Source organism: Vanessa tameamea, chromosome 28, assembly GCF_037043105.1.
Source record: "Vanessa tameamea isolate UH-Manoa-2023 chromosome 28, ilVanTame1 primary haplotype, whole genome shotgun sequence".
NCBI classification, from domain to species: Eukaryota; Metazoa; Arthropoda; class Insecta; order Lepidoptera; family Nymphalidae; genus Vanessa; species Vanessa tameamea.
Window position 1 is genome coordinate 5,696,752 of NC_087336.1, and position 72,089 is coordinate 5,768,840.

General features: G+C 35.3%; 3 protein-coding genes across 3 annotated transcripts in view; 2 read left to right on the forward strand and 1 right to left on the reverse strand.

The window, feature by feature from the left end:
- The first annotated feature begins 392 nt into the window (after positions 1–392).
- LOC113391902 (mucin-19-like) lies at positions 393–42,043 on the forward strand. The gene is made up of 28 exons (XM_064219389.1): positions 393–452; positions 11,351–11,547; positions 11,710–12,072; positions 15,549–15,761; positions 16,321–16,527; positions 17,568–20,156; positions 20,704–21,324; positions 21,677–22,297; positions 22,650–23,270; positions 23,623–24,243; positions 24,596–25,216; positions 25,569–26,189; positions 26,542–27,162; positions 27,515–28,135; positions 28,488–29,108; positions 29,461–30,081; positions 30,434–31,054; positions 31,407–32,027; positions 32,380–33,436; positions 33,521–33,687; positions 33,782–35,113; positions 35,365–35,922; positions 36,653–37,312; positions 37,407–37,982; positions 38,860–39,270; positions 39,614–39,991; positions 40,398–40,691; positions 41,867–42,043. The coding sequence occupies exons 2-28, from the start codon at positions 11,353–11,355 to the stop codon at positions 41,912–41,914; spliced, it is 16,500 nt and encodes a 5,499-aa protein (XP_064075459.1). The 5' UTR covers positions 393–452; positions 11,351–11,352; the 3' UTR covers positions 41,915–42,043.
- Positions 42,044–44,032: 1,989 nt separating this feature from the next.
- On the reverse strand, positions 44,033–53,511 carry LOC113391900 (mucin-2-like). The gene is made up of 4 exons (XM_064219581.1): positions 53,373–53,511; positions 51,722–51,900; positions 44,961–50,990; positions 44,033–44,239 (listed from the first exon to the last, which is right to left on the reverse strand). Exons 1-4 carry the CDS (start codon positions 53,374–53,376, stop codon positions 44,120–44,122), a joined length of 6,333 nt encoding a protein of 2,110 aa, XP_064075651.1. The 5' UTR covers positions 53,377–53,511; the 3' UTR covers positions 44,033–44,119.
- Positions 53,512–65,127: 11,616 nt separating this feature from the next.
- Positions 65,128–72,089, forward strand: part of LOC113391898 (chondroitin proteoglycan-2-like) — a gene marked incomplete at its 3' end in the record, with an annotated part of 7,107 nt that continues 145 nt past the window's right edge. The window contains exons 1-5 of the mRNA XM_026628027.2: positions 65,128–65,226; positions 67,281–67,501; positions 68,614–68,910; positions 70,926–71,192; positions 71,689–71,985. Coding sequence (XP_026483812.2) covers positions 65,220–65,226; positions 67,281–67,501; positions 68,614–68,910; positions 70,926–71,192; positions 71,689–71,985 — 1,089 coding nt within the window. The remainder of the gene's footprint in view (positions 65,227–67,280; positions 67,502–68,613; positions 68,911–70,925; positions 71,193–71,688; positions 71,986–72,089) is intronic.

A 72,089-nucleotide genomic window follows, 5' to 3' on the forward strand; every position in this document is an offset into this window, starting at 1 on the left:
ACCTATGGCATTTAAAATATCGATAAAGAAGCCGGATAAGTATTGTCTTTGTCCGAAACTCGGTCATCATTCTCAATAAAATTAAAAAAAAAAATAACGTCACAATTTGACGTCGAATTATATATAAAAATGTTTGTACATTGGACTACGAATTACGAACTGTATTTTTTAACTATTTTTAAATGAATGTTCTTTTAAAATGTAAACAAAAATCATATATTTTTTGTGAACGAGTGTACGTTATCAAAAATAAATTCCTATCGTATGAAATAATAGAAATCCTTAATTAGCGAATAAAACATATGTATGCGTTATCGTTTATCTTGAAAAATCAATCAATTTATATCATTTATAATAATGATACTTCGATTTTTAAAATCAGTTTACATAGAGTGAAGTGTGATATAACGACGCCAGTGAAACATTTGTTTTTTAACATCTATGCGCAGTTGGTAAGTTTTTTTTTTTTTGTGATTTGTAATATTAGGCACAGGGGCAACAACACAATGATTATTTAAAATCACTTAAAAACCAAAGTAGGGTTACATAGGTGACAATAAATAAAAACAAAACTCCATATTTTGTAAGCGCTCTATTTTTTTTTTATTTTTTACAAATTAACGTTTAAAAATTAAATAAAAGTGAATAATGTTATGTTATTTTAATATTAAAACATTATTATGTCAATTAAATCAAATTCCGCCTTATATTCGATATCATTATTTATAAAATAAATCATTATTAGCAACATATTCTTAATCTGTGCTAAATCAAACTCAACATAAAAATTGCTTACGCTTTGCAGATAATCCTTGGATTGACTATATCTCATGACTAGTGATAATCTACAGTTGTGCACAATAAAAACAAAATATTTTAAATTTTATTGCGTATAGCATTATTTGAAGTCTTTAAGGGACGTACACCCCGTCAAAACATGGTTTTGAAGTTTTAGAATATTCGTAATATATCAGATATTTATTTAACTTAAATAGTTATTACAATTTAATGGTGCTAGGATAGCTTTTAAGGCTGCATATCCTTATTCATTTGCTCAGATCCCGCGTTGTCAGACTTAAAAAAAATAAATATACTTTTTTCAAGTAGGTTCCTTTTGAAACATTTCTGAATTGTTGTTTTATAGGATTAAATTTAATGAATATCAAGGAAACTAATGCAACTAGGTATTATTAATATAAATATATTATATTATGTTGGTGGTGCAATGTGTTGCAATCATCTTCGCAATATTTAAATAACGATTATCTTTTCATCTGAGACAGTTACGCAAATAAAACAATGGTGGAAACTTTAGTAATACTACATGTATAAATATTTTAACGAGATAATAGTAACTCGTTACGTAATCTCCGATATTATATAGAGCAAAGAAAGGATTTTTGGAAATTTCAACTTTGAGGGGAAAGTGGGAAGCGTAAATTTGTAACAGTTTTTCTCGCTCGAAGTCGGGCCGGACGACTTGTGTTTTAATATAATTGACTAGCAATCGTTTATCGATTTTAATTTGAATGCAAAATTCCTTCCATCAAAGATTTTCTGAGGGATTTCAAATTTTTACCGTTAATTTTTCACAAGCTGGACAATACAGTTTAAATATATCCAAACACAGAAGCTATTGTGTCAAATGATTAGTCAGAAAAGAAACGCGAGACATCTTACGAGCAAACTCCAGGTGCTATTAAGAATTTATTATACGAAAATAAAAATCACACGATATTATCGATCAAACCCGAGCAGCAGATAGTTTAGTATGATTAATTAGGTTTCATAACTCATCTCATGTTCAATGGTGACAGAGCACGGCGTGCATTTACGCATCGCGGTAAAATGAGTTCCACACCTTGTCTATAGGCAAACAGGCTAGCTGGTCACGCGTGTATATTATACTATTCGCTTCAGCTTCGCATTAGAATAGTCGAACATATATTTTTTTAATTTTCTATACTCATTGTAATATTTCAGTCAAATTAATATTTTACTAGAGTGCGTGTACTTTACTATATTTTTCCATAGACACTTATATTAAATTAATCAAAGTTTTCAAGCTAATCGGATCAGATATACAAACATCCATTTGTAAATATTTCGATATTTAGGTTGTAATCGATTTCGTTACCGTAACAAACATAATTTTCGATTTATTTTGTATACTCTTTTGTCCGTAGCCATTTTATCCAGATTAAAAATGATAAAGATTAACAGATTAAATAATTTCATACGATTATGTTTTAAATAATAGATATTGTAATTACGAACGCATTTGTTTAAGATTTCAAGGTGATTTTCGACTGTTTTGTTTCAATTATTTACAGTAGAAGTATTTTTTTTATATCAATGTCTTTCTTTGAGAAATATTTTTAATATCTTAAATATCTACAATAAATGTTCAAACATTCTCTAATTAAAAAAAAAAGTTTATTTTTTCTGACGTTCAAATTTATTTTTTTTGCAATGGTCATCGCATCATACAGCCTAATTTGACATTTAATATTGGATATAATTTACAATTACTTGTAATAAATTAATTCGTACGGATTATTGATACAAACATCGATAATACTAAGTCGATAATTGCATTCTTCGCGAACTAATTTATTTAATAAATCATAATAAAATTTACTTTTATTATCATATACTAAAAAAGTGGAAAATTCGTCGAAAAATAGCGGCCAACAGTTGGCAACTAAATACACGCACGGTAGTAAAACAGAATTAAAGTGTCAAGCGCAGCTACGTTACTTAGACTACGTTACGCACACCAAGACAATAAACTTGGCTCGATTGTCACTATCTACATATGAATATTAATAATAATCTTAGCTTAAACATTATTAGGGACCTCCCCTTTTTTCATTGATTAGCGTAAAACCTCGTCCTGTTATACTAATATCTTATGTAAATACAAGATATTTGTGTTGGTGGAGTAAATTTTAATCCACCGCATAATCTGCCCTTCAGTGTAGCGTTTACAGAAGATCCATCACTGATTTCAAAATGATCATACTGACAATTGTAAATACCTTTTTTTTTCAATATCGAAATATTGGAATGTTAAAACTGTCGATTTGTTAGGCGTATCTACTGCCAGTTATTAATCAGACACGTCGAGGTGGCCCAGTGGTTAGAAGGCGTGTATCTTAACCGATGATTACGGGTTCAAACCCAGGGAATGTGCTTAATTTGTGTTTATAATTCATCTCGTGCTCGGCGGTTAAGGAAAACGTGAGGAAACCTGCATGTGTCTAATTTCAACGAAATTACCTCCATACCTTCTCCTCAACGGGAGAGGAGGCCTTAGCCCAGCAGTGGGAAATTTACAGGCTGATTATGTTTATTTATTTATGTTATTTACATTTAAAAAATCTTTCGAGGTTAAATACGAATTCTCGTTTCTGTGTGTGAAATTACAATTGATTTTTAATTCGTCTGTGATATAGCGTGATATATTTTATAAAACAAGATGAAAACACGGCTTCGCTCAAATAAAATAAATGAAACTAAACAAATACGCTTTATCTTTTCTTAATAATTTATTTTTGATGTGTTTACCGTAACTACTGCACGAAATTATTCAACGTCAAAGTCAACGTCAAAGATGGCCGCCCGTTGAACTTCATAAGTTAATAAACAATGAATTTTATGCATTTAATATCGAAGTATTTCAATTATGCAAATTTCGCTATACGTCGACTAAAAAAATTATTATTTTTTAACGATCTATAATTCTGGATAGGTTTCGATCCGGTCTATCGTAGATCTGCATGTTTTTTTTTATTTTTATAAAACCTCTTTCCTTATCGGGTGTAGACATCCGCTAAGAACTGATTATACGAAACTCCACGAATAAGATTGTGTTTTACAAATTTCGTGCAAGTAAAACCGCAGGTTCAGCCAGTAATCTATATAAACTAATATCATATCTCGTAAGTATCGTTGAAAATCACCCAAATCTTCCTCAAGAATTACTCCGTCTAGTTATGAAAACCGTACGAAAATTCGTTCAGTAATTTTCGAGTTTATCTTGTTTTGGCAGACACACTCGGTTGGGACTTTGTAACTGGTAGTGATGATGTAGGTAATACCACACGTCCCGCCCCCAGCGTTATCACCAAGAAGTTTTGATATAATTTCAGATTATAGATTCCTTCCAACTATGTTTATCTATAAATCGCACTTTTTTGTTATTTATTCAACAAAAAGGCGGTACACATCGATTGTAATCGGCATTAAGATAATATTTATTCGCAATTAATATATTTTTCTTAAATACCTATGTCACATTTTTTTTTATGATATAGGTAGGCGGAAATGGGCTTTTTGATGGTAAGTGGTCACCACCAACCATAGACGTGGCGCTGTAACAACATTGGGAACTAAGGTGTTATATCCCTTGTGCCTGTACACTGACGCACTTATCCTTTAAACTGGAATACAAAAATACTGAGTACTGCGGTTTGGCGGTAGAGTATCTGGGGATGGTATTTACCCAGACGGGCTGGCACAAAGCCTCACCAACAAATAATTTGTATTACATTGAATGAAATGAATGAAATGAAATATACTTTATTGTACACCACAAACAAAACGAAACACACAGAAATAAAAGTAAAACAAAATTAGTAAAATAAAAAAAATAACGTAAAATCTAAAAAGTGTTGTACAATGGGCGGACTTATGGCTAATTAGCCATCTCTGCCAGACAACCAAATCTGAGAGATTCTACATATCGTGTATAAAAACGTGAAATATCGAGGGTTATTCAAATAATTTATAATAAATGAAAATATATTGAGCTAAATAAATAAAATGGTATATTATATAATTTGTTAAGTTTACTTAAATTTTGGTTACCTTATTGAATTAAAAAAAAAACGAGAAGTTCACGGGAAACCTGATTGGAAAAAATATACTTTATTCAAATAAACTTTTACACGTACTTTTGAATCGTCATTTTATAACTATCTTCAAAAAAACTACCACGGACTCAGAACGTAGATTCTACCGAGAAGAAACGGCAAGAAACTCAGTAGTTACTTTACATGTAGTACAACGAACAAAATTCAAAGCCATATGAAAAAACTTAATAAATAAATTACAATTAGTAATTATTATTAAAAATGCCGTGTGAGTTAGAATAGTTACAAAAATATATTGAGTAGGAGTGGTAAAGGTCGCCCAAAGGGGGTATGACGCTTTAACCTTACGTGAGAATACTCATACTCCACGTTTTACTCCTTAGGGGTGCCATTCTTAGCGGATGTCTACACCCTATAAGGAACCTACCTGCCTGAAAATTTCAAGTTCAAAATCTACATTCCGAACCGGCGGTAGCTTCACTTAATATGGTTTGTTAAATGACGTTTCAAAAGTGCTTGTAAAAGCCTACTTGAATAAAGTATATTTTGATTTGATTTGATTCGTTATAGTCACTGATTAATCAAGAATTCTCAGAAATAATTCTTGATTAATCAATGACTGGTATTTCGGTTTCATATATATAGATAGTATATTATAACCTTCTGCTGAACGCGGTGCATTTTACCGTATAAGATTTAAATAAAGATTTAGTACATTTTCAGTTAGGCATTAAAAAAATGTCTTTTCATTTAATAGGATATATTTGATTGGAAAATCAATAATTCACTTTACCTTTTCGTTATAAGTATTATTAGATTATTATAAAATACATGAAAACTTATTGCAAAAGACCTTTTTTGTTGAATTCACTGTTTTTTGTAAAGTTAATGGGTAGTTTTTTTTTTTTAATAAAATCAAAATACCACAGTTTATCAATATTGTCAATTCAATGTCCTGAATGGGATATATGTATAAATTTAAATTGATGTTTTAATTTATAATAAGTACTACTATACTATTTTTTTAATCTTTCATTAGATGTCTGAAAAACCACAACAGCGCAATTTCAAAGGCTTTTTTTACCACCCTGTGGAATCAATTTTCAAAGGCGGTTTCTCTGAATCAACACGATTTGAGAACCTTTAAGAAAGGCGAATATTTATGTCTTAATGGCCGGTAATGCAACTGCAAGCCTTCCGATGTCCTTGAGATGAGCCTCCTTCCCTTTTGCCACCTATGCCATAAAAAAGGAAGTATTTCATTTGACCAATGGATGCCCGTCGCTAGAGTTGACTGTCAGATGGTACCAACCCCTTCTCCGAGAAGTTGTAACGTTAATTGATATTATTCGGTATGATATCAGATGTTACACGTCATACGTCATAAATCCACAACAGCGCGATTTTTAAGACATTTTCTGCCTCGCACAACCACTCTGTGGAACCAGCTTTCGCCGGCGGTTTTTCCGAACCGATACGACTTGGGAACCTTCAAGAAAAGAGCGTACTCTTTCCTGAAAGGCCGGCAACGCACCTGCAAGCCCCCCGGTGTTGCAGATGTCCATGGGCGGTGGTAGTCACTTTCCATCAGATGAGCCTCCTGCTCGTTTGCCACCTCTAACATAAAAAAAAAAAAAACCCGACTGCTGTGAAGTTCAGATTTATTTTCAAGTGTTATTATTGTCATACGATCTGTTTACTCATTGCATGTACGTTGTACAAAGTCCAGAAAAAAATTGGTGTCTCATTTAGCACAGATTAAAAAAAAAACAAAACAATTTATCGATACGAAAAATCGATTGAATGTATCATAGATACAATCATTGCGTTATTTCTAAGCGATTTTTATTAATTATAAAGGTACATAGGATGCCAATTAAAACTAATTTTTCTTGTAGATTTCATGATAATTTGATATCTTGTTACAAAACATGTGAAAACTGTGTTCACATTATATACATTATCGCGATACGACCGACTTCTAAGAAATATTGTTTATGTTATCAATACTGTAGGCTGCCTTCGTCTTTTGTAATAATAATTTATGTATTGACGTAAGCAATGATGGATGTGTTTCATTGTTTCATTTATTTAATAATAATATCACGGATAAACCTTAGTAAATACAAAATGAAGCGCTTGAAAAATTCGAATGGCGCTTCATAATTTTTACGATAAAATTTGAATTACTATTTGTTATTTAAGCAGAGATGGCCCAGTGGTTAGAACGCTTGGCAAGCAGGCACCACTGAGTTTTCATGCGCTTAATTTGTGTTTATAATTCATCTCGTGCTCGGCGGTGAAGGAAAACATCGTTAGGAAACCTGCATGTGTCTAATTTCAACGAAAGGGAGAGGAGGCCTTAGCCCAGCTGTGGGAAATTTACAGGCTGTTTAAGTTTATGTATGTTTTGTATTTTAAAACTATTTTTTAAAATGAAAACTCTCGTAGTTGCTAGTAATGTGTGTATTTTTTAGTTAGGGATAATTATTCTTTGTTGCAAAAAAAAAACGCAACGCAACTTTCGTAATATTTTACAAACTTCAATCATTTGTTAATGCTAGTTATAAATTAAAATAAAGTAATATAATGATGTAAACTCAAAATAAAAGGTTTTTGATTACAACATACGTATAAAGAGTTTAACCAGCGATAAGAAGACGTGATATTAACCGAAGATTGCGCGTTCAAACCCACGAAATATTCATCTGTTTAGCTGGTGTTTATAATTAATTTCTAAGGGAACTTTTACTTGGTGGTAGGGCTCTGTGCAAGCCTGTCTGGGTAGGTAAATAACAGCAGTATCTAGTATTGTTGGGTTCCGGTTTGAAGTGTGAGACAGTGTGGCTACAGGCACAAGGGACATAACATCTTATCTCCAAAGGTTGGTAACTCAATATTGTTACAAGGAATGGTTAATATTTCTCACGGCGATATCATCTATGAGTGATGGTGATTACTTACTATCAGATGCCTATTTGCAAAACGCCTACGCATTTCATCAAAAAATAAAATAAAAAAGTACATTGTATAATGGGCTGCCGGCCGGTTTCTGAATCGCGCTAGCGTTTGGTTCGCACCAGTATATATAGGGTCTCGACTGTAAAATAATGTTAGCATCCGCGCCTAGGCGCATGACGGGTCTCAGAGCACACATTGTCCTCCCTCCAGACGTCGACGGCGTCCTAAGCCGAGGACCGGCCTCACAGGAGGCGCCCTTAGGACGCGCGTACTCTGAGCCCTTCAGTGGGCTCTCAACATCCGGCTGAGTCTTCTGCGACTCCCCCACCCGCCCGGTGACGCTGTAGAGGCCACTCTGACAAAGAGCTACTGTCCATTCGAAAAAAAAAAAAAAAAAAGGTGTTAGCAGTTTTGGGACTATTTGTTTTATTGCAATTACCATGTAGGGGTAATTATTGTACCAAAAAACCAAAACTACGAAGTAGGGTTTTTGGATCGCAAGCGTACATCCTTAACTGAATCGTAGATGCTTAATTTATAAACAATACTTTACTACAAGTTCACGATTACATTTCGATCCAACTTGGACCGAATCGCTAAATTGATCGTTTTGTTAGTAGTACAGGATACACAGCAACGATTACAATATTCATTGATTAAGATTATTTTTCGATTCGATTGCGATAAGTGAAAATTTGTTAGTCCATTATTCGTATTGTTTTTTTTTCCCGAGATCAGTGGCGGACTAACAGGGGGGCGGGACGGGCGGCTCGCCCCGGGTCTCCAGTCTTGGGGCCCCCAAATGCATCCGCGTTCCTCTGATCAAATCCTAAACAAGACTTTAAACATGTGCTTAGTACCTACATAATGCCATCAAAATTAATCATTCATCTTTGCCGGCCCGGGCCTCTGACGGGCTTCGTCCGCCACTGCCCGAGATTGAAGCTAGGTCTTTGCGATATGCAGCCTTTTATTAGCAACTAGAGCAACAAGGCATTTTATTTTTGTTACATAATATACAGGGATTGTGTAATGCGAAAACATTAAAATATATTTCTCATGAGTAATGTATATTTTAATAGACTTTATATATAATACTATAGCGTGGTAATCACATTTGCTTAGCGTTAGTTCTGGGCCGATAGTAGGCGCGCTGGTTAGTTTCTAGAACCCCGAATACATGTTTAAAGATTTCTTTGATCGATTTAAAATTAAAAAGAAATATGTGTCCATATTTAAAAACTGTAAACGAATTCCTACATTTGGTTTAATTTGGTGTTTAACAAAAGGGTGCACAGTATCACAGAGGATTTGACACACATCGACTAACAGGTGAAATAGAAGAAGCTTCTAAAACATAAATTAATATTTAATATTATAGACCTTATTCGTTTAATTAAATAAAAATAATTAGTATTACTGTAAACCGGTTTGAAGTTCGATTGAGCTAAATACCAATTCACCTCGTTAAAAACGGGGGTTGGAAGATTATTTAATTTAAGTTGTTTTATAAATTTCGGGTAAAACCGCAGGTTTAGTTAGTATTATATACAATAGAAAGAGGGGAAAAGTTCGCTTGGAGGGGTTTTTCTGCCAGGACACTCTACTGTAAGCCATTTAGACAAAACTTCATTCCAAGAAATGAAACTAAACTTATCTACAAACTTTTAACGTAAGTTTTATCGTCTTTAGTGATTAATTTTCATAACAATTGTTAAAATCTGTCCTTCACTATTAATATAAATAATAATTCTAATGAACTAGTACTAGAACGCCATTAACCTTGGAGCTAAAGTTACGTTCCTGTGCCTCAGTTACACTGACTCACTCCCCCCTACAAAACGAAATACAACAATGCTATTAATTGCTGACTGGTTGTAAAATATATGGTAGGTAGGTGGTACCTAGCTAGACGGTACCTTATTAGGTAGGTACATAATTTCACAATTCTTAATGAATATCAATATATATATACTTTATTCAAGTAGTCTTACAAGCCATTTTGAATTTTAAATTTTACAAACTATATTTAGTGAAGCTACCGCCGGTTCGGTATGCAGATTCTACCGAGAATAACCAATAAGATACTCAGTAATTACTCTATTCTATATTTAAAATACAAAGTTAAGTTAGTTAAATACAATTATATATATATGTATATAATATATCCTGCCTGGAAGTCGATACTCACTTATATGTCTAAGTTCACAATAACATTTTCTCAATAATAATATTAATAAAATATACTCAGATATAAATCAATCACACAAAAGTTATCTAAGTATTAAAAGGTTGTTCATTTTTTTGAACGCGCATCACGCAGAAAATCTTTGAATATTTTGACATAAAATTTGTACCATTACAGTCAGATTTTTCAGAGAAAGCTTTTGGTTAAACGTTTACACTACATTGTATTTTTTTAATAAATAAAGTGATTCAAGAGGAAGGTTTATGTGTATGAATAGTTTCTAAAGTGATGTCGTAAATAAAACATTATTTTTTTGCGATTACATTGCAAATGCTGGTCGAACACCACGAGATAGATCAAAATAATGTACCACAGTATTGTACACCTTAAAAAGGTCTACAAAAAAGTCTGCGTTGGTATCTGTCTATCTCTTAGGATAACCCACAATAACCATTTTTTATCCTTTACTTTTTACGAGAAATAATGGATTATTTTCGAAGCGATTTCAAGCAAAACAGCATTAATCCTTATCCAATTAATTACCTTAAATACATTGTGCATTTAATATAGATCAATATGTCCCTTTAGAGCGCGTAATTTAAATGAATATTTACGAAGATATTACAGATTTAAACCGCAGGGTCTAATGACTGGAAAACTGAGAACGTTGTAAGACATTATGTAGTATATTTAGTAACAGCATTGCACCCGTGCGAAGCCGGGGCGGGTCGCTAGTACAATATAATTAAAAGTTCAACGTAATCAAAGCAACAGTGAGGCCGGTTATAATAGGGTTTCAGACACGAATGAAAAAATCCCGTTCAATCGATTTATCGATGTTATCTTCAAACATTGATAAGTAATCAATATATGTAAATAACAGTTAATGTATTTATGTTTGTCCTTCATGCTTTCCTATACTATTCGTGAAAAATTGGTGATTTATTCTGGTTATGGTTATGGTATATGGTTCGAGTTATATTGTAGTGCTGCTCCTTGGATCGTAATATGGCGCTCTATTATTGAAATATTGCATTATATCGAAAGTGTTTACACAATTATTAAATAAATAATATTACTCATTTGTATATTTTGGAAGATAAGGAAGCCCCTAGTGTCTTAAGTGTAAGGCTGCTACGTCCGAAATAAAATAAAATTGTACGTATGTTTTCCACACAGTATTAAAAAAAAATCTACTTCTGTTAAGTTAGAATGATAAGATATAATTGTGTGATAAACAAAACAAATTCAAGTTTAAATTCATTAATTGTACTTATGTTAACGGTACTTGTTATGTTGACGGTTATATATTTTTTATTTACAGATATGCAAATATTTATATTTCTCCTCTTGCTCGGCTATGGCTGGGCGAGCTTCCTACCCAATGGGTGTCCAGCCGATTTCAGTGTCCACCTCCTACTCCCCCATGAAACCGACTGCACCAAGTTCTACCAGTGCAGCAATGGCAATAAAATTACCATGCAATGCGGAAGAGGAACTGCCTTCGATGTAGAATTACAGGTAATTTTTTACGTGTATAAGAAAATCAAATACAGTTTACTTATAATAATTGTTTTTGTTCACACCAGGTCCCTCTCAACTTTAGTTGGGGGTCTTTTTGTATGAGGAACAAGAGTCAAGTGATAATTTTGTATGTTGAAAAATGTTTAACTATTATTTTAGACATGTAATTGGGCTGATGCAGTTGGTTGCAATCAACCAACCTCATCAACAACAACGACGACAACGACGACAACGACAAAAACGCCAACGACAACAACAAGGGCGCCGTCGACAACGACAAGTGCGCCGTCGACAACGACAAGGGCGCCGTCGACAACGACAAGGGCGCCATCAACGACGACAGGGGCGCCAACTCCGACAACTACAGCGCCCCCGGGTCGACCCGACGAATGTCCATCAGACTTCGACGTGATTCTAAAACTCCCGCACGAAATTGACTGCGATAAATATTATAATTGCAGCGATGGAGTTAAAATACTGCTTAAATGTCCGATCGGCAAACATTTCGATATGAAATTGCAGGTAACTTATTCAAAAACATTTGATATTGAATAATTTTAAAATCAAACGGACTCACTAACACGACTACGCACTTATGCGTTTTAAATATGGAAAATATATGCTTATTTAATTATTTATTTTTTTGTATTGTTCTATTTTTAAAATACAAACGAATAGCAAAGAGCCACGGTTAATTAGTTAAAACAAAGTTCATTGGTTGATATTTATTGGAGAAATGAAACACATAAATTAACGCAATGCCATTGGCTGCTGTGGTTTATGACGCCATTACGCAATAAATATGGCGTCTAATTTGAATGATACAACAGTTTTCGTTTATTCAAATAACAGTAACCAATAATAACGTAACTATTTTTTTTTAAATCATCATATAGTTTTTAATAATTAGTTTTGTAATAATTGGAACAAAGCATAAGATTTAGATAAACGTAAAAAAACTAATCTAACGGGTATAATTTTTGTCTATTTATGCGTAAATTACTATTACGTAATATATAAAAAAATACTCACCCTTTCCTTTAAATTGTGACATTTAGAAAAAAAAAAAAAACTATTGTTAAATATTTTTTTATCATTCGTTTATAGTCTGTGGCTTCTGTTTATGATATGTAAAGTTTGTTAGATATATTATGAAACTATTATGTTCGTGCTTATCTCGTAATTTATTACGCCCATACAGTGCACTGGTTATTGAGGATTATAGTTATCGTATAGTAATTACACTTTGATTAGAACACGGCAATGCCAATTAATTGGTATTGGAAAAATCATTTTATTGCTGTCATTAAATATCATTTTTAATCGAGCAATCATATTGACAAAAATTCAAATTTGAAAATTCGAATCAATGTCAAATTGTAATATTATTTGATCCAAAATAAGGCTAAGGCCGCAATGCAAAATGCCGTATCGAATTTATGTTTACTACTTTCGCGCTCTTTTTAAATGGAAAAATACTAAGGTATTTTAATTACTACTTAACTATAGCTAATAAACATTAAATGGTTATTTTGTTAATTATAAGTACAAAATAGATATATTTAAAAAAATATATATTTAATTGATGTAATATTTGATTACCAAATTTTTTTAGTGTCACGATTCTTTGCACAAAATGTAATGTCGTATATTGTAATCTAATAACCGTACTATTAACAAATTTTATATTAATATCTTAAAATTACGTTTTCTATACATTCAAAGTCATGATCGTACTGGAAAATTTAAAACCCCTCCCAAATATTAATAACTTTGATTGTGGATTCGTACCCCTGATGGTTAAGCCGCTGGCAGCTGCCTAACAAGCCCCTGGTGACGCTGGTTATAGACAAAAAAAAGATATAATATGCAAAGATAAAATAAATGACGGTATTCTCGTTTAAATATCTTTCTATCTTTTTGTAATCAATCAACGATACAAATTAAAGATACTGTTTTGTTAAATCTTATCAAAAAAGCAAGGAAATTAATAGCCAAGTGCGTGCCGGACACTCGCAGTATTCCGTACAATATTGCAAATTGTCAGTAATATTCGTTAGAACCGGATCTATAATACATTCGAGCTATAAGGCAAATTTGTTATATTTGTCCCACAAGAATTCGAAGTAAATACTCTTTGAGGCATTCCTTTGCAAAAAGAATTCCATCCGAAAATGCAGTTACATCCCGTAAGTGTGTACAGAGGAAAAATGTCCTCTACACTCGTGAACTAAAACACGTCCCACGCAGATAACAAATCTCTTGAGAATCGACAAAATTATACATTTTATTAGCTTGTTATAGTTTTAATTGTTAATAACCATCAAAGAACAACATCTCATTCCATGAAAGTAGAACCAATGGAATACATTTTAAATAATTCAAATATTATGGATGTCTACAGACGGACTAACGGATTCTATCAATACGTACAGTACCCTAATAATATTTATATATCATCGATGTTAACAGATATAAATAATAAGGTAATCTTCGAACAATAACGCCGCACTAATAAAGCGGTCCCTTTCAAGTTATCGTCGAAAAATAATATTTATTTCAAATGAGGATATAATTCGCATAATTGGTTTGATAAGTAATTCATTAATATTTAATATTATTTTACAAGTGTAGAAGTAAAAGATGACATTTGTTTGTCCTCAAAATTTACGATTTTTGAAAATTTAGATGGCATTGGATCTCTAAGTAAAAGAATTTGACATCCGCTTTAAAAAAGGCGTTATGTTTAAATTATTCTTTTGTAACGAATTTATAAATCTTAAACTGTCAGAATATTAATAAGTAACCAATTTATAATGCTTAGAAGTAGTTCCTAAGTGTACTTTTGTATCTAACGAATGTTTTACCTTGGGAGGGGGCGCGGCTTAGCCGTCGATTAGATCAATTTTTTTTTAACCTTTAAATGTTTTTAATAAATATTCGTCGTGAAAAAAGTGAAAATTAAGTGTATTTAGTTACAAAATTAAACAACAAATAATTTAATTGAACTCATTAAATTGCATACAAGAGTTAGTTAAGTTAACTTTAGCTTAAACGAAGTTTAATCTTGAGGCTCGAGAAGCTTCCAAAAGTTTAAGTAATAACGCAAACTCCATCAGAAAGTTCGATTTAATTTAATTGAAATTAAATCAATAAAAGTTCAAAGGTGCACATATTGCGTAGAACCTATTTTGGTGGTGTTGATTTGATCGAAATTTTTGTTTAGACGTGTAATATCGGACGAAAAATAACCTTAGAAACCGGTCGTATAATCTAAAGAAATTTTGGCTGTTGTTATATTTATCTTGTGACTTTCGGTGATCGGGACTCTATAACTGAATTTGATTTCGGTTATTTTTATTATTTGGGATTTAGATTATACCAGATTAGGTGGTATTGTTATTTTTTTTTTTGTTTAAATTTTATTTTTATTTTTTTTGTTATTAGATGTAGACGGTTTAATAAAGCAAGTTCTTATAAAATCCGTGTATTTATTACATTAGAATAATTGACACTGAATTTGTAAACAGATATTAAAAAAAAAACATATTTTTTTTAAAAGAAATTAATGTTTGACTATGATGTCAAAAATACTCATGTAAGATCTTTGACTCTCTACGAATATAAAAAAAAAGAAATTATACAAAAGTAATTTTCCAGCAAACTTTTTATAACGTTCACTTATCAGGATATTTGTTTTAAATTATTGAAATAGAAAGTTTGCTAAGAAATATCATCAGGAGACGAGGAATTGTTGAGGGGAGGCGAACTGATCTCAGCAACCTGCGAGGTGAGAGTGTGCAACATCAACGTAATTTAAAAATTACGTTGATGAGAGTGTGAAACGCTAAATGCATATCTTTATGCAAATGTCTGCGCATGTTTTGTCCTGATTTCTTAGCGTGATTTTTTGGTATTACTATAGAGGGTGTTTTTAAAGGATGGTGGGCTTGGATTCGTGTTGTTTTTGAGTAACTAATTTCCTTTTTAAATTTTAGGATTGTGACTGGGCACAGAATGTGAACTGTGTAGGTGGTGGAGAAGAAGGGGACGAGGGTGATGCGCTTTTACCGAACGGCTGCCCAGTTGACTTCCATATTCACAAATTACTACCACATGAATCAGATTGCACGAAGTTTTACTACTGCAACTTTGGAAACAAAATTGAGAGGAATTGTCCTGGTGGCACACATTTTAACCCTAAGCTGCAGGTATTTTATACTTTATATAAACAGTCGGTTAATTACCCACTACTGGGCTAAGGCTTCCTCGTTTGAGAAACTTAAACCATTCTTCTTTTTTTAAATTCTCTTTTTTTTTTTGGGTTCTTTTGTACGTGGCAAATTTTCATCAAACGCAGACATGTATCCTCATTATGTTTTCCTTTGCCTTTGACCACGAGATCCATTATAAAACCGAGTAGCTGAGGTTGCTGACGGTAACTAGGGAGCCATTTGTATTAACTCAAAACAGATTCCCGATTGTATCCCAACGATCTTCTTTTCCCTTCTCACAATGATCGACCTCACCTAAATCGTTTGTAGAAGAAGTACACTGGTGAACGGCCATGATTTTATTGCGATCAACTGAAAATTTGTGAGTTAAAGTGGCTTTTGTCTAAAAGTCTAGTGGCTAGTTTTTTGGTTTTTCCGTCAATTCTATTAGTATTCTATTAGCAGCTCTGGAAGTTGGCATTTAATATTCTCATAATGAAGCGTGTAAACTTTTTCATTTCATTGGATTAATTATCGTACCAAAATTATTTTTCAGATATGTGATTGGCCAGAATCTGCTGGTTGTGTTAGTGAAGGAGGAGACGGTGGTGGAGATTGGCTACCAAACGGCTGCCCCTCGGATTTCAGTATTCATTGGTTATTACCTCACGAAACGGACTGCGCTAAGTTTTACTATTGTAATTTTGGAGAAAAAGTTGTAAGGAATTGTGCTCCTGGAACACACTTTGATCCTAAGCTGCAAGTAAGTTCTTTTTATTATTTTAAATAGTTATGTTTATGGGCAAATTGGTCATCTGATGGTATGTGGTCATCACCGCTGTGATAAAAATTACCCATTCCTTACATCGCCAATGCGCCAAGCCAAACCTTGGAAACCAAGATATTATGTCCCCAGTTTTAACTGGAACACACCAACAATATGTATTGAGTGATTTGGTGCAATTCAAGTTAAAGATGACACAGTATTTTTTATTGTTCCACTAGAGGCGTTGTACTAGTTTAAAGACTATTCTCCATTTATAATCTCGTATCCTGAAATTTGTATTTCTTTATTTCGTGCACTAGAATGATTTTCTCATTGGCAATCTCAGGAAACAAGTATCTTCAGTGATTTGGTTAACACACTATCGTTACTTTTTTATATTTTAGTTTATTTTTCTGTAATAGTTACCGTGGTGGACCGGCAAATAGACGACCACCTGATGTTAAATGGTCACCATCGCCATAGACATTGGCGCTGTTAGAAATATTAACCATCCCTAACTTCGCCAATGCGCCACCAACCTTGGGAACTAAGACGTTATGTCCCTTTTGCCTGAAGTTTTTTTTTTTTTTACTGTAGTTACACTGGCTAACTCAAATTTCAAATCGGAACACAACAATACTGAGTACTGTTGTTTGACTGTAGAATATCTGATGAGTGGGTGGTACCTACCCAGATGGGCTTTACCACCAAGAAAAAATATAGGGCTCGTCCGGGTTTTAATTATTTATTTTACTTCATCAGTCGTAAATTCCCAAAACGCTTATACAACTGACTTTTATTTATATCAACTATAAATCACTCTCTGAAATTCTAAAATTAATACAAAAAAAAACTTTAAGTACTTCCAAAAACCTTTATAACTCCATGTAAATAAATTTAAGATAAACCCTTAAGGTATAAATAAAACGTAATCTATATAAATACCCACCTTATACTGCACATACATTATACAAGATACTCCTGTGCAAAATTTTATAATTTTTATAAACTAATTTATTCAAATTATTTATTTTAAGGTTTGCAATTGGCCAAATGCTGTTAATTGCACTTCAATAGAAACAACAACAAGGCCGGGTACAACAGATCCATCGGCTGGAACGACAACAGAGTACATTCCAACGACTACTAGAGAAACTACAGAGCCCTCAGTAGAAACGACTACAGAGTACATTCCAACGACTACAAGAGAAACTACAGAGCCCTCAGTAGAAACGACCACAGAGTACATTCCAACAACTACTAGAGAAACTACAGAGCCCTCAGTAGAAACGACCACAGAGTACATTCCAACGACTACTAGAGAAACTACAGAGCCCTCAGTAGAAACGACCACAAAATACATTCCAACGACTATTAGGGAAACTACAGAACCGTCAGTAGAAACGACTACAGAGTATATTCCAACAACTACTAGAGAAATTACAGAGCCCTCAGTAGAAACGACCACAGAGTACATTCCAACGACTACAAGAGAAACTACAGAGCCCTCAGTAGAAACGACCACAGAGTACATTCCAACGACTACAAGAGAAACTACAGAGCCCTCAGTAGAAACGACCACAGAGTACATTCCAACGACTACTAAAGAAACTACAGAGCCCTCAGTAGAAACAACTACAGAGTACATTCCAACAACTACTAGAGAAACTACAGAGCCCTCAGTAGAAACGACCACAGAGTACATTCCAACGACTACTAGAGAAACTACAGAGCCCTCAGTAGAAACGACCACAGAGTACATTCCAACGACTACTAGAGAAACTACAGAGCCCTCAGTAGAAACGACCACAGAGTACATTCCAACGACTACTAGAGAAACTACAGAGCCCTCAGTAGAAACGACCACAGAGTACAATCCAACGACTACTAGAGAAACTACAGAGCCCTCAGTAGAAACGACTACAGAGTACATTCCAACAACTACTAGAGAAACTACAGAGTCCTCAGTAGAAACGACCACAAAATACATTCCAACGACTACTAGGGAAACTACAGAACCCTCAGTAGAAACGACTACAGAGTATATTCCAACAACTACTAGAGAAATTACAGAGCCCTCAGTAGAAACGACCACAGAGTACATTCCAACGACTACTAGAGAAACTACAGAGCCCTCAGTAGAAACGACTACAGAGTACATTCCAACAACTACTAGAGAAACTACAGAGTCCTCAGTAGAAACGACCACAAAATACATTCCAACGACTACTAGGGAAACTACAGAACCCTCAGTAGAAACGACTACAGAGTATATTCCAACAACTACTAGAGAAATTACAGAGCCCTCAGTAGAAACGACCACAGAGTACATTCCAACGACTACTAAAGAAACAACTACAGAGTACATTCCAACAACTACTAGAGAAACTACAGAGCCCTCAGTAGAAACGACTACAGAGTACATTCCAACGACTACTAGGGAAACTACAGAGCCATCTGTAGAAACGACCACAGAGTACATTCCAATAACTACTAGAGAAACTACAGAGCCCTCAGTTGAAACGACCACAGAGTACATTCCAACGACTACTAGAGAAACTACAGAGCCCTCAGTAGAAACGACAACAGAGTACATTCCAACGACTACTTGGGAAACTACAGAACCCTCAGTAGAAACGACCACAAAATACATTCCAACGACTATTAGGGAAACTACAGAACCGTCAGTAGAAACGACTACAGAGTATATTCCAACAACTACTAGAGAAATTACAGAGCCCTCAGTAGAAACGACCACAGAGTACATTCCAACGACTACAAGAGAAACTACAGAGCCCTCAGTAGAAACGACCACAGAGTACATTCCAACGACTACTAGAGAAACTACAGAGCCCTCAGTAGAAACGACCACAGAGTACATTCCAACAACTACTAGAGAAACTACAGAGCCCTCAGTAGAAACGACCACAGAGTACATTCCAACGACTACTAGAGAAACTACAGAGCCCTCAGTAGAAACGACCACAGAGTACATTCCAACAACTACTAGAGAAACTACAGAGCCCTCAGTAGAAACGACCACAAAATACATTCCAACGACTATTAGGGAAACTACAGAACCGTCAGTAGAAACGACCACAGAGTACATTCCAACAACTACTAGAGAAACTACAGAGCCATCAGTAGAAACGACCACAGAGTACATTCCAACGACTACTAGAGAAACTACAGAGCCCTCAGTAGAAACGACCACAGAGTACATTCCAACAACTACTAGAGAAACTACAGAGCCATCTTTAGAAACGACTACAGAGTACATTCCAACGACTACTAGAGAAACTACAGAGCCTTCAGTAGAAACGACTACAGAGTACATTCCAACGACTATTAGAGAAATTACAGAACCAACTACAGAAACAACAACAGAATACATTCCAACGTCCCCTCAAGAAACTACAAAGGCTCCTGTGGAAACTACGACGGAAGATGTGGCGACTACAACGGAAACCGTTGAAACAACTACACCGATTGTTATAGAATGTCCACCTGGAAATCTTGGTTTTGTGCCCCATCCTGATTATTGTGACGCATATTACATCTGTGTTATGGGCAATCCGACACTGATGTGGTGTAGTAAGGGATATGAATTCGATCCAGAGAGAAACGTGAGTTTATGTTTCAAGTTTATTATACTCTCCATTCATTCCCAAACATAATAATTAAGATTTTATATCTCATGCTAATCTACTTCTACTGGCTTACTTTAGCTTTCGAATAGACTCAAATCAATTCAAAGTATTGATGGTCGGTATTAGAAGAACTAACAATTAGGTTTACATACCAATATATGCTAGCACCAAGCCCCCAACCTGCATAAGCATTACCAGTTAAAAAATAAAAAAAATATTTCGTTGCCATTTCTATACAAAGTGAAACATTAGTGTGAACAATAGCTCGCCTGGTCACCCAAATTTTAAATGTCTTAATTCTGGGCGAAATAATTTTCTTTTTTTAAAAAAGATTTGAATTTTATACCATCGATTTTGACCTGATATATGTTTCTGTACTACTGAGCACAAGCACATTTAAACACACGGAAATATAATGGCGTTTGCACGGACTTAAAATCAGATCTGGACAAGTACCACATAATTATCTAGGTACTCAGCTTTATCATCTCAATATTAATGAATATTTATTTTAATATTACAGTTTTGCGTTGAAATATCAGAAAATGGTTGTTTCGCCTCGCAAGGTAAATGGACTCCAACAGTACCGGACCAGTCAACAACAGAAACGACAGTTACGACAGATAACTATGGTAGTACAACGGAATCCGATGAAACTACTCCTAGAGAAACGACGGCACTACCTGAAGAGACAACGACAGAGTATATTCGAACAACCCCATCAGAGACAACAACAACAGTTCAAGAAACTACAACCGAAAAAGAAACTGCAGCGCCTCCTGTTGAAACGACAACAACACGTGAAATTACTGAACCCACAGTAGAAACTACAACTAATCAAATAACAACAGAATCTGAATCTGACCCAACGACAATTGCTATAGAAACGACAACAAATAATTTGGCACCTACAACCGAGTCAGATACGGATAAAACAACAATTGCTGTTGATCCTACAACAGAAAATTTATCAACTACCACAGAATCCATTGACACAACTACACCGATTAATATAGAATGTCCACCTGGCGATATTGGCTTTGTGCCCCATCCTGATTATTGTGACGCATATTACATCTGTGTTATGGGCAATCCGACACTAATTTGGTGTAGCGAGGGATATGAATTCGATCCAGAGAGAAACGTGAGTTTATGTTTCAAATTTATTATACTCTCCATTAATTCCCAAAAATAACAATTAAGATTTTATACCACATGTTAATCTACTTCTACTGGCTCACTTCATCTTTCTAATAGATCGCTCATAATTTTCGGTAAAATAAAATTATCAGCCCGTAAATGTCTAAGAAGGCTCGAATCTTATACCATCAATTTTACTTCGAAAAATGTTTCTATACGTTTGAGCACACGCACATTTAAGCACAAGGAAGCATTTGCACGGACTTTGATATCAAATCTGTACAAATACCATTTAATACTCTAGATACTGATTCTTGTAATCTCTATATTTATGAATATTTATTTTTATATTCCAGGCTTGCGTTGAAATATCAGAAAATGGTTGTTTCGCCTCGCAAGGTAAATGGACTCCAACAGTACCGGACCAGTCAACAACAGAAACGACAGTTACGACAGATGACTATGGTAGTACAACGGAATCCGATGAAACTACTCCTAGAGAAACGACGGCACTACCCGAAGAGACAACGACAGAATATATTCGAACAACACCATCAGAGACAACAACAACAGTTCAAGAAACTACTACCGAACAAGAAACTACAGCGCCTCCTGTTGAAACGACTACAACACGTGAAATTACTGAACCCACAGTAGAAACTACAACTAATCAAATAACAACAGAATCTGACTCTGACCCAACGACAATTGCTATAGAAACGACAACAAATAATTTGGCACCTACAACCGAGTCAGATACGGATAAAACAACAATTGCTGTTGATCCTACAACAGAAAATTTAGCAACTACAACAGAATCCATTGACACAACTACACCGATTAATATAGAATGTCCACCTGGCGATATTGGCTTTGTGCCCCATCCTGATTATTGTGACGCATATTACATCTGTGTTATGGGCAATCCGACACTAATTTGGTGTAGTGAGGGATATGAATTCGATCCAGAGAGAAACGTGAGTTTATGTTTCAAATTTATTATACTCTCCATTAATTCCCAAAAATAACAATTAAGATTTTATACCACATGTTAATCTACTTCTACTGGCTCACTTCATCTTTCTAATAGATCGCTCATAATTTTCGGTAAAATAAAATTATCAGCCCGTAAATGTCTAAAAAGGCTCGAATCTTATACCATCAATTTTACTTCGAAAAATGTTCCTATCCGTCTGAGCACACGCACATTTAAGCACAAGGAAGCATTTGCACGGACTTTGATATCAAATCTGTACAAATACCATTTAATACTCTAGATACTGATTCTTGTAATCTCTATATTTATGAATATTTATTTTTATATTCCAGGCTTGCGTTGAAATATCAGAAAATGGTTGTTTCGCCTCGCAAGGTAAATGGACTCCAACAGTACCGGACCAGTCAACAACAGAAACGACAGTTACGACAGATGACTATGGTAGTACAACGGAATCCGATGAAACTACTCCTAGAGAAACGACGGCACTACCTGAAGAGACAACGACAGAATATATTCGAACAACACCATCAGAGACAACAACAACAGTTCAAGAAACTACTACCGAACAAGAAACTACAGCGCCTCCTGTTGAAACGACTACAACACGTGAAATTACTGAACCCACAGTAGAAACTACAACTAATCAAATAACAACAGAATCTGACTCTGACCCAACGACAATTGCTATAGAAACGACAACAAATAATTTGGCACCTACAACAGAGTCAGATACGGATAAAACAACAATTGCTGTTGATCCTACAACAGAAAATTTATCAACTACCACAGAATCCATTGACACAACTACACCGATTAATATAGAATGTCCACCTGGCGATATTGGCTTTGTGCCCCATCCTGATTATTGTGACGCATATTACATCTGTGTTATGGGCAATCCGACACTAATTTGGTGTAGCGAGGGATATGAATTCGATCCAGAGAGAAACGTGAGTTTATGTTTCAAATTTATTATACTCTCCATTAATTCCCAAAAATAACAATTAAGATTTTATACCACATGTTAATCTACTTCTACTGGCTCACTTCATCTTTCTAATAGATCGCTCATAATTTTCGGTAAAATAAAATTATCAGCCCGTAAATGTCTAAAAAGGCTCGAATCTTATACCATCAATTTTACTTCGAAAAATGTTCCTATCCGTCTGAGCACACGCACATTTAAGCACAAGGAAGCATTTGCACGGACTTTGATATAAAATCTGTACAAATACCATTTAATACTCTAGATACTAATTCTTGTAATCTCTATATTTATGAATATTTATTTTTATATTCCAGGCTTGCGTTGAAATATCAGAAAATGGTTGTTTCGCTTCGCAAGGTAAATGGACTCCAACAGTACCGGACCAGTCAACAACAGAAACGACAGTTACGACAGATGACTATGGTAGTACAACGGAATCCGATGAAACTACTCCTAGAGAAACGACGGCACTACCCGAAGAGACAACGACAGAATATATTCGAACAACACCATCAGAGACAACAACAACAGTTCAAGAAACTACTACCGAACAAGAAACTACAGCGCCTCCTGTTGAAACGACTACAACACGTGAAATTACTGAACCCACAGTAGCAACTACAACTAATCAAATAACAACAGAATCTGACTCTGACCCAACGACAATTGCTATAGAAACGACAACAAATAATTTGGCACCTACAACAGAGTCAGATACGGATAAAACAACAATTGCTGTTGATCCTACAACACAAAATTTATCAACTACCACAGAATCCATTGACACAACTACACCGATTAATATAGAATGTCCACCTGGCGATATTGGCTTTGTGCCCCATCCTGATTATTGTGACGCATATTACATCTGTGTTATGGGCAATCCGACACTAATTTGGTGTAGTGAGGGATATGAATTCGATCCAGAGAGAAACGTGAGTTTATGTTTCAAATTTATTATACTCTCCATTAATTCCCAAAAATAACAATTAAGATTTTATACCACATGTTAATCTACTTCTACTGGCTCACTTCATCTTTCTAATAGATCGCTCATAATTTTCGGTAAAATAAAATTATCAGCCCGAAAATGTCTAAAAAGGCTTGAATCTTATACCATCAAGTTTACTTCGAAAAATGTTTCTATACCACTGAGCACACGCACATTGAAGCACAAGGAAGCATTTGCACGGACTTTGATATCAAATCTGTACAAATACCATTTAATACTCTAGATACTGATTCTTGTAATCTCTATATTTATGAATATTTATTTTTATATTCCAGGCTTGCGTTGAAATATCAGAAAATGGTTGTTTCGCCTCGCAAGGTAAATGGACTCCAACAGTACCGGACCAGTCAACAACAGAAACGACAGTTACGACAGATGACTATGGTAGTACAACGGAATCCGATGAAACTACTCCTAGAGAAACGACGGCACTACCCGAAGAGACAACGACAGAATATATTCGAACAACACCATCAGAGACAACAACAACAGTTCAAGAAACTACTACCGAACAAGAAACTACAGCGCCTCCTGTTGAAACGACTACAACACGTGAAATTACTGAACCCACAGTAGAAACTACAACTAATCAAATAACAACAGAATCTGACTCTGACCCAACGACAATTGCTATAGAAACGACAACAAATAATTTGGCACCTACAACAGAGTCAGATACGGATAAAACAACAATTGCTGTTGATCCTACAACAGAAAATTTATCAACTACCACAGAATCCATTGACACAACTACACCGATTAATATAGAATGTCCACCTGGCGATATTGGCTTTGTGCCCCATCCTGATTATTGTGACGCATATTACATCTGTGTTATGGGCAATCCGACACTAATTTGGTGTAGTGAGGGATATGAATTCGATCCAGAGAGAAACGTGAGTTTATGTTTCAAATTTATTATACTCTCCATTAATTCCCAAAAATAACAATTAAGATTTTATACCACATGTTAATCTACTTCTACTGGCTCACTTCATCTTTCTAATAGATCGCTCATAATTTTCGGTAAAATAAAATTATCAGCCCGTAAATGTCTAAAAAGGCTCGAATCTTATACCATCAATTTTACTTCGAAAAATGTTCCTATCCGTCTGAGCACACGCACATTTAAGCACAAGGAAGCATTTGCACGGACTTTGATATAAAATCTGTACAAATACCATTTAATACTCTAGATACTAATTCTTGTAATCTCTATATTTATGAATATTTATTTTTATATTCCAGGCTTGCGTTGAAATATCAGAAAATGGTTGTTTCGCTTCGCAAGGTAAATGGACTCCAACAGTACCGGACCAGTCAACAACAGAAACGACAGTTACGACAGATGACTATGGTAGTACAACGGAATCCGATGAAACTACTCCTAGAGAAACGACGGCACTACCCGAAGAGACAACGACAGAATATATTCGAACAACACCATCAGAGACAACAACAACAGTTCAAGAAACTACTACCGAACAAGAAACTACAGCGCCTCCTGTTGAAACGACTACAACACGTGAAATTACTGAACCCACAGTAGAAACTACAACTAATCAAATAACAACAGAATCTGAATCTGACCCAACGACAATTGCTATAGAAACGACAACAAATAATTTGGCACCTACAACAGAGTCAGATACGGATAAAACAACAATTGCTGTTGATCCTACAACACAAAATTTATCAACTACCACAGAATCCATTGACACAACTACACCGATTAATATAGAATGTCCACCTGGCGATATTGGCTTTGTGCCCCATCCTGATTATTGTGACGCATATTACATCTGTGTTATGGGCAATCCGACACTAATTTGGTGTAGTGAGGGATATGAATTCGATCCAGAGAGAAACGTGAGTTTATGTTTCAAATTTATTATACTCTCCATTAATTCCCAAAAATAACAATTAAGATTTTATACCACATGTTAATCTACTTCTACTGGCTCACTTCATCTTTCTAATAGATCGCTCATAATTTTCGGTAAAATAAAATTATCAGCCCGAAAATGTCTAAAAAGGCTTGAATCTTATACCATCAAGTTTACTTCGAAAAATGTTTCTATACCACTGAGCACACGCACATTGAAGCACAAGGAAGCATTTGCACGGACTTTGATATCAAATCTGTACAAATACCATTTAATACTCTAGATACTGATTCTTGTAATCTCTATATTTATGAATATTTATTTTTATATTCCAGGCTTGCGTTGAAATATCAGAAAATGGTTGTTTCGCCTCGCAAGGTAAATGGACTCCAACAGTACCGGACCAGTCAACAACAGAAACGACAGTTACGACAGATGACTATGGTAGTACAACGGAATCCGATGAAACTACTCCTAGAGAAACGACGGCACTACCTGAAGAGACAACGACAGAATATATTCGAACAACACCATCAGAGACAACAACAACAGTTCAAGAAACTACTACCGAACAAGAAACTACAGCGCCTCCTGTTGAAACGACTACAACACGTGAAATTACTGAACCCACAGTAGAAACTACAACTAATCAAATAACAACAGAATCTGACTCTGACCCAACGACAATTGCTATAGAAACGACAACAAATAATTTGGCACCTACAACAGAGTCAGATACGGATAAAACAACAATTGCTGTTGATCCTACAACAGAAAATTTAGCAACTACAACAGAATCCATTGACACAACTACACCGATTAATATAGAATGTCCACCTGGCGATATTGGCTTTGTGCCCCATCCTGATTATTGTGACGCATATTACATCTGTGTTATGGGCAATCCGACACTAATTTGGTGTAGCGAGGGATATGAATTCGATCCAGAGAGAAACGTGAGTTTATGTTTCAAATTTATTATACTCTCCATTAATTCCCAAAAATAACAATTAAGATTTTATACCACATGTTAATCTACTTCTACTGGCTCACTTCATCTTTCTAATAGATCGCTCATAATTTTCGGTAAAATAAAATTATCAGCCCGAAAATGTCTAAAAAGGCTTGAATCTTATACCATCAAGTTTACTTCGAAAAATGTTTCTATACCACTGAGCACACGCACATTGAAGCACAAGGAAGCATTTGCACGGACTTTGATATCAAATCTGTACAAATACCATTTAATACTCTAGATACTGATTCTTGTAATCTCTATATTTATGAATATTTATTTTTATATTCCAGGCTTGCGTTGAAATATCAGAAAATGGTTGTTTCGCCTCGCAAGGTAAATGGACTCCAACAGTACCGGACCAGTCAACAACAGAAACGACAGTTACGACAGATGACTATGGTAGTACAACGGAATCCGATGAAACTACTCCTAGAGAAACGACGGCACTACCCGAAGAGACAACGACAGAATATATTCGAACAACACCATCAGAGACAACAACAACAGTTCAAGAAACTACTACCGAACAAGAAACTACAGCGCCTCCTGTTGAAACGACTACAACACGTGAAATTACTGAACCCACAGTAGAAACTACAACTAATCAAATAACAACAGAATCTGACTCTGACCCAACGACAATTGCTATAGAAACGACAACAAATAATTTGGCACCTACAACAGAGTCAGATACGGATAAAACAACAATTGCTGTTGATCCTACAACAGAAAATTTAGCAACTACAACAGAATCCATTGACACAACTACACCGATTAATATAGAATGTCCACCTGGCGATATTGGCTTTGTGCCCCATCCTGATTATTGTGACGCATATTACATCTGTGTTATGGGCAATCCGACACTAATTTGGTGTAGCGAGGGATATGAATTCGATCCAGAGAGAAACGTGAGTTTATGTTTCAAATTTATTATACTCTCCATTAATTCCCAAAAATAACAATTAAGATTTTATACCACATGTTAATCTACTTCTACTGGCTCACTTCATCTTTCTAATAGATCGCTCATAATTTTCGGTAAAATAAAATTATCAGCCCGTAAATGTCTAAGAAGGCTCGAATCTTATACCATCAATTTTACTTCGAAAAATGTTTCTATACGTTTGAGCACACGCACATTTAAGCACAAGGAAGCATTTGCACGGACTTTGATATCAAATCTGTACAAATACCATTTAATACTCTAGATACTGATTCTTGTAATCTCTATATTTATGAATATTTATTTTTATATTCCAGGCTTGCGTTGAAATATCAGAAAATGGTTGTTTCGCCTCGCAAGGTAAATGGACTCCAACAGTACCGGACCAGTCAACAACAGAAACGACAGTTACGACAGATGACTATGGTAGTACAACGGAATCCGATGAAACTACTCCTAGAGAAACGACGGCACTACCCGAAGAGACAACGACAGAATATATTCGAACAACACCATCAGAGACAACAACAACAGTTCAAGAAACTACTACCGAACAAGAAACTACAGCGCCTCCTGTTGAAACGACTACAACACGTGAAATAACTGAACCCACAGTAGAAACTACAACTAATCAAATAACAACAGAATCTGACTCTGACCCAACGACAATTGCTATAGAAACGACAACAAATAATTTGGCACCTACAACAGAGTCAGATACGGATAAAACAACAATTGCTGTTGATCCTACAACAGAAAATTTTGCAACTACAACAGAATCCATTGACACAACTACACCGATTAATATAGAATGTCCACCTGGCGATATTGGCTTTGTGCCCCATCCTGATTATTGTGACGCATATTACATCTGTGTTATGGGCAATCCGACACTAATTTGGTGTAGTGAGGGATATGAATTCGATCCAGAGAGAAACGTGAGTTTATGTTTCAAATTTATTATACTCTCCATTAATTCCCAAAAATAACAATTAAGATTTTATACCACATGTTAATCTACTTCTACTGGCTCACTTCATCTTTCTAATAGATCGCTCATAATTTTCGGTAAAATAAAATTATCAGCCCGTAAATGTCTAAAAAGGCTCGAATCTTATACCATCAATTTTACTTCGAAAAATGTTCCTATCCGTCTGAGCACACGCACATTTAAGCACAAGGAAGCATTTGCACGGACTTTGATATCAAATCTGTACAAATACCATTTAATACTCTAGATACTGATTCTAGTAATCTCTATATTTATGAATATTTATTTTTATATTCCAGGCTTGCGTTGAAATATCAGAAAATGGTTGTTTCGCCTCGCAAGGTAAATGGACTCCAACAGTACCGGACCAGTCAACAACAGAAACGACAGTTACGACAGATGACTATGGTAGTACAACGGAATCCGATGAAACTACTCCTAGAGAAACGACGGCACTACCCGAAGAGACAACGACAGAATATATTCGAACAACACCATCAGAGACAACAACAACAGTTCAAGAAACTACTACCGAACAAGAAACTACAGCGCCTCCTGTTGAAACGACTACAACACGTGAAATTACTGAACCCACAGTAGAAACTACAACTAATCAAATAACAACAGAATCTGACTCTGACCCAACGACAATTGCTATAGAAACGACAACAAATAATTTGGCACCTACAACAGAGTCAGATACGGATAAAACAACAATTGCTGTTGATCCTACAACAGAAAATTTTGCAACTACAACAGAATCCATTGACACAACTACACCGATTAATATAGAATGTCCACCTGGCGATATTGGCTTTGTGCCCCATCCTGATTATTGTGACGCATATTACATCTGTGTTATGGGCAATCCGACACTAATTTGGTGTAGTGAGGGATATGAATTCGATCCAGAGAGAAACGTGAGTTTATGTTTCAAATTTATTATACTCTCCATTAATTCCCAAAAATAACAATTAAGATTTTATACCACATGTTAATCTACTTCTACTGGCTCACTTCATCTTTCTAATAGATCGCTCATAATTTTCGGTAAAATAAAATTATCAGCCCGTAAATGTCTAAAAAGGCTCGAATCTTATACCATCAATTTTACTTCGAAAAATGTTCCTATCCGTCTGAGCACACGCACATTTAAGCACAAGGAAGCATTTGCACGGACTTTGATATCAAATCTGTACAAATACCATTTAATACTCTAGATACTGATTCTAGTAATCTCTATATTTATGAATATTTATTTTTATATTCCAGGCTTGCGTTGAAATATCAGAAAATGGTTGTTTCGCCTCGCAAGGTAAATGGACTCCAACAGTACCGGACCAGTCAACAACAGAAACGACAGTTACGACAGATGACTATGGTAGTACAACGGAATCCGATGAAACTACTCCTAGAGAAACGACGGCACTACCCGAAGAGACAACGACAGAATATATTCGAACAACACCATCAGAGACAACAACAACAGTTCAAGAAACTACTACCGAACAAGAAACTACAGCGCCTCCTGTTGAAACGACTACAACACGTGAAATTACTGAACCCACAGTAGAAACTACAACTAATCAAATAACAACAGAATCTGACTCTGACCCAACGACAATTGCTATAGAAACGACAACAAATAATTTGGCACCTACAACAGAGTCAGATACGGATAAAACAACAATTGCTGTTGATCCTACAACAGAAAATTTTGCAACTACAACAGAATCCATTGACACAACTACACCGATTAATATAGAATGTCCACCTGGCGATATTGGCTTTGTGCCCCATCCTGATTATTGTGACGCATATTACATCTGTGTTATGGGCAATCCGACACTAATTTGGTGTAGCGAGGGATATGAATTCGATCCAGAGAGAAACGTGAGTTTATGTTTCAAAATTATTATACTCTCCATTAATTCCCAAAAATAACAATTAAGATTTTATACCACATGTTAATCTACTTCTACTGGCTCACTTCATCTTTCTAATAGATCGCTCATAATTTTCGGTAAAATAAAATTATCAGCCCATAAATGTCTAAGAAGGCTGGAATCTTATACCATCAATTTTACTTCGAAAAATGTTTCTATACGTCTGAGCACACGCACATTTAAGCACAAGGAAGCATTTGCACGGACTTTGATATCAAATCTGTACAAATACCATTTAATACTCTAGATACTGATTCTTGTAATCTCTATATTTATGAATATTTATTTTTATATTCCAGGCTTGCGTTGAAATATCAGAAAATGGTTGTTTCGCCTCGCAAGGTAAATGGACTCCAACAGTACCGGACCAGTCAACAACAGAAACGACAGTTACGACAGATGACTATGGTAGTACAACGGAATCCGATGAAACTACTCCTAGAGAAACGACGGCACTACCCGAAGAGACAACGACAGAATATATTCGAACAACACCATCAGAGACAACAACAACAGTTCAAGAAACTACTACCGAACAAGAAACTACAGCGCCTCCTGTTGAAACGACTACAACACGTGAAATTACTGAACCCACAGTAGAAACTACAACTAATCAAATAACAACAGAATCTGACTCTGACCCAACGACAATTGCTATAGAAACGACAACAAATAATTTGGCACCTACAACAGAGTCAGATACGGATAAAACAACAATTGCTGTTGATCCTACAACAGAAAATTTATCAACTACCACAGAATCCATTGACACAACTACACCGATTAATATAGAATGTCCACCTGGCGATATTGGCTTTGTGCCCCATCCTGATTATTGTGACGCATATTACATCTGTGTTATGGGCAATCCGACACTAATTTGGTGTAGCGAGGGATATGAATTCGATCCAGAGAGAAACGTGAGTTTATGTTTCAAATTTATTATACTCTCCATTAATTCCCAAAAATAATAATTAAGATTTTATACCACATGTTAATCTACTTCTACTGGCTCACTTCATCTTTCTAATAGATCGCTCATAATTTTCGGTAAAATAAAATTATCAGCCCGTAAATGTCTAAAAAGGCTCGAATCTTATACCATCAATTTTACTTCGAAAAATGTTCCTATACCTCTGAGCAGACGCACATTTAAGCACAAGGAAGCATTTGCACGGACTTTGATATAAAATCTGTACAAATACCATTTAATACTCTAGATACTAATTCTTGTAATCTCTATATTTATGAATATTTATTTTTATATTCCAGGGTTGCGTTGAAATATCAGAAAATGGTTGTTTCGCCTCGCAAGGTAAATGGACTCCAACAGTACCGGACCAGTCAACAACAGAAACGACACTTACGACAGATAACTATGGTAGTACAACTGCGTCCACTGAAAATATGACCGTAGACTCTATTGAAACAACGACGGGAGTAACTGGAACTACTGTAGACTCTGCTGAAACAACGACTGGAGTCACTGGAACCAGTGTAGACCCTTCTGAAACAACTACGGGACTAACTGGAAATACTGTAGACTCTGTTGAAACAACTACGGGAGTCACTGGTAGTACTGCAGAATCTGCTGAAACAACAACTGAAATCGCTGGAACTACTGTAGACTCTGTTGAAACAACGACGGGAGTCACTGGTACTACTGTAGACTCAGCTAAAACAACCACAGGAGTCACTGGAACCACTGTAGACTCTGTTGAAACAACGACGGGAGTAACTGGAACTAGTGTAGACTCTGCTGAAACAACGATGGGAGTCACTGGCACGACTGTAGATGCCGCTGAAACAACAACAGGAGTTACTGGAACCACTGTAGAGTCTGCTGAAACTACCACAGGAGTGACTGGAACCACTGTAGACTCTGTTGAAACAACGACGGGAGTAACTGGAACTACTGTAGACTCTGCTGAAACAACGACTGGAGTAACTGGAACTACTGTAGACTCTGCTGAAACAACGACTGGAGTCGCTGGAACCACTGTAGACTCTTCTGAAACAACTACGGGACTAACTGGAAATACTGTAGACTCTGTCGAAACAACTACGGGAGTCACTGGTACTACTGCAGAATCTGCTGAAACAACAACTGAAATCACTGGAACCACTGTAGACTCTGTTGAAACAACGACTGAAATCACTGGAACTACTGTAGACTCTTCTGAAACAACTACGGGAGTCACTGGTACTACTGTAGACTCTTCTGAAACAACCACAGGAGTGACTGGAACCACTGTAGACTCTGCTGAAACTACCACAGGAGTTACTGGAACCACTGTAGACTCTGCTGGAACAACAACGGGAGTCACTGGTAGTACTCCAGATTCTGTCACCACTACATTGGGGGTGACTGGTACCACTGGCGATTCCATTGATACCACTACGGGAGAATCAGGTACCACTGTTGTAACGGAAGTGACAACCCCACCCAATATTTGTCCTCCTGGAGTATTTGGAAATGTTCCACATCCAGAACTTTGTGATGTATATTATATGTGTATGGCCGGAATACCAACACTTTTACCTTGCACTGAAGGCTACGAATTTGATCCAGCAGAAGGGGTAAGCACTTCATATTTTAATTGATAGCTAATAAATATATTTACAACCTAAGAAATTTTAAATCACTTTAGTAATTTCTAATCATTACTTTCAGCAATGCGTTGTTATATCAGAAAATGGCTGTTTCGCATCTAAGGGTATGTGGACCCCTACAGAACAACATCCGACAACAACAGAATCGTCACATATAACAACAGACACTTCACAGACAACAACTGAAGACCCTATAGAAACAACCACAGCAGGGACTGGAACCACTGTAGACTCTGCTGAAACAACGACGGGAGTCACTGGCACGACTGTAGATTCCGCTGAAACAACCACAGGAATTACTGGAACCACTATAGACTCTGCTGAAACTACCACAGGTGTGACTGGAACCACTGTAGACTCTGCTGAAACAACCAAAGAAGTAACTGGAACTACTGTAGACTCTGCTGAAACAACGACTGGAGTTACTGGCACGACTGTAGATTCCGCTGAAACAACCACAGGAGTGACTGGAACCACTGTAGACTCTGCTGGAACAACGACGGGAGTCACTGGTACTACTGTAGACTCTGCTGAAACAACCACAGGAGTGACTGGAACCACTGTAGACTCTGCTGGAACAACGACGGGAATAACTGGATCGACTGTAGATTCCGCTGAAACAACCACAGGAGTGACTGGAACCACTGTAGACTCTTCTGAAACAACCACAGGAGTGACTGGAACCACTGTAGACTCTGCTGAAACAACGACGGGAGTAACTGGAACTACTGTAGATTCTGCTGAAACAACGACTGGAGTCACTGGCACGACTGTAGATTCCGCTGAAACAACCACAGGAGTGACTGGAACCACTGTAGACTCTTCTGAAACAACCACAGGAGTGACTGGAACCACTGTAGACTCTGCTGGAACAACGACGGGAATAACTGGATCGACTGTAGACTCTGTTGAAACAACGACGGGAGTCACTGGTACTGCTGTAGACTCTGCTGAAACAACGACTGGAGTCACTGGAACCACTGTAGACTCTGCTGAAACAACAACTGAAATCACTGGAACCACTGTAGACTCTTCTGAAACAACTACGGGAGTAACTGGAACTATTGTAGACTCAGTTGAAACAACCACAGGAGTGACTGGAACCACTGTAGACTCTGCTGGAACAACGACGGGAGTCACTTATAGTATTCCAGATTCTGTCACCACTACATTGGGAGTGACTGGTACCACTGGCGATTCCATTGAAACCACTACGGGAGAGTCAGGTACCACTGTTGTAACGGAAGTGACAACCCCACCCAATATTTGTCCTCCTGGAGTATTTGGAAATGTTCCACATCCAGAACTTTGTGATGTATATTATATGTGTATGGCCGGAATACCAACACTTTTACCTTGCACTGAAGGCTACGAATTTGATCCAGCAGAAGGGGTAAGCATTATTTATTTTAATTGATAGCTAATAAATATATTTACAAACAATTAATTAAATTAAGGCCTTATTGAACTACTCATAACTATGTTTTTTTATGATATCGGTAGGCGGACGAGCAAATAGACCACTTATCCATCAACTTTGATACTTCTTACTTTTTCTTTGAAATTACATAATTCTTAAAATATACCCGAGTGCGATTGCTTCCAAATTCTATTGCTTAATTAAAATCTAATCATTACTTTCAGCAATGCGTTGTTATATCAGAAAATGGCTGTTTCGCATCTAAGGGTATGTGGACCCCTACAGAACAACATCCGACAACAACAGAATCGTCACATATAACAACAGACACTTCACAGACAACAACTGATGACCCTATAGAAACAACCACAGCAGACTCTGGAGACACTACAATGGGAGTGACTGGTACTACTGATGACTCTATTGAAACAACCACGGGAGAAACTGGCACCACTGCAGACTCTAGTGAATCAACCACAGGAGGGACTGGCACTACTGATGTTTCTGTCGACACTACAACCGGAGCAACTGGTACCACTGATGAATCTATTGATACAACCACGGGAGTGTCTGGTTCTACTGTAGATTCTACTGAAACAACAACTGGAGTCACTGGTACCACTGTTGTCACGGAAGTGACCAACCCACCCAATATTTGTCCTCCTGGAGTGATTGGAAATGTTCCACATCCAGAACTTTGTGATGTATATTATATGTGTATGGCAGGAATACCAACACTCTTACCTTGCACCGAAGGCTACGAATTTGATCCAGCAGTAGGGGTAAGCATTATTAACTTTAATTGACAATTAACAATTAATATCGTTGTAAAACATACTTACAATCAGGCTTTAAGTATACATATGTACGAGTACGATTAAACATAAAAATAAAACTTTTGGACAAGTCATGACCGTGTGAAGTAAAACTTTAATGTAGGTTTTCGTTCGATTACTGCACTTAGTATTTCAATTGCGAAAGAAACAAAGGCATAAAATGGAATAAGCGGTGAATACTTGCATCGTTGTCCGCTTCTGCTTCTTCCGCGACGGCTCCGACCTTTAACATTGTTTCCCTGATATGAGACGGGGTCAGTAGATCAACGCATATAGCGTCGTAACTTTTGGCCCGTCCTCGTTTCCACCGAACTAAAGTCATTCCATGAGTTCTCTTGTAATCATCGCGACAAATTCCACGGGGCTTAATAAGAAACAAAAGAACTTGAACAGAAATGTCAATTAAGCCTCGCGAAATTAGTGTGATATAATGTAGTAATGATTATAGAACATATTGTATTATGATGGTTACAGCTTACATACAACCCTTTCAATTAATAAATTATTTTATCAACTTTATATATTTATCTTTGAAGTTACATATTTCATAAAATCGACCCATGTGCGATTGTTTCTAAATTCTACCGCCTAATTAAAATCCCGCAATGCATTGAGAAGTTTTCGTTAACCTAAGAAATTTTAAATCACTTTAGTAATTTCTAATCATTACTTTCAGCAATGCGTTGTTATATCAGAAAATGGCTGTTTCGCATCTAAGGGTATGTGGACCCCTACAGAACAACATCCGACAACAACAGAATCGTCACATATAACAACAGACATTTCCCGGACAACAACTGATGACCCTATAGAAACAACCACAGGAGGATCTGGTAGTACAGCAGACTCTGGTGACACTACAGTGGAAATAACTGGCACCACTGATGACTCTATCGAAACTACCACAGGACGGACTGGTTCCACTGTGGACACTGTTCAAACAACTACCGGAGTGACTGGAACCACTGTAGACTCTAGTGAAACTACCAAAGCAGGGACTGCAACAACTGCTGACTCTTTTGATACAACCACAGGAGGGACGGGCACCTCATCAGATTCTGTTGAATTTACCACAGGAGGGACTGGCACTACTCCAGGTATTACCGACACTACATTGGGAGAGACTGGTACCACTGATGATTATATTGAAACCACTACGGGAGAGTCAAGTACCACTGTTGTAACGGAAGTGACAACTCCACCCAATATTTGTCCTCCTGGAGTATTTGGAAATGTTCCACATCCAGAACTTTGTGATGTATATTATATGTGTATGGCCGGAATACCCACACTTTTACCTTGCACTGAAGGCTACGAATTTGATCCAGCAGAAGGGGTAAGCACTTCATATTTTAATTGATAGCTAATAAATATATTTACAACCTAAGAAATTTTAAATCACTTTAGTAATTTCTAATCATTACTTTCAGCAATGCGTTGTTATATCAGAAAATGGCTGTTTCGCATCTAAGGGTATGTGGACCCCTACAGAACAACATCCGACAACAACAGAATCATCACATATAACAACAGACATATCACAGACAGTAACTGAAGACTTTATTGACACAACAACAGGAGGATCTGGTAGTACGGCAGACTCCGATGGCACTACGATGGGATTAACTGGTACTACTGATGACTCTATCGAAACAACCACGGGAGAGACTGGCACCACTGCAGACTCTGGTGAATCAACCACAGGCATGACTAGCACCACTGCAGACTCTGTTGAATCAACCACAGGAGGGACTGGCACTCCTGGTGTTTCTGTTGACACTACATTGGGAGTGACTGGTACAACTGATGATTCCATTGAAACCACCACGGGAGAGTCAGGTACCACTGTTGTAACGGAAGTGACAACCCCACCCAATATTTGTCCTCCTGGAGTATTTGGAAATGTTCCACATCCAGAACTTTGTGATGTATATTATATGTGTATGGCCGGAATACCCACACTTTTACCTTGCACCGAAGGCTACGAATTTGATCCAGCAGTTGGGGTAAGTAAATATTATTTAAAATTGTTATCGTAAATTAGATATACATTTTATTAATTTAAATCTTTTTTATTCATTGGTTTGATGTTTCAATAGATAAATAAAATAATTAATGATTTGATTTATTTTACGAAAGTCATTTTTTTTTTATGTCAAAATAAAGGGGTCCTCCATTTACTGCTTATCTTCATTGTCTTTGTAAATGAACAGTCAAAATTTTGGTTTACTGCACAGATGAAGTAATTACTATTTAAACTTTTATTTATATGGTAATAAATAATTTATTAAACTCATAATTACTACTCACAAATATACTGTGTGTCATTCATCAGTGAAAGCACTTAAGACAAGTAACTACGAGATGTGCGTGTGTGCGTGTTCCCAATCTCCCTTATTCTTGTCAATTTTCTTTCATAGCTAAAAAAAGTATTAGTGTTTATTTTAGGTTTATATTTATTAGTTGTCCAAATATTGGCAATACTGACACCTGGCAATTTTCGGAAGATTGATTCGTTTGTCGCACGACTGATAAACTTAAGGTATCGAAAAAAAATATTCATATACCATAGAAAATGAAACAAGTTTATCAAGAGCTGCTTTTTTGGTTATTTTTATAAATCATGTTTGATGCATAGTTGTTTTGAGAACGATTGGTGTATTTTATAGTAATTACAAAAAAGTGAATCTGATAGGGCTTTTTCTCAAAAACAGCGCTGTATAAGTAACTCCTTTAATTTTCAGATGTCTTTATTTATTTATAGTTGATCTTTTTTCAGCAATGCGTTGTGATTTCTGAAACCGTTTTCCGAACTGTTTAACCCAATTTCTTAACAGATTTACCAGTCTATAAATTAATATTTATAACATCGATTTATTTCAGCAATGTGTTGTGATATCTGGAGATGGATGTTTCGCTTCGAAGGGCAAGTGGACACCAACAGAATCAAATGATCACACCGATATTTCTGTTCAATCCACAATAAATGAAGACACTACATCAGGTGAAGTAGATGCAGACCACACACCAGAAGAAAAAGATATTACTGATACTACTACGATTAACAATAAGCCTGGCGACCAAGAATCAACGTCTGTTTTAATACCAACAACAGGAGAAAATGGTCAAATAACAACAGAGCTTATAGAAACTACAACGATAAATGTATGCCCCCCTAATTTCTCTGGTATTATGCCTGACCCAGAAAGATGCGACAGGTTCTTCCATTGCACCGTTGGTCATCCCATTGCACTCTATTGTGGCGCTGGATTTGAATTCGATATAAATGCTCAGGTAATTTAAACCATTTAATTTATGTAACTGTAAATCTTTACATAGTAAAAAACAAAGTCACTAACCTCGATGTGAAAGCTTAAATTTTGTAAAATACGCAATAGATTTTCATGTGGCTTTCATCACTGTACAGAGTAATTCAAAAGGAAGGCTTATATGTATAAAACATGCATACTATAGTAATAGCAAGCCCAGAATTTTAATTTTCTTAGCCGGAAAAAAACAAAACTTATTGAGCCCGTGACAACCGGTCCGGAACGGTAGCTAGTTGTAATTTATAACATATGTGTCTAAACTGTTATATGCATTAAATGTGTTCCTTAATTTGTAATTATGTTTTTAGCGTTGTATGCCTATAACAGAAGATGGTTGCTATGCATCGAAAGGCTTATGGACTCCCACTGAATCACAAACAACAGAACAAGAGACAGAACAACCAGAAGTTACAACAAATGCAGATTTGTCAACTACAATATCTGATATAGTTATCGGAGACAATGATAGAGCTACTTCAGAATCTGCAGAAATAACAACATTAGATGCAGAACGTTTAGAGACGACTTCTTCTCCGATCGAAGTAACAACAGCTAGTATTTGTCCACCTAATCTCTTCGGTAACGTACCTGACCCTGTCAGATGCGACAAGTTCTACATGTGTACCGGTGGTACGGCCATTCCATTATATTGTGGAAAAGGCTTCGAATTCGACTCAAATGTTCAGGTAAGTTTTATTTCATTTTAAATAAGTTAACAGCCTGCAAAAGAGCCTCCTAATGGTAAGTGTTCACTGATGCAAGAAATTTCAGCCATAACGTCCATAGACATTGTGGATGGTGGATGCAAGAAAGCCATCCTTTGCATCGGCAATCCGTCGCCATTTTTAGGAGCTAAAATGATATATCCCTTGTGCCTGAAGTAGTACTTGGCGGTAGCATATGTGATGAAGAGGTGGTAGCTTTCATAAAGTTCCACCACCAAGTTAACAATATTTCTCGCAATGTTATTATTTTATTTTCAGTTAATATTTAAACGTTTTATTTGCAACTAAAATTGTTTTCAGATAAGACCAAATATATTAACTGAATTGTGAAAACAAATCGATAAAACATTCGTTGTTTTAATTCCAGAAATGCGTTATAATATCTGAAAACGGATGCTTCGCGTCAAGAGGTATACCATCAGAAGATCACACCGAGAACTTGGTGGTTACGACAGAACACAAAATTAATGAAAACTTTCAAACAACAGTAAATGTTGAAACTACATCAGAAGACACAATAACAACACCAGCTATTTGTCCCCCGGGGGTGTTTGGAAACGTCCCGGATCCGGAGGACTGTAACAAGTTCTATATATGTACCTCTGGTATATCAATACCCTTGTATTGCAGTGAAGGGTTTGAATTCGATCCTGTGGCAAAGGTTAGTACGATTTTCAAAAATTTATAAGTCTATAGCCTATTCCAATCGAAGATAAACAGACCTTAGACTTATTTATTGGAATACAAAGCGTATATTTATAGCTGTTTATTTATGATAGAATACTATTTAACTATTAATATTCGCTGTAATTTTACGTCCAAAGTTCCGATTCCTACTTTAAATTGAAACGCCATTTTGTCGCGAATCCATAGTCAATTATTCAATGATGATGACGCGGCAATTCAATGTCAAAATTGTTTTGTTTTTTGTTGGAATTGGAGTTTTGCGGTTGGAATAGTCTAAGGTATCTGATAATATTTTGTTTATAGTTGCAATGTAATTTAAACGACATGGTTGGCGTTATATATAATTTGTTTAAAAAGTAGTCACGTGTTTGTGATTTTTGTTTTGGTTGCATTTTAGACTTGACGAAAATTTACATGAAATATGTAACATATTCGTGAAATGTAACATCTTCGGGGTTATTCAATTTATTACGTAAAACGATTTTTACTAGTATTAGACCCTCCTCCCCAATAAATAAAAAAAAAAATAAGAATAGGCTGACCCCTTCCACCCGTGTTTAATATTTATTACGTAAGAATCTATAAGAAAAAATGAATATACCCTTGGTTAGTTTTGTAAATCGGCGTTCGACGAGGAGGTCACGATTAAAACACAATAAAGACATTAATTGACACACATCAATAAAAGATGTTCACAAACTTTAATAATTCTGTGTCTTAATTTGAGTGTCGTTTACTGAAACAAATGACGTCTAGATCACAAGGGCGGAGTTCCCGGGAGACCCAATGCGGGCAGCACTGTACCCATACGCATCCGAACGCACCTCGGAACTCTCGTGATTGCCCGCGCTTTTTCAAATCTTAACTTTGCGTATATTTGTAATATAAGAACTATCAAGACTTGAAAGAAAAAAATAAAACACGATCGACCCCCCTCCATCCCCTAAATCGTCTTACGTAATTAATTAATGGTCCCTTTTCTCTCAATTTTCTGCAATCCGTGGGACTGATTTCGTGAATATAATGTAACAGGAAGCCCTCAGAAATAATATTAATAAGAACTAAGATGTTACATATAATATTTGACTATTGTAAGATCTGCTCGTTTTTTAAAGATAGTGTTGTATATAAACAATTATTTATTTCCAGAATTGCGTCATTATATCAGACCATGGCTGCACCGCATCGAAATCTTAAAAGACTGGATTTGAAAACGGACAATTGATATACGGCCTTAAAATAAATACAAATTAAAAAAAAATCAAGAAATGTCATTTCACAATGATAATGGTATTTCTGCAATGGTAAAAAAACATGTTACGAAATTGTGTAGTCATTTTATGTATTTATTTATTTTAAATTATCATTTTTTAATTAAAAACGATATTGAATGCTTCAAAGAATAATTATGGCAGTTACAAGTTAAATTTTGGCGGGTATAAAAAGCAGCCATCTTGTTTATAATTTTTTTTTGTCATTGTTATACAAAGATTGATGTGGAAAGTGTTATTTCAACTTTTATTATTTATTAAGTATGATTTTATTTCATTTTTGTTATAGTTCTGATAATAACAATTTCGTTACATAACCATTGCAAGCGAAATACTTTAAAATAAATAGGTATTAATAGAAAACTTCAAGTATTAATAAAGGCTGTGTGAATTATTTATTATATATATTTATTTTCATTTTATAAAAAAACGTACCTAAACAGATTTTTAGTCAGTTGAAAATAAATAAGTTTTTTATGAAATAAATTATTTTTACAATTTTAATATATTTTTTTATTTATCCCCGATAAAGGTTTTAAACGAAAAAAAAATAACAGTTACGAATGTTTCTAGGCAAAAGTGCCACCTGATATCAAGTGGTCACCACTGCCCATAGACATTGGCGTTGTTAGAAATATTCATCATTCCTTATATCGCCAATGCGCCAATGACCTTGCGAAGATGTTATGTCCCTTGTGCCTGTAGTAACACTGGCTGACTCATCTTTTAAGCCGGAACACAGCGATACTAAGTATTGCAGTTGGGGGCAGAATACTTGATGAGTGAGTGGTACCTATCCTGACTGGCTTGCACAAAGCCCTACCACTAAGTAATATAATAAATACTGTTTTATTAATGTTGTACAATGATAAAAGTTTTCTAAAAACTATGTCCTTTTCTAAAGTTTTTTTTTTAACATTCTAAGAAAAATCTACTGATATTATTCTATAGACATTTGGAATTCAAGGTACAACTTCAATTTCGTATCTGATATAAATGCGTAGGTTCCGAAATAACACAAAGCGAATGTCATAATACACCCCAAAAGTCTACAGAACCAAATCACAGTCTCTGATTCGGTTCACACGGATCTCTGATTCGGTATTTTCAACTTTCATTTCGTACTTATACTTCGTACATATTACTTGTTCTATGAGTATAGCTATATACTTGTCATTCGCTATATACGACGCGTAACTTGCTTAGTTATATAAAAAAAAAACAGAAAAAAAATCAACGTTACGGCAAAGGTTACGAATTTCAAATACCACAATGGAATATTTACAAATGTAAATATTCCATCCATAATTTTTATCTGTTTCGTTTATTTACAATACTAATGACGGATATGTTTTTTTTTTGTTTTATCTATCATAACTAACTACAAGTATAATAACTAACTTTTAAAAGCGGAGATGGAACAATGGTACACGTGAATATTATCTGATATTGTTGGCCGGGCCAAGCCACTGAATTGCCACGTCAAAAATTTGTGTTTATAATTCATCTCGTGTTCGTTGGTGATGATTACGTCGTTTGCAAACCTTCACCGTTTTGTTTCTACAAGATCTATCGTATAACAGAAAAGTAATGAAAAATGGATAAATATTTCACCTCACGCCCATTTGGATGTACCGAAATGGCCAAGCCACATAGTTTGTCTGAGTTGTACAGTTTGTAAAGATAGGTCGTGTAGTAACTCTACAAGAACTAAGCTTGGCTCTACATGAGATCTGATAACTTTTTGACAGTGCGATTTATACGGTCTCATCCTGGCAACATTTTACACGAAAAAGTTTTTGGTGGGATTAGTTTCTTACCTTCAACCAAATATCACGATAACATTGAAAAAAAATCACATTTCATTCTCTTTTATTATTTTTTAATACAATATAATTATAAAAATATCGTTTGTTAATTGTTATAATAACAGTTATATCATGTTAAACATCAAACTATTGCCGTTACAAGAAATTCGAACAGCCCGCTTTATAATATCATCACATTTTAAATTATAAAAAAAAACATAAATATAAGTTTTATATTCCAAATATTATTTCAAACCTGGCTCTTGAGGGTTCACAAAATTTATTTTTTGGTGTTTTTTAAATTTCGTTCCACTTTATTTGGTTCATTTTGTTGCGTAACTTTTCTGTGCGTTGTTGAATAGTACGAAATAATCTAAATACACTTGCTGCTGATTCAAGGTTAGGTTCTTATGGCATCTCGCTTCTGGCGCGGGCATGCATCTCTGAAATTAATAAATTACTTCAATATTGATGAAGTTCGAACACGTTTGGACTCGTAATACAATATGATTAATTTTGCGTGTCTAGTAAAGTATCCCTTTTCACACAAAATAGTGTCACAAAAAATATTGGGAAATCTGTTTTTTTATTTTGGAACCCATTTAAAAAGTTTTAAGCTTAAAATGTTAAAACTTGGTGTTAGGGCTTTGTGCAAGCCCACCTGGGTAAGTACCACTAACTCATCAGATATTCTATCGTCAAACAACAGTATTGTGTCTGTGGGCATTGGTGACCAATTGTCATCAGGTGGCCTATATGTTCATCTGTTAACTTAAACCATCAATAAAAATTGGTTAAATACATATAATAACATAACATAATCAGCCTGTAAATTTCCCACTGCTGGGCTAAGGCCTCCTCTCCCGTTGAGGAGAAGGAATGGAGCATATTCCACCACGCTGCTCCAATGCGGGTTGGTGGAATACACATGTGGCAGAATTTCGTTGAAATTAGACACATGCAGGTTTCCTCACGATGTTTTCCTTCACCGCCGAGCACGAGATGAATTATAAACACAAATTAAGCACATGAAAATTCAGTGGTGCTTGCCTGGGTTTGAACCCGAAATCATCGGTTAAGATGCACGCGTTCTAACCCCTGGGCCATCTCGGCTCAAAAATACATGTATATATACCCCTAATTATAAATATGTAAAATACTCACAAGCGCTCGAGGACTAAATTCATAGTTATTACGGCATTTGACTTTAGTCATGGATCCTTCGAAACACTTGTAGTAGAAACTACAGTCGTGAAGGTCCGGGTACTGGTAGTCATCGCTTTGTCTACACAAAGGTAGTGGATGAGGCTTAAGTGCTGCTGAATGACTTTTTTCATAATATTCGCAAGGAGATTCAGTTGGTGGTATCGGAGGTAAGGAACGCATTTTCGATGATGTTGTTGGTGCTGTATATTGGTCTGTTGTTGTTTCCGTAGTAGTCATTTCAATTTCAGTTGAGGTTTCGATAGATGGAATTGTATACTTTTTGTTGTTAGGAGGAAGAGTAGGGTTAGAAATTACAGTTGTTACAGTAGGCTCAGAAATCGTTGTAGTGGAACTAGGTAATGTCATTGCGAATTCTGTTGTTGTTTCTTTTGTCGTCATTTCATTAGCGGTCGGTTCGATTTTAGTCGTACTTGTCACAGTTATTTCAGATCCAGTTGATGAAGCCACCGGTGTACTAGTTGCAATCGATGTAGTGGTCGTCATAATAGTTTTAGGTTGTGTTTCAGTTGTAGTTTGCTGTGTGGGTGTATCAGGCAAATATGTTGTTAAGTCTATGTTAATAGATGCACTTGATTCTGAAGCTGTACTTAGTGAATTTTGGGTTGTTGTTGAGTCCATTGATGTAATTGTAGAATCGGTCGGAGTTGTTAATAATGTGGATGAATGTAATACTGTTGTCTGTTCTGTTGGTCCAAATGCCGCATCAGTTGACACATATGCTGTAGATTCTGGCGTCATTGTTATTGCTTCCTTACTTATGGTAGACAAGCCCGGTGTACTTTCTGAAGTAGATTTAGTAGAAGTAATAGGCAGCAGGGGCCGCAATGTTGAGGGTAATTCATTATCACGCTGTGTTGTTTCTGTTAGTATTGTTATTATAGGACTAGTAGTAAATGGTGTTGTTGGTGATGAAAAATTATCAGTATTTGAAGTAAACGTTACAGGCTCTGTTACTGTTGATTGTTTTTCTCTCGTTGTCAGCATGGTTGGTGTGGAAAATGATTCTGGTGTGGTAATTGCCAAATCTGGCGTGACTTTGGTTGATACTGAAGGTAAAGTAGATTTAATAGATAGTGTAGTTGTATCAAACTCACTTGGCGTTGATGTTACAGTTTCCGATGTTGTAGATAGTCTTGTATACAAAGATGGTAAAGTTTGTTTAGTAATTATTGGTAAATTAGTCGAATGTTCCGTACTAGTTATAAGTGGCTCATATGTTATAGCTGATGATGACGTAGGCAGTGAGGTTGAAATACTTATTGTTGGTTCATGGGGTTCTGATGTTGGGTTAGATGTATCTTCGGTGATTGTAATAGATTCACTCGTAAGTAGCTGTGTTGTTTTTGTTTCAGGGCTTTTTGCTGTTGAAATGTCAATATTAAGGCTAGCTGTTGTAGGAGATTCAGATGTACTGGTTTCTTGTGTCGTATTTGTACTAGATTTTTCCGTTATCGCTATAGTTGAAGATTCAGCCGAGGAACTTGATGTACTCGATTCACCTTTCATCGTAGATGTATGTAGTGTATACGAGTTTGTAGTAGTTTCCATTTTTTCGATTGGTGCCGTAGTGTCAATGATCGTATACGTCGATATCTTTGGTGTTTCTTCACTTGATGTTGATTCAGTAATTATTGTTGTTGAAATAGACGGTGTCGTGCTTTTGTTTATTTCAGTTTGCGGCAATATTGTACTAGATGATATTTCGGTTAGCTCGGTAACAAAAGTTGACACAGGCGTTGTGTAAGTTGATACTTTTTCCGTGTATGGATTCGTCGTTGTTTTGGCAGGTTCTGTTTTCATTGTCGATGGTGTTGTTATAAACTTTTCTCGCTTAGTTGTCAAATCCGGCTGCACAGAAGTTATGGACGGTGGTGTAAGCCGTGTTGTTAATGAAAAATCTTTTGTTGACCATTTTGTCACAATTGGTTCCATTTCACTCGTAGATATGCTGTCTGTCATAGGATATGCATTAGAAGTTGTCGCAGTTATTCCTTTTCCAGTAGTTAAGGCTGAAGGTGAAGTATCTTCACGAGTTGCGCCTGATGACGTCGTTATGATTTGTTCAGTTGCTTTCATAATAGTACTTGTTATGTCAGATATTGATGCACTTGTAGCAGTAATACTTGGAATAGGTTGTGTTTCAGTTGCTGTATGTTGTGTGGATCCTGGTGACACAGGCAAAGATGTCACCCTTGGACTAATGGTTGCACTTGATTCTGTAGCTGTACTTAGTGAATTTTGAGTTGTCGTTAAGTTCGTTAATGTAATTGTAGCATGGGTTGGAGTTGTCAATAATGTGGATGAATGTAAGAATACTGTAGTCTGTTCTGTTGGTTCAGATGTCACTTTAGTTGACACATATTCTGTAGATTGATCTGTTTCTGTCGTCATTGTTATCATTCCCTTATGTGTGGTAGACAAACCTGGTGTCATAGTTGAGATAGATTCAGTAGAAGTTAAAGGAGGCAAGGGATGTATAGTTGATGTTAATTTATTATCAGTTATTGCTTCCGTTAACTTTGTAATTATAGGACTACTAGTAATAGTTGATGTTTGTGATGAAAAATCATCAGCATTTGACGTAAACGTTACGAGCTCAGTTACTGTTGATTGTTTTTCTCTCGTTGTCAGCATGGTTGGTGTGGAAAATGATTCTGGTGTGGTAATTGCCAAATCTGGCGTGACTTTGGTTGATACTGAAGGTAACGTTGATTTAATAGATAGTGTAGTTGTATCAATTTCATTTGAAGTTGAAGATACGGATTCCGAAGCTGTAGATGGTTTTGTACTCAAATATGGCAAAGTTTGATTAGTAATTATTGGGGCATTGGTCAAATGTTCTGAGCTTGTTATAGGTGGCTCATATGTTACAGCTGATTTGGGCGTTGTTTCATGTGGTTCTAATGTAGTGCTAGATATATCGATGCCTTTAGTTAATGTGGTTTGAGGCGCTTTAGTAGACTCAGTGATAAGTAACTCGGTTGTCTTTATAATAGGCCTTATAGTAGAAATATAATTATCAACACTTGCTGTTGTTGGATATTCAAAGGTATCAGTTACAGATGTATCTGTTACAGATTTTGATGGTAAATTATGTCCCGTGCTTGTCGTTAGTAGCTCGGGCGTTACAGCTGTCGTTAACGGAGGAAGTGCAGTTGAAAAAATTATAGGTGTTTCATGAGGTTCTGCGGTTGTGCCAGATATATCTATATCTTCAGTTACTATGGTTTTTGGCATGTCAGTAGATTCAGTTATAAGTTGTTCCGTAGTCTTTATTATAGGTCTTATAGTTGTTAAAATATCATTGTCAACGCTTGCTGTTGTTGGATATTCAAAGGTATCAGTTACAGATGTATCTGTTACAGATTTTGATGGTAAATTATGTCCCGTGCTTGTCGTTAGTAGCTTGGGCGTTACAGCTGTCGTTAACGGAGGAAGTGCCGTTGAAAATATTATAGGTGTTTCATGAGGTTCTGAGGTTGTGCCAGATATATCTATATCTTCAGTTACTATGGTTTTTGGCATGTCAGTAGATTCAGTTATAAGTTGTTCCGTAGTCTTTATTATAGGTCTTATAGTTGTTAAAATATCATTGTCAACGCTTGCTGTTGTTGGATATTCAAAGGTATCAGTTACAGATGTATCTGTTACAGATTTTGATGGTAAATTATGTCCCGTGCTTGTCGTTAGTAGCTTGGGCGTTACAGCTGTCGTTAACGGAGGAAGTGCAGTTGAAAATATTATAGGTGTTTCATGAGGTTCTGAGGTTGTGCCAGATATATCCATATCTTCAGTTACTATGGTTTTTGGCATGTCAGTAGATTCAGTTATAAGTTGTTCCGTAGTCTTTATTATAGGTCTTATAGTTGTTAAAATATCATTGTCAACGCTTGCTGTTGTTGGATATTCAAAGGTATCAGTTACAGATGTATCTGTTACAGATTTTGATGGTAAATTATATCCCGTGCTTGTCGTCAGTAGCTCGCGCGTTACAGCTGTCGTTAACGGAGGAAGTGCCGTTGAAAATATTATAGGTGTTTCATGAGGTTCTGAGGTTGTGCCAGATATATCCATATCTTCAGTTACTATGGTTTTTGGCATGTCAGTAGATTCAGTTATAAGTTGTTCCGTAGTCTTTATTATAGGTCTTATAGTTGTTAAAATATCATTGTCAACGCTTGCTGTTGTTGGATATTCAAAGGTATCAGTTACAGATGTATCTGTTACAGATTTTGATGGTAAATTATATCCCGTGCTTGTCGTCAGTAGCTCGGGCGTTACAGCTGGCGTTACGGGAGGAAGTGTGGTTGAAAAAATTATAGGTGTTTCATGAGGTTCTGCGGTTGTGCCAGATATATCTATATCTTCAGTTACTATGGTTTTTGGCATGGCAGTAGATTCAGTTATAAGTTGTTCCGTAGTCTTTATTACAGGTCTTATAGTTGTTAAAATATCAATATCAGTGTTTGCTGAGGTCGAAGGTTTCGATGAACTGCTTTCTTGCGTTGTGCCAGTACTTGATAGTTCTGTTATTGCATTAGTTGAAATTCCAGTCGAGGAACTTTCTGTACTTGTTACACTTTTTTCCGTCGATGTTACTTGTACTGTTGAATCTATTTTTGTAGTAATTTGTATTTCATTGTCTGGTTTTTTAGAAGTTGTAGGCACTAAGGTATGTGGTGTAGATGGTAAATTATACTCTGTAGTGTATTTTGATGAGGGCGTGGTGGTATTTGTCACGTGTGGTTCTGTTACCGTTTCTATAGTTAATTCAGTATTCGTACTATATAATTCTGTCGTTGATGGTGTAGTTACAATTATTGATGGGACTGTTGGTGGTGCTATAAATGCAGTTGTTAACTTATTTGTAATCATTTCCTCAGTCGCATGAGTACCTGTACTTGTCTTTAAAGATGGCAAGGTAATAGAGGGAGTTGAGTCAGTTTTTGTACTTAGTTCATTTGCAGGGGTTGTTATTTTAACTGGTAAAGTTTGTTCCGTTGTTACTACAGCTATTTCCGTCTCTCTAGTATTTATTCCTGTTGATGTTTCTGATATAACTGTTGCAGTGTGACTGCTTGTTATATGCTCAGTTGGTGAAGTAGTTATTAAATTAGTTGTAGGCTTGATTTTAGTTGTCTGCTCAGTTATTACTCTTTCTTTTGTGCTTGGATAATTTGTTGTATCACTTATCGATGTGGATATATCGCTTAGAGAAGTCGATGTTAATAAGAAATCAGTATTAGATGAAAATATAGATGATTCAGTCGTACTTGATAAAGGTACTTTACTAGTCAGATTTTCTGTACTCGTTTCGTTAAGTTTAATTGTAGAACTTGTCACTCTTGTAGCTCTTGCAGTACTCATTGAAGATTCTGTTGTTGTGATTTCATGCGAGGCAGTTGGTATAGAAGGCTGTACAGTTGTTTCTTTATTTATTAATGTCGTTAAGTCAAATTCTGTTGGCTTTGGTTTCCATGTTGATGGTTCTGTCGATGATAATAATTCAGTGGTTTCTTTTTGTGAAGTTGAACGTTCATACGTAGTTGAAATGGGAACATCTGTCTGTTTTCGGGTCACGTCAGACGGTATTGTTATTGTAAATAGTGACTGTGTTTCATGATTTGTTGAGGCTGTATTCGTAAGAGTAGATGACGGAAAATATACTGTTGTGCTGGGAGTAGTGGATATAGTTACAGAAGATTTAGTTGTAGTTGTTTCTTGTGAAGTATCTTTTCCAGTAGGACCTGGTGGTTCTGAAGTTTGGTAAGTTATTGTAGTCTTGTCGGTTACGTCGAAAGGGGTCGTACTTGATGTAAGAGGTGGTAAAATACCTCTTGTGAATGGAAGTTCAGGCCTCTTTTTATATGTGCTGATTTCATCTGGGACTGGAGGTAAGGTCGGCTTTTGAGTTACAAATGAGAGTGATATATTACAACACATAGTTGCTACGACAGGCTGGCAAGTCTGAAATCGTATAAATAATAACTTATGTAAAAAAATTATTGTCATTTTTTTTTAAATTATCAGTCCTTTAGAATTGTATGCACTTAGATCTTTTTAAGCAACGTAACGTATTTAATCCTTAATAAATTGAGTGATTCAAGATTCGTATTTTATAATAGAGAAAAGGCGAGGATTTTGACTTATTGTATCCGTATGAAGCTGAGACGGGTATCTCGTATTTAATATAATGTATTTATAAGACGTATTATACATAAATTTTCAATTTTTTATTAATTTTATGCCAAATCAAGAAACGCTATGCTTAATCTGACACTTCTCTGTGAGCGTAATATACTTAAAAAGGAGTACAGAGTTTGCTCTTATAGTATAAATATAGGTTTTTATATTCTACATCGCAAAAGATTTTTTGCCATTCTAAGATCGTGTTCTGAGCTGAGCTTCCAGATGGTTCTCTCAACCTAATTCTATAGCTCCAAATACATCATATACCTTTTGGGAGTTCGAGAAATGAAGACAAGAAATAACAACCTGTTAATATTCTACTGCTGCACTTAAATCCTTGTCTCTTTATGAGCTATGTTCCACCATGCTGCTCCAAGACGGGTTGGATACACATGAGGCAGATTCGCGCGATGTTTTCCTTCAGCGAGTATGAATTATAAACACAAAAGCATATGACCCACTGGACCATCTGTTATAAGTCTTACAAGATAAATATTCGCATAACTTACATCTGATCTCACGTCATAGTACAAGTTGTTCGGACATGACCGCACATAAGGTTTTGATAGCCAACATACTATGTAGCTCTGGCAATCGCTTGGGTATGGCAAGGAGTTCAACGTCCAGTTCATGCACGGGTTACCCAAAACCGTTGTTATACATAATAGGAGCAGGATTTGTATGTGCTCTGGAATTAATAAATAAAGATATAATTATAATATGTTAACACTTCTATCCCTCGAAAGCTATGTCCAAGATTCCTTATAGCTGCACTTGAACTGTCTCCGGTTAAATTATCAGTAGTAAACCGGAGTTTCGAAGTACGCACTGTTTACATTCTAATGCCTCGGAAAGGAAGGAAAACCATGCTTCTGCGCCTGAATTCTTTTCGTTCGTGTTATGAGTGAACACTGGTAAACAATAATATCTCCTGAAAAATTGGATGCTCTTCTAAGACAGGACAATGTGACTGAAATCGATGATAAGAACATCGTCTAAGTAAAGATGATGCAATCATTATACTTAGCCGTCATATTTGACATTTAGCGTCATAATCGGACGTTCTAATGATTTTAAATAAATTATCATTCAGAAACATTAACTATTCCTTACATGAATGCGCCCCCAAATACGGAACGTAAGATTTTCTTTTCGGTCCGAAATCACACTAGCTAACTTAACATTCAAAATAGAATACAAGATCACTAAGTCTCGGTGAAGTATCGCCGTTTGATGGAATAAGCAATGAGTAAGCAACTACTTAGTCGGGTTTGCACAATGCCTTATTATTGAGTAACATTTCAATGAATCTTCTAACAAAAATTAAGGATTTGTTTGTTTGGTCTTATAGTATATTTTTTGGACATCTTATCAGAGCTAAAACAATCTGACTGTTTTAATGTTGTAATAATAATAATGATATAATTACTAAGAATATATTACATACAAGAAATTTGCTTAAAATTAATAGCATTTTTAGAACTATTACTAATAAAAATAAACTAAGAGATATTTATTTTCTAAGCACCCATTAGTACGTATAATCATTACAAGTAATAAATACAGTTACAATATTTGTATGTATAAAAGGATTATCTTTACGTATAAAATCGTTTATCCTGGCTGACTATCAGCACAGGCAAAACTACTGAGTCTAGAGGACTGACTTTGGAACATAGATTCATTTTATAGCGTAATCTAGTTAAGAATGGCGTTTTGGAAATTTAAACTTGAAAGGAAATGGAAGCAGGAATTTACTGCAGATTTAATTTGTCAAAATACCTTCTAAAAACTACAAAATGCATTCATTTATTCAGAAATTTTAGGATTTTGATATAAATAACATATATATTGCTATCTCTTTTCTTTCCATTATTAAGAGATATATAGTTTGTATATTTCATCTTTTCTAATTTGTTTAATTTAAATATCATATAGACTAGAATAGGAATCGATTAATTTTGATGTCAAATTCTTAAATCATCGATCCACTTATACGAATATCAAGGTAATATTAAATGTTCGTAAAATTCATCCGCCATATTCATAGTTTTGATGACGTCATTAGTTCAGAGATATTTTGCCTTTATTTTTTTGGGATATTACGTTATTTTAATAATATAAAATGTTTTAATAATAACAGTAGTTATAAAAACGTACCCATAACAGCCTCAAGCGAGCTCACTGACTATTGTACGATTCGAAAGACTAATTGGCATATATTATAATAACCGGACAAATCGATTCTAATTACTGATAAACAAATTATTCGATACAGAGGAATTTCGCCCTTATTGCGTTCTGAAAATTCAGCTACGAACTTTTTTGTTAACAGGTGTGCGTCTATCAATGTCCGACTTGTTTTTACATATGTACGATATTTTTAAAACAATGGATTTATTTTGGCTTTGCTCGTTCAATTTCAATACGATTAGAGTATTTCAGCGAGGGTGGTTACTTTTCAAGGGAGAATACACAATGATATATTATAGCGCTCATGTGTGTGCGCGAACACACGGCACTCTTTATTCTTCTTTTATTATTCTGCATGATGATGGAAAATCCGACGAGACCGGAAAGAGGACGATCTAAGGAATGGGAGTGCACTCACTATCAACTTCCAGAGACCGGACTGTTGGTAATTTTGACAGAAAAATCTAGTGGTATTTTGGTTTGAATCCAAGACAATGAGCGGCATTAGACCAAACCAACTGTACATAACAGATATAGATATAAAGGATGAAAAGACATACATCCGCATTATAGCAGTGAGGCAGAAATCTCCAGATCGTCTCCTCGAACGGAGGTCTTAGCCACGTTACTTTTAAGAAAAAATTGCAAGAGTAAACGTGCTGGATTGACAGGATTGGCTCATTTTGCTTTGCTTTTAAAAAAATCGGAATTATGAACAAGTTTTCCCAAAATTTACCTGCAATTGGTATCATTTTGCACTTCTAAGGGAAGTCGATACTGAAGCTGAAATTCAGTTTTAACTAAGTTCAGTTCAAATTATCATAAATAAATATGAGTATTTCATAAATTTGTTAAACTCGTGTGTTCTAACGGCCATCGATTCATCGACAAACGTGACCAGCTCATTGCCACTTCAGTCTCCTAATTTTAAAAGCTATGTCAAGCTAATTATTAATTCGTGTTCTTCTCTTAATAATACCTGATTATTATTTAAATATACTCCGAGCATTGCTTACTCTATATCAAACATTTCCATTTTCCAATTCAAATCAAATAAATTTATTCAAGTAAACTTTACAATATAATCTTCCAAAATTACCGTAACGCTTAATAAAATTCTTTCACTGGTTCTTAGGTCTAATGTTTTTTATTTTTTTATTATAAAATAAATTTGTAATTAAAACGTGTAATGCTTCTGTATAGATTAAGTTAGTTGAATTTAAATAAAAAAGAAAAGCCAGCCTGGGTAGGTACCACCCACTGTTCAGATATTCTGCTGTTAAACAGCAGCTGTATTGAGTTCCGGTTCGGAGGGTTAGTGAGCCAGTGTAACTATAGATAATCAACTAACATTCTACCGGCAAAACCAGTACGTCGTATTGATGTGTTCCGGTTTAAAAGGTCCAGTCTAATTATAGGTACAAGGGACATAACATCTTAGTTTTCAAGGTTGGTCGCGCATTGGTAAGTAATGGTTAGTATTTTTAACGTCAGTGTTACCACTTACCATTAGGTGGCCGATTTATCAGTCCACCTACCCGTATCATAAAATAATGGATTTCAGAAATTTCGTTTCAAATGTTAAGTCAAATCAAATTCAATAAATTAACATCTTTACACAAGCACGTGTTTGGATGTAATTATAAAATGATTATTATCACGATCTTGGATTTATGGCAATATTACACGGTTCAAATAAATTGATTCACTTTGGTGGATAAATGCAAGCGTGACAGCTGTTTACACTATAACACAGTTGTTCCCAGAACTACACAACTTGCATTAGTCGAATCAGGGGGCCATTCTGTTACCCCGAGAACCCCCTCTAGGTGTTGGAGGCCCGTATAGGCGGGCAGACCGTCAGGACGTCACGGTAGCATCCGCAAGCAATCCCGTGGCGCCCGCCGAAAGACGGAGAGGGTACCGCTGGTTTTTTAGTGGGTAAATCCGGCGCACCTGGGCGCACTCGGCGTCCAGGGCTCCGGGGAGTTCCACACCCCCCCACTTTCCATCACGTGGGGGAAGCGCGTAACGCGTTTTTCCAGCGAAAAAGAAAAAAAAAGTGGGCCATTCTGTTGAGAGATAGCATGTTTATTATGCCGATTTATATGTCGCCTTGTCATTCATATTAACATTATAAAGAGGTAAGATTTGTTTGTTTGTATGTAGGAGGTAATATACACTGGTAGAAAGCTACATTATTACTGAGTACTATGTGGTATAAATTGTGTTTATATCTGTGGGATGTAGGGTTGAAAGAAACCACAAAATATCCACAATTTATGTTGTTTGCTTCGAATTTACAGAAATGTACGTTACACTTCAATACGTCGTGCCGCCATCGTGTCTCCTTTTTCTCCCTCTCGCTCACATCTACATAATTCTCTGTCATGCTGTCTCTGTCATCATTACACTATTATACCCTCGCTCTATCAATATAATTTACTTATTGATACAATGGGACGAGTCGGTAGTGGTTTTTGTATCAAAGGCCGTCCGTGCTTATTTGGGTTTTGAACGTTATCATTAATTTATCGATACATATATATATTTATAGTATAGGTAGGCATACGGGATGATGGTAACTACCGCCCAAAAAAATTACGCTGTTAGGAATATTAACCATTCCTAACATCGCCAATGTGCCACCAACCTTGGAAACTAAGATATGTCCCTTGTAACGACAGGCTTACTCACTTCAATCCAAATACTACCGATGAAAGAGAACTACCCACACGAACCATAAACCCAAGTATGGAGATTCGCAAATTCGACCCATAACCGACGCTGGTGTTGACCTTATTACAGCATTAGAGTCACTTCACTTAATCTTTGTTTTGACACCTAAGCAATCGGATTCAGAGAGTTGTAAATAGAAAGAGATATCCCATCGCTCCAGTTACAGGAGGGGTCCCTCAACGATCTATTCTTGGTCCATTTCTCTTCATCGTTTGTATAAACAACATGCCGTGTATTTTAAGTAATAAAGATGAGAATATTATTAAATATAATCGAGTATATTGTTTACTGATACTTTTTTTAAATTTTTAACTTAAAAAGACGTCTCTATATATGACGATGTGAACAGTAATCACTTTGAAACAGTACATAGGTTTGGTATTGATAACTTACTGTTAAACAGTAATAAGACAAAATGTAATCAATTCACTAATCCTAATGCGAGATGTCTCAAAACCAATGATCTTTTATAGGGGGAAGCACTAGTAGTTCTAATCCTTCCCACTTTAATAGCCAATGGGGCCAACATATAAACAAATTAGTAAGTAGACTCAGCTCTGTCGCCTTCGCGGTAAAAAAATAGCTTATTGACTGGTGTTGACTCGGCTCACCTAGTGTATTTTAGTTATTTCCACTGGATAATGTCTTAGGGATGTTTCAAATAATGAAACTATATATTTTTTTCTAGTATGAATGCAATAATTGTAAAGTATGACATTAAAAAAGTCTCTTTCGTCGGTTCATCTCAGGTCTAAAGTGTTTGATTCCAAACCGGTGGTAGATGTTCCTAAGATCCGATTAGAGTTATTTCTGTAAGCTTGTTAACTAGTATTAGTAACATTAAGGCGTTTTCTTTGCAAGATTTATTGAGTATTTTATCACCTATCTGATAATTCAGAGTCTTTTTAACTTAAAATTTGAAATCAAAACTTGAGTGTTAATAAACTATGGTTAAAAAATTTGAATCTTGAAAAAATACTTTAGAGATTTGTTTTTAACATGCGATGTCACATTTTAAAAGCGCTCTGGATTCAGAAATTTCAAGGAAGAATACGATATTGTTTAACAAATCAACCCCAAAACTTACTTACTTGGTGGTAGGGCTTTGTGCAAGCCCGTCTGGGTAGGTACCACCCACTCATCAGATATTCTACCGCCAAATAACAGTATTCTGTATTGTTGTGTTCCGGTTAGAAGGGTGAGTGAGCCAGTGTAATTACAGGCACAAGGGACATTACATCTTAGTTCCCAAGGTTGCTGGCGCATAGGTGATGTAAGGAATGGTTAATATTTATTACAACGCCTTTGTCTATGGTAGGCGGTGACCACTTACACATCAGGTGGCCCATATACTCGTCCGCCAACCAATGCCATAAAAAAAACAACACTTATGACTAGAACTGTACGTATAAATCAAATTGGCCAACGTAAACTCAATTACGTAACTTTAAAACTTGAATGAAGATAAATAGACCATAATATGCGAAAACATGAAACTCACGCTTGCCACATCAGTAGGCAAAATTAAATCGAAGAAACTGTAAATCACAGCTGTTAATACAATAATGTTATACGAAAACCTTCTTCTGCATCTTCTGGTATAAATTCTACATTTGGTTCAGTAGTTATTTCAGTAAGACAACAAACGAAACGTCTCTTCAATTAGTCGTATATATACTTATACATAGACATCACGAAAAGCTTAGTATCATCACAAAATAATTATATCGTGTTAATTCCGTTTGCAAAAAATCCAATAACATATCAAAATAATATTAAAAAATCTCTAAATACAATCAAAGTCATTTATTAAATAAATATAATTGTGACGAATTAACAATGAACAAAAGTGTGAATATCTATTTAGACGCGCCATTGTTAAATTGAACACAATCACTACGAAATAAGAACGTTTGACGTACTTCGATCACAGTTCCGTCAAAAGATCTCATTTTGCGCACCAAATGGGATATATGTGCAACCAATCAGAAGTCGTTTTAAGCCGCGGATGACGAAGTTTTGGGAAGATATGCTCAGTGTTTTAACGTTAACTAATAATATATATATATATTTATAAAGTTAACTCTGTGGAGCAAAGGTTAACATTCTGTGGGCGTGTTGCGAAATATTGGTTTGGTATTTCCATAATGGACTTATTGAAGCATTTTTTATTGTTTCTTAATTCTCAAGGGCTGGCGATATTTTAAAGCAGACGATATTAGTGTTCCGAGTAACAAATAATAATTTTTAATGGCTTCAAAAAGGTCGAGAGTGACAACCCTAGCTATGTTGACCTAGAAATTAAAATACGCGTATTCATTAAAAAGTATTCATGAATAATATTATTAAATACTACAAATGGCTGATGAACTTACAACAATGTTATGTGTGTATATCTTGAAAATAATATTCTTACAATATTGATTATTTTGGAAGAACCATTGACAAACTTTTTTTATACAGGAGGAGTAAAGAAAAGCTTATAAGATCTGGATTTCAGAAACACCAGAATATCATACCAGACTAGATCAGAATGATTTATCCACAAATATTTTTACTTTTGTCCCTAAAAATAAAAGGTTATATACGGGGCGCCACAGGATTGCTTATTGGAAATTTATTTGAAAGAACTGGTTACGATGGACGAAGAAGATGCGTCGTTACCAGCCACTCTCGCGTCTTTATCACATCACAGAGATCCAGACTTTTTTAAAGCCGATGGGCTATCTGATGGTAAGTGTTCACCACTGCCAAAATTGGTGCTGTTAGAAATATTTACCGTTCTTTACATCGGAAATGCACCACCGACCTTGGGACCTGAGGTGTTATGTCTCTTGCGCCTGTAGTTACACCGAATTAACACAATCATACGAAGTATTGCTAATATAAATGCTTAATAAATTTATAAATAAAAGCATTTATATTAGCATTTATATATAAATAGAAATATATACAAATATGAATTAAAAATAGTTACTGTACAAATCTTGACCGCGTGGAATGGTGGCAGCATTTCCCAGTTGAATCGCAATTCCGATCCTCTGGGCTAAAAACGAACCAGCCTGTCCTGTCACCAGTGGAGGCAATAAGGCGAGGTGTTATTCTTTTGATGAAGCTTTCTGCACCACTACTCCAAGGGCCAAGTGTTTCGACAGCAAATGGGACAAAAAAGTAATTTGACATAAGACACAAATATTTAGATCTTTTTTTTGCTTCAGCTTTTTCCGCAGCGGCACCGGCTATTAACATTGTTTCTCGGATATGAGACGGGGCCAACGTGTCAACGCATGTAGCGTCCCACACAAGGCCCCTCGTTCCCAGGAAACCATCAGTTCTCTTGCCATCATCACGACTAATTCCACGAGAAAATAATTGCTGTTTGGAGTGAAAATAGATGATTAGCGGCTTGCACTAAGCCCAAACACGAAGTAGAGATATTAAGAAACGACCTTACGCCAGTGCATTTCCTTAATTCATTACATCGAATTCTTCGGTTATTTTTTGTGATAATCACATTTATACATATGATTTACAATTATACTTTACGACGTACACGATAACGTCCCTATCAAAACATTTTTATTTATACAATTAACATAAATATAAATTTTGATGATATCGCATTGTGGTGCCATGTTTATGGACATTTGATAAACCTAAATTAATTTCACAGTTCTCAATAACCTCTAACAACAATGATCGAAAATGACTTAACGGATATTATTTTGAACAATGTAAATAATATTGAATACTGTGGTATCTTTATTTTATTATCTTTACATAGTATAAAACAAAGTCGCTTTCTCTGTCCCTATGTCCCTTTGTACGCTTAAATCTTTAAAACTACGCAACGGATTTTGATGCGGTTTTTTTTAATAGATAGAGTGATTCGAGAGGAAGGTTTTTGTATATAATACATAGACAATATAGTTAAGTAACACTGATAATTTTAAAAGTTTCTAATGTGATGTCGTACATTTATAAATTTTTTGCGCTTACATTGTAAACGCTGGCTGAATCCTACTAGATAGATCAAAATAATGTACTACAGAATTGTACACCTCAAAAATGTCTATAAAAAAAGTCCGCGATAGATATATACCATATGTCTATCTCTTAAAGATAACCCACAATAAAAATTTTTTATCGTTTACTTTTTACGAGAAATAATGGCTTATTTTCGAAGCGATTTTAAGCAATATAGCATTAATCCTTATCCAATTAGGTACCTTAAATAAATTGTGCATTCAATATTGATCAATATGGCCCTTTACAGCATGTAATTTAAATGAATATTTTCGAAGATATTACAGTTTTAAAACGCAGGGACATAGCGGTTTGTATTTCCTAATCAGTGAAAACTGTGTACGTTGTACCTATTTGTTATCACTACATAGTATAAAACAAAACTGCTTCCCGCTGACTGTCTTTTCCTGTCTATGCTTAAATCTTTAAAACTATGGAACGGATTTTGATGAGGTTTTTTTTAATAGATACAGTGATTTAAAGAGAATGATTTTGTATGTATACAAAATAATTATATTATATTTTATACGTGGACAATATAGTAGATAAACACTGATAATTTTAGAGGTTTCTAATGTGATGTCGTAAAAAGACACATTTTTTGCGCATATATTGCAAACGCTGGCTGAATACTATGAGATAGATCAAAATAATGTACTACAGAATTGTACACCTCAAAAATGTCTACAAAAAAGTCCGCGATGGTATGTGTCTATCTGTAAGTGATAACCCACAATAACATTTTTTTGTTATTTATAAATTTTACCACAAATATTGGCTAATTTTCGAAGCGATTTTAACCTATACAGCATTAATCCTTATCCAATGAAATACCTTAAATACATTGTTGATTTAATATTGATCTATATGGCCCTTTACAGCATATGATTTAAATGAATATTTTCGAAGATATTACAGATTTAAAAATTACGGAACGTAGCGTTTGCGGTGGTACCGGCCGGCCGGGGCGGCGGGAGCGTGCTATAGGCGCGTCGGAGGCCGCGGTTCTCCCTGTAGCACTTTGAATTTAGCAGCGATCGGACGTGGTTATTATCCGAGCTCTCTAGCGATTGAAATAACAATCCATACTTCCATACTAATATTATAAATGCGAAAGTAACTTTGTCTGTCTGTCTGTCTGTCTCGCTTTCACGCCAAAACTACTGGACCGATTTAAATGAAATTTGGTACACCAATAGTCTAGAGCCTGAGAAAGGACATAGGCTTTTTATTTGGAAAAAGTGCTGTGAAGGGTTGAAAAGGGGGATGAAAGGTTGTAAGTTGTTGAAAGTATTGTCATGTTTAGAATTTTTAGAACTAGAAGTATAAATCTTATATTTTAGGCTGTACACTTATTAAATAACATATCATGACACCCACTCGGGAGGGAATTTTGGATATTCTACCCCTAAATGGGTGCAATAGGGGTTGAACGTTCGTATGGAATTTTTTAAGTTAGAAACATGAATTTTTGGGATACTGATTACAAAGGAGTAGATACTTATTTAAGTGTTTCCGCATATTCTACCCCTACGGGGGTGATATAAGGGTTGAAAGTTTGTATAGAAGTCCGTCATTTTTAAGATAGAAACATGAAACTTTATTTTTGGGATACTGATCAAAAATGAGTTGATACGTATTTAAGTGTTTCTAGATATTCTACCTCTAAGGGGTTTAATAGGGGTAGGACATTTTTTATATAGGTTAGTCTGGAAATCCGTCATTTTTTAAGTTAGAAGCATGAAACTTTATTTATGGGCTACTGATTTAAAATGAGTTGATTCGCATTTAAGCATTTCTGGATATTCTACCCTAAGGGGTTTAATAGGGGTAGGACATTTTTTATATAGGTTAGTCTGGAAATCCGTCATTATTTAAGTTAGAAGCATGAAACTTTATTTATGGGCTACTGATTTAAAATGAGTTGATTCGCATTTAAGCGTTTCTGGATATTCTACCCTAAGGGGTTTAATAGGGGTAGGACATTTTTTATATAGGTTAGTCTGGAAATCCGTCTTTTTTTAAGTTAGAAGCATGAAACTTTATTTATGGGCTACTGATTTAAAATGAGTTGATTCGCATTTAAGCGTTTCTGGATATTCTACCCTAAGGGCTGAAATACACACCAATTCGGTATACAAAGAGGTATTACATTAACGTAACATTTTAAGTTAATTTATACATATATTCATATTCTACGCGGGCAAAGCCGCGGGTAACAGCTAGTATATATATATATTATATAAGCCCAGAGGATCGGAATTGCGATTCAACGGGGAAATGCTGCTAGCATTCTTGCCACCATTCCACGCGGTCAAGATTTGTACAGTAACTATTTTTAATTAATGTTTGTATGTATTTAAGGACTTAATGTTATTAATTCTTATGTTAATAAAATAATTTATGAGTACTACAATATTACAGTTATCTATATAATGAGATTTTAAGATACAACACTTTTTTCTAACGTTCTAAAATTTTACTGATAACAAAGTGATTTACCTAAAACAGCTCCTCATTGTACATTAACTTTACAAATATTTTAAACTTCTTTAATAAATATTTTAAAGTCGCGGTCAAAATTATGCAATATAAAAAGAAATATTCGAAACCAATCAATCATCTGAAGATTTAATCGATCCTAAAACGGAGAGTAATCTTCTAATCATCAAAGTCAATCATATTAAAAGCGTAGCTGAAGTCAAGTAACACTATTGTATTCTCATTCGACTTTGATTCGCTGAAAATCAGCGCTGACACCTGGGGTATTACTATTCCAGATTGTCAGCATATGCTGAGCGATCTTCCTTTTATAACAACGCACCGCTGTACAAATAATTAATTATCTTTTGTTTTTTTTTTATTCTAAATAATATGTACTTCTTCAGCTGTATTGTCTAAGTATAGAAAATATGTATAGTGTGTTGTTGTAAATAAAGAATTATTCTATTCTATTCTATTCTATTCAATAATGTCACCAAAGTACACCTCAGTAACAGACGTCATAGTAAATTCAGTAATAAAACTATTAACAATTCCAATGATTCACATCAACCGGCTCTTGAAGTCAACATTTCATATATTAAAATGATCTAAATGAATCATACAGATAACTACTGTTCGTAAACGAAACGAATCGTTTCTAGAATATAATATTGACGACCTCCGTGGTCGAGTAGTGTGTACACCGGTTTTCATGGGTACGCCACTCCGAGGTCTCGGGTTCGATTCCCGACCGAGTCGATGTAGAAAAAGTTCATTAATTTTCTATGTTGTCTTGGGTCTGGGTGTTTGTGGTACCGTCGTTACTTCTGATTTTCCATAACACAAGTGCTTTAGCTACTTACATTGGGATCAGAGTAATGTATGTGATGTTGTCCAATATTTATTTATATTTATATAGTAACCAGACTATGATCAGCTAGTATAATATATGATATATACTTGTTAATAATAATAATATCAGTTTATATTGAGAAACTATAATCCTAATGTATAAATTACACAATGGTTAGTAGTTTTGGACGAATCACTTGGTAGGGTTTATGTCCAAGCCCCTCTGGGTAGGTGCCATCCGCTCATCAGTAATTCTACCGCTAAACATTTCTACTGTTGCGTTCCGGTTTGATGAGAAAATTGAAAACAGGCCCAAGAGTTGAGAAGATCCAGTGGTTAGAACGCGTGTATCTTAACCGATGCAAGCAAGCGCCACTAAATTTTCATGTGCTTAATTTAGGAAACCTGCATGTGTCTGATTTCAACGAAATTCTGCCACATGTGTATCTGCATTGGAGCAGCGTGGTGGAATAAGCTCCAAACCTTTTCCTCTGAAGGAGAGGAGGCCTTAGCCCAGCAAAAGGAAATTTACAGGCTGTTTCTGTTGGCACAAGAGCCATAAGATCACAGTTCACAAGGTTTAACATTGGTGTTGTAAGGAAGGTTAATATTTTTTACAGTCAGTCTGTGGACGGTGATACTGTTTTTTTTATTATAGTGTAAGTGGCAAACGAGCAATACGCTCTCATGGAAAATGTGTATCACTGCAACAGGGGGGGGGTATTTCTGGTCAATCTTGCAGGTGCGTTGCAGGCCTATAAGAAATGTGTAGGCATTTTTGAAGGTTTTTTTTATGATTTATTAATTACGATCAAATGGGTCACCTGATGCTTAGTGGTTACCACCACCCGTAGCTATTGGCGTTGTAAGAAATATTAACCAATCCTCACATCGCCAATGCGCCACCAACCTCGGGAACTAAGATGTTATGTCCCTTGAGCCTGTAGTTACACTGGCTCACTCACCCTTCAAACCGGAACACAACAATACTGAGTACTGTTGTTTGGCGGTAGAATATCTGACGAGTGGGTGGTCCCTACCCAGACGGGCTTCCACATAGCCCTACCACACGTAAGTTCCCAAGTCGTATAGATTCAGAAAAACCGCTGGCGAAAGCTGGTTCAGATGCTGGTGATAATTTTTCGAGGCAGAAAATGCCTTAAAAATCGTGCTGTTGTGAATTTTCGGACATATAGGTAGTGATGAAACTTGATCTTCTAACTTCTCCATCAGATGCCACGTTCGCCAGTCCACCCCTGGTTACTGTTATAAAAAAAAAAAACAAATGTTCAACATTTTAATCATTGAATTCATTGAAAATACGTTTTATCAAATAAAAAGCAATTTCTTATTGCATTTTAAAATAATAAATACGTTTTATTCGCATTTAAAAAACAAAATGGCGTCTATTATTACTTATCATTAAATCCTTATATTTGTGAATAAAAATAGACTTAATTATTGAATTACATTGAAAATAAACAAATAACGCAAAATTACCGGGAAAAAATCTTAATCCCAGTTAAGATAAGTATTAATCCTTTTTCTAATCTATTGATGATATCTTTGATAGTGTTTCTATTGGAAGTAGGTATCTTGTTTATCATAAGCAGATGCATATATACGTTTGGGCCGAAATTAATACAGTAGATTTGTGACGGTTCTTAACTTAACTGTGTGTGCAAAAATATTTTTTGCGTCATAATTGACGCTATGAGAGGTAAGATATATTTTTTTATTTATTTCTAAGTATTACATTTAATGCAATTGCTATTTGTTTATATTAAAGGCTTTTGATTGTTTTTTTTTTTACAATATAATCTATGGCACAAAAATATTGAGCCATTGCGGAACTAGAGTCATTTTCAACAAAAACAAGTTTTCTGTTTTTGTTAATTAAAAAAATTAACATTTTAAATAATATTTACGTTATTATCATTAAAATAAAAATACAACATAAAATACTCCAGTTTAATTAAACTAAATAAATAACTTGATTATAACATCATTAAAAATCAACGAATTAAATATATTGATTATATTATTAATAACAACAATACCTAAATGAAATAATTGTTTGGTTTGTATTTAATTTATTATATCCGAATCTTAGGAATAGGCGTAGGTTGATTTCTGTGGCTCACTTATTTACAAGTTACATAAAATGTCAAATATCGGCTTCCGATGGGACGACAATTCCGACACGACCCTTGATATTGGTTCTAAAGTTAACATAGCCGCAATTTTATATATATTTCACATTTAATTTCTTAAGTAGGGAATGTAATAAGTTCTATTAAATACGTCTTAACATAACATAAGAATTAATAACATTAAGCGCTTAAATATATACAAATATGAATTAAAAATAGTTACTGTATAAATCTTGACCGCGTGCAATTGTGGCAAGAATGCTAGCAGCATCCGTTGAATCGCATTTCCGATCCTCTGGGCTAAAAACAAAGCTGCACTTAATAATTATAATCAAAATAATTCATAAAGATCGCGATAAAACGCAGTTTCCTTTCATTTAAACAAGACAATTCTTAATTTAGGGTAAAAATCGATGTATAAAAATGTATTTTATTCAAGTAAAATATACAATAAAGTAATTTTGAATCGTAAATATTTCAACTCTACCACCGTTTCCGAGAGCAACCTCCAGCGAGAGTGCTCTCTAAAGTTCTTAGATTTACAATGAATAGTCTCAGCGAAACCATTTCATTTCTTGTAAATTATAAATTATAAAAAAATTAAACCGACTTCTATATTTTCTTACGAGTAATTTACCTATATCTCTGAAACTACTGGACCGATTTTAATGAAATCTACACTCTTCCGTAAGTTGAAGTGTACCTAACATAAATTAATAATGATCATCTCGATATGACTTTTAGTTTTCGAGAAATTCGTGGATAAACATACGTACAAACATACACTCACAAAATTAAGTACACGTTCTTGGAAGCCTAAATCGATCATCATACTCAAATATAAAAAGTAAAGGTTAAAAAAAAGTAAATAATTGCCAACTTGTTGATATAAATAAGGAAGTTCTTAAAATTAATATGTATTAGTTAATACGAATAATGTTTTTTTCTAATATAAATTATATGCTTATCAAATTTATCACGCGGATCGTGTTGAATGCGCGCTGTATTAAGTAGTTATCGAATATTTTATGATCGATTATTACTTGTTTTTAATGTACAAATGTTTTAATCAATAGCATACAATATAATTTATGAAAATGACTAGCGTTGTAATCACTTTTTTTTAAATCAAACATCTAAAACTTTATATTGATATTCCATGGGATTAATGGTTAAGAAGACACAAATATATAAACATTAATTTTATTTATAGTGTAAATGAATATAAATATTAAAAAAAAAGATTTTCAAGTCAAACTTAAATAAATTCGAATCAATCTTGAAAATAAAAATCAAACGTTAATAAAAAAAATAAAAAACAGTTTCGGCCGGCTTCGTGGTAGAATCTACATACCGGACCGGTGGTAGCTCGGCGTTAATAATACGCTTGATTATTTACATCATTTTTATCGCATATAGTTTTTTGTTAAGGGTACGAAACTGTGCAGCCAAACTTCTAAGTTGCGTTCTTAATGTTCTTAAATCAGTTATTTCTACGTTCTCTTCGCCTTACTAATGTATATATTTAAAATTAACAAATCGATAATATTTTAATAGGTAAATATATAAGAGGATTTTCAGGGTATGATTCTATTAAATTTTTTTCGTTTTATTTTTACAGTAAGCTTTTTCATTCTGGGCGTCGTAGCTCTCGTCTACGGCAGACCCCAGGATATTGAACCAAATAACCTAATAACTGATGAAAGATGCTCTTCAGCTAAAACCCATCACTTATTACCCCACGAATACGACTGTACCAAGTTTTACTACTGTGAAAATGGACTTAGACACAAAGTACCAAGTAATTGTGCTCCTGGAACGGAATTCTCGTACGATGAACAAGTAAGCCTGTTATTACTATTCTTTGAAAAAAAAAATAAAGTTAAAGACACGACATAAAGATTACAGAAAAACCCTCGGTGGTTAGCGCATGCCCGTCTGGGTAGTTACCACCCACGCATCAGATATTCTACCGTCAAACAACAGTACTCGGTATTGTTGTGTTCCGGTTCCCAAGGTTGGTGGCGCATTGGCGATGAAAGGAATGGTTGATATTTCTTACAGCACCATTGCCTATGGGGGAAGGTGACCACTTACATCCCCAGGTGGCCCATTTGCTCGTCCGCCAACCTATATCATAAAAAAAACCCAAACAAAATATAATCCCGTGATAAACACAGGAGGCTGACGTTAAACGCTTGGTGGTAGGGCTTTGTCTAACCCATTCACCAGATATTCTACTGCCAAAACTGTTTTCTACACATGAATAAATACATCTAGAGACATAACATCTTAGGTCTAAAGGAAAGTGCCGCAGTGGTTATGTAAGAGATGATTGATATGTCTTACAGCGCCATTATCTATGGGCGGTGACCACTTACCATCAAATGGCCCACCTGATTACCTATACAATACAAAAATATATAAAACTGTGAACTGGTAGACTGATTATTTGTGTTAAGTAAGCCAGCTGGGCCAAGTGTGATTGATGTCGAAATGTAAATTTATAACTATAGTATTAAAACGAAACTGCCATCCTAATATGGCCTCTAGATTTGAGAATTATCTTCGTGTGCAGACTGTGGCAATAGTGCCTCTTTTTCGGTCCCGTTAAGCGTAAGGCTTCTATGAATAAAGATTTCGCAGTGACCTTTGATTGGAAAGCATGCGAAAATCTAATATTGATTCTTAATAATGATATGTTTTATTGGATGGTAAAATGCATAATATTAATAGGTATTTCAAAGGGGAAAAAAGGATGACAGAAAAATGTTTTTAAACTTATTAGGTAGGTTAAGGCTGAGGTTTATTAGTTAGGTAGGTCTTTTATTCAAGCCGAATCCATGTTGTATTTTTTTTTTCTGTGTGGTGTACAATAAAGTATAAAACTAACTAAGTATAACTGTGTCATTTTTCCTTATATTATTTAAAATATTATTCCATTTCTTTTATAGGTGTGCACCCATCCCATATTAGCGAAGTGTTCCCTATCAGGACTACCGACAACTCCTCAGAGTACCTGTCCAACTTGTCCACCAGGTGATGCGACAACACCAACACCAACTCCGACAACCGTAGCACCAACAACTTCAAGCCCCGGAATAACTTTACCCAATGGTTGTCCCGCTGACTTCGAAGTTCACGTACTATTGGCTCATGAGACGTACTGCGATAAGTTCTACTTCTGCGTCCGCGGAGAAAAAATTGAAAGGGAATGCGCAAACGGCACATACTTTAATTATGAGAATCAAGTAAGTATCCTTTTTACTAATCACCAATAATATTTCATGGCAAGACATTAAAATTGAAGATTCATGCTATTTAGAAAATAGCATACCGTTTTGTAATTCATTCAAGTCATCAGTTAGAATAAAATCGTTTCGCAGATTTCAGACTTTTTTGTAAGTTGTAAAATGTTTCAATAAGCTTAGTGATAGTTAGAACTCGTCATGGAACTAATCTAGAGTATGACAAAACAGTTTCTATATTCATTAGACTTTAAATTATCGAAGTATATTTGTTGTGACCGTACCAAATGTGTTATCGAATAATGATATGCATATTTCTGAATCGTTATGTCTATAAATGATTGTTTTGGTGTCAATGTTATTGCAAATCCGTAAATTATAATCTGCTGTCATTCAAAGTAATACTTACAAGAGAAAGTCCTTAAGTTTATCGACGTATTTAATCCTCTGATTAGCAACAATATTTATCGAGTCGTTGGTGAGATCATGGACGTTTAACTGATTAAAATCGTTGTTAATTTCAAGGACAGAGGAAATGATCGGTTTCAATAGTTTATTGATAATGGTATCAGATGTTTTTGGAACAAATCCAAATATTCATTGATTAGTTTGTTTTTCTTCGTCCTTTTTCTATATAAGGTACATTAATCCGATTAAAAATAAATTTTGTAGTTGTTGATGTTGAAGCGTACGTGGATGCTTTATGATATAGTCGTATCAGCGCTCATAAAGTGATAAAGGTCTTATTTATTATAATAGATAGTTATTATTGTAATTATACATAGCAACGAAGTATATGGTATACGCACGCACAATGGAGTAGAACAACAGGCAGAGGGATGATGCCATAAGAGCACGTCGTGACTTTTGCTTCGCGGCATAGTAAAGAGACAATGCAATATCAAAATTTCATTTATCATAAATGTAAAAGCTGGAAACTAACTGGTCAAAAAATTCAGTAGTTACTCTTTTCCACAATTTTATTTAAATATGTCAGTTATTATTCAGAGAGTTATCATTCGGTCGTTAGTTTTATCAATAAGTATCAAATTGTCATTTTCTTTTTCGAATCGAAATGTGATCATTGCCGTTCAGTGGTTTTCCAATTCTACAAAACGATCCAGTTCCGGTTTCTGAACATAATTAGAATCTTATAATAACCGATGTATCTAAGTATTAGAATTTTTTTTTCATTAATAATAAAATAACATAAGAATTGATAACATTGAATGCTTAAATATATATACAAATATGAATTAAAAAAAAAGTTACTGTATAAATCTTGACCGCGTGGAATTTTGGCAAGAATGCTAGCATTATTGGTATTAGAATGGACCCTAAGTTACGAATGAGCTGTTTATTGTTGTTTGGAATGGAATAAGTAGAATCCTGTTTTAAGGAAATGCAGTAATCTTTCTTTCAAATAACTCGATATCATATTTGGTCTACAGATTAAATATGGCGTTATTTGCGCTACTTGTATTCAATTTTATTAAACATCAATCATCAATAAAGATAAATTCGTATAAGATAGCAATATCAAGTCTTCTAATACTATTGTTATCTGAAACATTTAATATAATAATATATTTATTATCAACATATTTATAAGTTATTACTATTTCAGTAATTATTTGTTTTTTAAGGAAATTTGTTTGAAATACGGCGAGTTTACCAAAATGTAAACAATATTTCTTAAGCTAATATGGAATGTTCGTCCTCCGTGGTCGAGTGGGTACACCACTCCGAGGTCTCGGGTTCGATTCCCGGCCGAGTCGATGTAGAAAAAGTTCATTAGTTTTTTTATGTTGTTTTGGGTCCGGGTGTTTGTGGTACCGTCGTTACTTCTGATTTTCCATAACCCAAGTGCTTTAGCTGCTTACATTGGGATCAGAGTAACGTATGTGATGTTGTCCAATGTTTATATTTTATTTATTTATGTCTACGGTGCCACTTCCAAACTTCATCTTATGGACATCTTCGACTCCATTATCTATAAAAAAATCCTTGTTTTGCAGATATGCGATTGGGCAGAAAACGTAGAATGTTCAGGTAGTAGCGGAAGTGGAGGTGGCAGTGTTGTAGACGGTGGGGATGGTGGCGTAAACGACGGAGGCAGTGCTGGAGGAGGTGGTGGTACACTTCCAAATGCTTGTCCTGCTGACTTCAATATACATAAACTGTTGCCACATGAGAACAACTGCGCCAAGTTCTACTATTGCGTACATGGAAAAAAAGTAGAGAGAGACTGTGCACCAGGAACTCACTTCAGCCCAACTCTTCAGGTAGGTTCTACAGTATTAGGTCACTGTTTGATTATAGTCTCATTCAATCGTTTTAATTATTGAAATCATTTCTATCTTAGTGAAATATCTGTCCTATTATTTTTCCAATTTTTTTATGGTCTTTATGGTTTTTATGGTTACAATGTTCAGAGAGTCTTTCCTGGAGTCTTTCATTTTTACGCTTGTATGGTACGGTATATTGAAACATATGTTAGAACGTAATGAGTTCTAAAAATAAATGCATTTAAATAAAAAGAAAAATATATAGAAACTGTTCTAGAATTAAAGGGAATCCGAAGAAAATCTGTTTCTTTTTAAGTCAAAGAAAGTTGATCACAAAGGTACAAAGGCCAAGTAAATCAAAGATAAATAAATAATTTGATTTCTTTTTAATTTTTCATTGATTTGACTGAAAATTATATTATTATAAATTAACTATCATACGACCAAATAATAATATCGACTCTGGTGTTATAATAATTAAAGTAACTTTTAGGTTTGCACATGGCCACGAGACGCTGGATGCGAAGCTGGTAGCGGAGATAATGGCAGTGGAGGAGGTGGAAGTGGTGGTGGTGGAGACGGAGGCAGCGGTGGAGGTGATGGTGGAGACGGAGGAGGTGGAGGCGGCGGTGGAGGTGGCGGTACACTTACAAATGGGTGTCCTGCTGACTTCGATATCCATAAACTATTGCCACATGAAAACGACTGCACTAAGTTCTACTATTGCGTACATGGAAATACAGTAGAGAGGAACTGTGCACCAGGAACTCACTTCAGCCCAACTCTTCAGGTGGGTTATATTCTTAAATCATTTACTGTGTTTACATTCTATGAACTACGTATAAGTACTGTGGAAGAAACATATTTTGCTTATTAGATGTTATGTTCCAATAA

Excerpts from the sequence above, each read along its gene's own strand:
- LOC113391902 (XM_064219389.1), top strand. The coding sequence starts at position 11,353 with ATGCAAATATTTATATTTCTCCTCTTGCTCGGCTATGGCTGGGCGAGC. Across the intron at positions 12,073-15,548 it reads ATTTCGATATGAAATTGCAG|GATTGTGACTGGGCACAGAA; the intron begins GTAACTTATTCA and ends TTTAAATTTTAG. Across the intron at positions 31,055-31,406 it reads AATTCGATCCAGAGAGAAAC|GCTTGCGTTGAAATATCAGA; the intron begins GTGAGTTTATGT and ends TTTATATTCCAG.
- LOC113391900 (XM_064219581.1), bottom strand. Across the intron at positions 50,991-51,721 it reads ACTATGACGTGAGATCAGAT|ACTTGCCAGCCTGTCGTAGC; the intron begins GTAAGTTATGCG and ends ATACGATTTCAG. Across the intron at positions 44,240-44,960 it reads AATTTAGTCCTCGAGCGCTT|AGATGCATGCCCGCGCCAGA; the intron begins GTGAGTATTTTA and ends TATTAATTTCAG.